General features: G+C 43.4%; 4 protein-coding genes across 15 annotated transcripts; 3 read left to right on the forward strand and 1 right to left on the reverse strand.

The window, feature by feature from the left end:
* Positions 1-4,098: 4,098 nt before the first annotated feature.
* LOC112222179 (transcription initiation factor TFIID subunit 4) lies at positions 4,099-15,091 on the reverse strand. Its single transcript, XM_024384852.2, has 16 exons — positions 14,708-15,091; positions 13,759-14,553; positions 11,818-11,966; positions 11,603-11,728; positions 11,382-11,510; positions 11,170-11,292; positions 10,965-11,054; positions 10,598-10,840; positions 10,078-10,213; positions 8,253-8,367; positions 7,963-8,132; positions 7,752-7,882; positions 7,358-7,483; positions 7,186-7,242; positions 6,862-6,981; positions 4,099-6,100 (listed from the first exon to the last, which is right to left on the reverse strand). The coding sequence occupies exons 1-16, from the start codon at positions 14,937-14,939 to the stop codon at positions 5,936-5,938; spliced, it is 2,907 nt and encodes a 968-aa protein (XP_024240620.1). The 5' UTR covers positions 14,940-15,091; the 3' UTR covers positions 4,099-5,935.
* A 339-nt stretch (positions 15,092-15,430) lies between these two features.
* lsm14b (LSM family member 14B) lies at positions 15,431-19,805 on the forward strand. 4 transcript variants are annotated; one of them, XM_024384855.2, is made up of 9 exons: positions 15,431-16,128; positions 16,442-16,605; positions 17,299-17,431; positions 17,570-17,773; positions 18,080-18,157; positions 18,304-18,465; positions 18,736-18,874; positions 19,008-19,174; positions 19,269-19,805. In XM_024384855.2, the coding sequence occupies exons 1-8, from the start codon at positions 16,008-16,010 to the stop codon at positions 19,153-19,155; spliced, it is 1,149 nt and encodes a 382-aa protein (XP_024240623.1). In that variant the 5' UTR covers positions 15,431-16,007; the 3' UTR covers positions 19,156-19,174; positions 19,269-19,805. The 4 variants fall into 4 exon arrangements, with proteins under 4 accessions (XP_024240623.1, XP_024240624.1, XP_024240622.1 ...); XM_024384856.2 differs by having other exon boundaries at positions 19,008-19,166; XM_024384854.2 differs by having other exon boundaries at positions 19,008-19,162.
* Positions 19,806-19,910: 105 nt separating this feature from the next.
* Positions 19,911-28,255, forward strand: LOC121840455. Of its 3 annotated transcripts, XM_042303983.1 has the most exons (4): positions 19,911-20,304; positions 20,942-21,044; positions 24,571-24,694; positions 27,261-28,253. In XM_042303983.1, the coding sequence occupies exons 2-4, from the start codon at positions 20,995-20,997 to the stop codon at positions 27,474-27,476; spliced, it is 390 nt and encodes a 129-aa protein (XP_042159917.1). In that variant the 5' UTR covers positions 19,911-20,304; positions 20,942-20,994; the 3' UTR covers positions 27,477-28,253. The 3 variants fall into 3 exon arrangements, with proteins under 3 accessions (XP_042159917.1, XP_042159916.1, XP_042159915.1); XM_042303982.1 differs by lacking the exons at positions 19,911-20,304; positions 20,942-21,044 and adding an exon at positions 22,473-24,196 and having other exon boundaries at positions 24,571-24,698; positions 27,261-28,255; XM_042303981.1 differs by lacking the exons at positions 19,911-20,304; positions 20,942-21,044 and adding an exon at positions 22,476-24,196 and having other exon boundaries at positions 27,261-28,255.
* A 774-nt stretch (positions 28,256-29,029) lies between these two features.
* LOC112222181 (calcium-responsive transactivator) lies at positions 29,030-53,250 on the forward strand. Of its 7 annotated transcripts, none has more exons than XM_024384858.2 (11): positions 29,030-29,445; positions 34,590-34,666; positions 45,588-45,672; positions 45,862-46,009; positions 46,681-46,917; positions 47,955-48,116; positions 50,602-50,703; positions 51,291-51,383; positions 51,618-51,737; positions 51,915-52,107; positions 52,267-53,250. In XM_024384858.2, the coding sequence occupies exons 1-11, from the start codon at positions 29,377-29,379 to the stop codon at positions 52,358-52,360; spliced, it is 1,380 nt and encodes a 459-aa protein (XP_024240626.1). In that variant the 5' UTR covers positions 29,030-29,376; the 3' UTR covers positions 52,361-53,250. The 7 variants fall into 7 exon arrangements, with proteins under 7 accessions (XP_024240626.1, XP_024240629.1, XP_024240630.1 ...); XM_024384861.2 differs by having other exon boundaries at positions 51,915-52,042; XM_024384859.2 differs by lacking the exon at positions 29,030-29,445 and adding an exon at positions 32,308-32,619.
* Positions 53,251-54,914: the final 1,664 nt, after the last annotated feature.

The raw sequence follows: 54,914 nt of genomic DNA on the forward strand, positions 1-54,914 counted from the left end.
GGCACTCTGTTTACATCATTGATATCAGCAAACTGCTCACCCACACAACGCCATCTGCCAGGTACAGTTGAAAACAGGATTCATCCATGAAGAGCACATTTCTCCAGCGTGCCAGTGGCCATTGAAGGTGAGTATTTGTCCATTGAAGTCGGTTACAACGCCAAACTGCAGTCAGGTCAAGACCCTGGTGAGGACAACGAGCATACAGAAGTTCTTTTCTGAAACGGTTTCTGGATAACTTTTTTGGTTGTGCAAACCCACAATTTCATCAGCTGTCCAGGTGGCTGGTCTCAGACAATCCTACAGGTGAAGAAGCCAGATGTGAAGTTCCTGGGCTGGCGTGGTTACATGTGGTCTGCAGTTATGAGGCCGGTTGGACGTACTGCCAAATTCTATAAACATTGGAGGTGGCTTATGGTCGAGAAATTAACATGTAATTCTCTGGCAACAACTCTGTTGGACATTCCTGCATTCAGCATACCAATTGCATGCTCCCCCAAAACTTCAGACATTTGTGGCATTCTGTTGTGTGACAAAACTGAACATTTTAGAGTGGCCTTTTGTTGTCTCCAGCACAAGACACACCTGTGTAATGATCATGCTGTTTAAGCATGCAAGCTTCTTGATATGCCACACCTGTCAGGTGAATGGATTATCTTGGCAAAGTAGAAATGCTCACTAACAAATTTGCACACACATTTGTGCACAAAATTGGAGATACGTTTTTGTGCATCTGGAACATTTCTGTGATCTTTTATTTCAGTTCATGAAACATGGAACCAGCCCTTTACATGTTGAGTCTATATTTTTGTTCAGTATAATACATGCTGAGGGATCTGTTTGCAGAAAAAGTATTATGTAAACAAATGAATTTGACAGCAAATTTCCAGCAATTCCACACATTTTGCCATGTCTTATGGTAGGTTATTAATATTATATCTGAGTGAGATTGACTAACAAAATCATTGGGGCCCCCTGGAGGTCAGGGCCTCTGGGCACTTGCCCTGCATGCCCGGTTGGTAATTCTGGCATGATTACTACAAGTCTAAAAATCTGGCTAGACTAACTAATTTCCCAATCAAAAATATTTTAACGGTCATGAGCTAATTGAGTGACTGTCAGTGAGTGATATAACACGAGCAAAACTGCTGTAACCAAGTTTCGAAATTGCACCTTGTGTATTCTAACTCTCAACAGTAAATTGAGACTCCGACTGAGATCCAAAAAATACTCTGTTTACTAAAGAGTTTCGCTGTCTAATCCTCTCCCACTGATAAAAAACCACTCAGTGGATGAAAGTCATCAGTAGGGATCTATCCAAACAAACTACTGTCTCTCTCTCTCAGCCCCACTGCTCAGAGGGATTTGGCTCCTTGGTGATTCCACCTGCTAACATATTTCTGCCAATTAAATTAGATATGTGCAAGGCAATATGTAAGATTACTCAGAAATGATGAACATCTACAGTTGAAGTCGGAAGTTTACATACACTTAGGTTGGAGTCATTAAAACTAGTTTTTCAACCAATCCACAAATGTCTTGTTAACAAACTATAGTTTTGGCAAGTCGGTTAGGACATCTACTTTGTGCATGACACAAGTCATTTTTCCAACAATTGTTTACAGATCATTTAATTTATAATTCACTGTATCACAATTCCAGTGGGTCAGAAGTTTACATACACTAAGTTGACTGCGTCTTTAAACAGCTTGGAAAATCCCAGAAAATGATGTCATGGCTTTAGAAGCTTCTGATAGGCTAATTCAAATCAAATCAAATCAAATGTATTTATATAGCCCTTCGTACATCAGCTGATATCTCAAAGTGCTGTACAGAAACCCAGCCTAAAACCCCAAACAGCAAGCAATGCAGGTGTAGAAGCACACTCCTGACATCATTTGAGTCAATTGGAGGTGTACCTGTGGATGTATTTCAAGGCCTACCTTCAAACTCAGTGCATCTTTACTTGACATCATGGGAAAATCAAAAGAAATCAGCCAAGACCCCAGAAAAAAATTGTAGACCTCCACAAGTCTGGTTCTTCCTTGGGAGCAATTTCCAAATTCCTGAAGGTACCACGTTCATCTGTACAAACAATAGTACGCAAGTGTAAACACCATGGGACCACGCAGCCGTCATACCGCTCAGGAAGGAGACGTGTTCTGTCTCCTAGAGATGAACGTCCTTTGGTGCGAAAAGTGCAAATCAATCCCAGAACAACAGCAAAGGACCTTGTGAAGATGCTGGAGGAAACAGGTAAAAAAGTATCTATTTCCACAGTAAAACAAGTCCTATATCGACATAACCTGAAAGGCCGCTCAGCAAGGAAGAAGCCACTGCTCCAAAACCACCATAAAAAAGCCAGACTACGGTTTGCAACTGCACATGGGGACAAAGATCGTACTTTTTGGAGAAATGTCCTCTGGTCTGATGAAACAAAAATAGAACTGTTTGGCCATAATGACAATCGTTATGTTTCGAGGAAAAAGGGGGAGGCTTGCAAGCCGAAGAAAACCATCCCAACTGTGAAGCACGGGGGTGGCAGCATCATGTTGTGGGGGTGCTTTGCTGCAGGAGGGACTGGTGCACTTCACAAAATAGACGGCATCATGAGGATGGAAAATTGTGGATATATTGAAGCAACATCTCAAGACATCAGTCAGGAAGTCAAAGCTTGGTCGCAAATGGGTCTTCCAAGAGAACAATGACCCCAAGCATACATCCAAAGTTGATGAAAAATGGCTTAAGGACAACAAAGTCAAAGTATTGGAGTGGCCATCACAAAGCCTTGACCTCAATCCCATAGAAAATGTGTGGGCAGAACTGAAAAAGCGTGTATGATCAAGGAGGTCTGCAAACCTGACTCAGTTACACCAGCTCTGTCAGGAGGAATGGGACAAAATTCACCCAACTTATTGTGGGAAGCTTGTGGAAGGCTCCCCGAAACGTTTGACCCAAGTTAAACAATTTAAAGGCAATGCTACTAAATACTAATCAAGTGTATGTAAACTTCTGACCCACTGGGAATGAGATGAAAGAAATAAAAGCTGATATAAATCATTCTCTCTAATATTATTCTGACATTTCACATTCTTAAAATAAAGTGGTGATCCTAACTGACCTAAAACAGGGATTTTTGTACTCTGATTAAATGTCAGGAATTGTTTAAAACTGAGTTGAAATGTATTTGACTAAGGTGTATGTAAATTTCCAACTTCAACTAAGTATTTGGGTAGACTTGCGATGCTTCCCAAGTATGGGATATAGACTGGGTGAAGACACAGGGATCCACAGGAATCTACTGTGTCTGCAGAGTGAACAGAAACAAACTCCATAAGCCTAATATCCACACTATCTGAAACAGGGACATGACTCTGTACGCTTTACTGTGAGCCCTCAATGAGCTGCCCAACTGTGTGTGTCTGAGTGTCTGTAGTAACCCAGTGGTGTGTACGTAAAGATCAACAGCCTGCATTCTCAAAGTCACTGGAGCCAGAGCACAGCCAGAGACATGACTCCTGGTGCTGTTTGGCTAGCTAGTGTTGCTCATAAAATCTCTTATCAGTCTGGCATTCTCAACTCATATCTGTTGCTGAGCTAAGGGGAGGGTTGGGAAACTGACGGTATGCACCAAAGGCTGCTGTACTGATAGAGCCATATGCAGGGGTGGAATTGGGAGAAATCACCCCAGGAACTTACCACTGTCATATCCCTGGGCATTCAACTTTGAAACATTGTAGCATCTTAAAATACTCCCCCTGAGATGTTCACTTTGTGAACTCCATTCACACGTGTGTGACTTTGGCGGCATTGACTTGGATCACGTCCACATAGATACAGGTGAGATCGGTCTCACTCCCAAAGACACAAAGCAAATTAATTTGGTTTTCTGCCTGATGCTGCCTCGCTCTGTTTGAGGGACATAGAGATTGTGACGAAATAGTGCCCTCCTGTGGAAGAATTATGCACTTTAACTCATGAACTATATTAATTAAAATGTAAACATTCATCATAGCTACATCATTTGAGCCCATCTGTCTTTGGGCTAATAAAGTTGATAACCACTGTATAAGACAAACTATAAAACACAGGCATTGGCAAGATCCACCGATAGGTTGTTGTACTATTTTTCATTTTTTTAATGAAGGAGAGCATTCTCTCTCAATCATCTATAAAACAATTGCAATTAAAAAACATTCTTTCACTTAGAATATTTACATATTAACAAGTGTCTGTGCAAAATGTACAAGATATTAATAAGAAGTAATCTGCTTCAGGTTTTTCACTAAAAACAGTTCTCTGATGGGACAGATGCGTAACAGCTGCTAGGGGCTACGGTATTGAAAAATATGTACAGTCTGAAAGGTTTCATCAATACCATCCAAAAGCTTAACAACCAACCAATTAGTATGTGCGCTAAGAAATATAAAGAATATACATAAAGTGGGTGTATGCTTCTGACCGACTGCTTGATTAAAAAACGGATCGTTCGGGGGTGCATTCTATATACCATATTCTGCATTCCATCCCACATCACCATGGCAGCTAGCAATGGCCTCCCTTCAATCATAAACGCTATCTATTGCCAACTTTGCATCAGTCTCACTTTTCATTGTTGCATCAATTAATTAATGTAAATTGTTTTACATTACTCCTCTGAAAAAAAAAAATATATATATATTGTATATCAATTTCTTCACACGGTCTACTGATAAAAACCTACAATTTACCGACTGCTTCCATAGGATGTGTGCGTGTTTTCATGTATGCATATACATGTACACAATGTTATCAACAGACATGCTGACAAAATAAATAATCATTATAAGTGATTAAAAACAAAGTCCAACACACAAGCACCTGGGAAGATATGCTAAAGCAGAAATCAAACAAGTCTAAAATCTCTGCGGAAAATTGACTGATTGAGAAGAAGTTCTGGCATCAGAGGTGGAGAGTTAGAGATGTATGATTAATATGGCTTATTATGGCTGCAAGGCAGCTCGATGGAAGAGTAATACCAGTCAAATTAAAATGATCCTCAGTCAGTAAAAGAGCACTAGAATGAATGACTAGAAAATAGGAAAAATAAAACGTCTCCTCAACAAAATGCACAGTCTCTGTATCGTCAGGTATTTGACATTACTCCTGCAGGTTTATACATTTGTTGGTTAAACGTGTTAAAAAGTCCCCTAGCTGGGGATCTTTCTAAAGAACGTCTAATCATATATTGCATGAGGTTAAAGGATGGAAAAGCTAATGCATGTCCCTACTGCAAAACATGAGGATATTTCCAGACCAAAAGGAGACCTCACAAATAAGAGCATTTCCCCTCTAGGGGAGTGTATGGGAGGGGACCTGGTTGCCAGTAGCAGGTCTCTAACATGGAGAATGATTGAGGCCTCTAGTGGACAAAAGGCCGTATTAGCATAGGCAGCGCCATTGGGGGCATCCACCATTTTAATGTGGTCAACTAGGTGGGACTTCCAACTTTATTGGCAGATCTCTCCTGGTGACCTTGTTGAAGTCATGTCCAACTGGGTCATCAGGAGGGATCAGGCAATCATGAAGAAGGCCAGAAGAGCTAGTCTGATAGGTCAGTCCCAACAACTCATTGTTTCACAGCTGCAACAGCATGGTCTCTCTTGAGGAGGGAGTGTAGGGTTCAGCTGATGATTCATTTTCCAGGTGTCATTGGTCTCTCCTCTAGTCTAGGAGGTAATGATTCTAGGAGAGCACAGAAGAAGAGACGGTACCATCAAGGGTAGCTGGTCTATCTTGCCCTTTGAGGGAGGTGCTATTGGTTGTTCTAGTCTCTAGGGGAGGTGCTATAGGGAGTGGCTGGTCTCTGTCTGTTAGGGAGGTGAGTAACTTGGTTAGTCTCATTCATTTCTTGTCCCTTAGAAAAGCTTTATTGGGCATGTCCGGTCTCCCTGTGTTATTTGAGGAGGCCTTTATAGAGCAGGTGTGAGCGGCTGGTCTCCCTTTCATTTTCCAGACAGAAGAGCAGGTCCCTGAGGTTAACCCGGGTGATGCGCTGGCGCTGAGGCCTGGAGCCTCCGCTACTGTACCCACCTGACGGAGAGGGACCAGAGCACAAGTCCTGAAGAGAAAGAGGAGGAAAAAGGGGAGAGAGAGGTGGGAGAAGATAGAGGAAATAAAGTCCATTTGATCTTCAAAAATATGTGTATGATAAGGTGCTATCATCTAAAAGCATTATTTTCTTTGTTAATATCCATTAGGATACTGTCTCAGCCTCCAGTATTTATGCTGCAATAGTTTGTGTCGGGGGGGGCTAGAGACAGTCTGTTATATCTGGAGTATTTCTCCTGCCTTATCCGGTGTCCAGTGTGAATTTAAGTATATATTCTCTCGCTCTGCCCCTCTCTCTCCCTGAGCCCGAGGATCATGCCTCATGATTACCTGGCCTGATGACTCCTTGCTGTCCCCAGTCCACCTGGTCGTGCTGCTACTCCAGTTTCAACTGTTCTGCCTGTGGCTATGGAACCCTGACCTGTTCACCAGACGTGCTACCTTATCCCAGACCTGCCGTTTTAAACTCTCTAGAGTCAGCATTTACTCCCGAGGTGCTGACTTGTTGCACCCTATACAACCACTGTGATTATTATTATTTGACCCTGCTGGTCATCTATGAACATTTGAACATTTTGGCCATGTTCTGTTATAATCTCCACCCGGTACAGCCAGAAGAGGACTGGCCACCCCTCATAGCCTGGTTTGGGTTTCTGTACAGCACTTTATGACATCAGCTGATGTAAGAAGGGCTTTATAAATGAATGTAATTGATCAGGAGTCAATGATCTAGCCCAGAGTACAAGTCTATGTTTGGTTATGGTACTCTACCTCAGCCCCGGTTCCGCTGACAGGGGAGTTCATTTTCCTTTTCTTCCTGGGGCCGATGGCTGCCAGGGCCGTCATGTTGGCCTCCTTCTGCCTGATCTGATTCAGTTCCTGCTGCTGCATCTAGACCACACACACACGAGAGAGAGGGAACAGGCATTACAACACAAGACTACTTTGCCTGAAGACAGACACATGACCACACATACCGGCACCCACTATAAATGAACATATTGACACACAAAGAGTATGAGAAACACTACAATTCATTCACATACAACATGTTACACACACCATGTTTACAGCTACACCAGCCTGTACTCTTACCTCTTTAGCCTTCTGTTTAAGCCGAAGCTGCTCTGGGTCCTCTTGTCGTGATCGAGACTGGGGGAAGAAAGAGGCACAGTATTCAGTATCAACACTACTAGCACTTACAGTATATGACCACTAGATGGCATAAACAGCTATACATTACTGCCTCTGGTGGAGAGTTAGTTACCTTAGCTGCCTTCATCAGGATCTCTCTCTCCTGCTCCTCCTTCCTCTGTTTCTCCATCTGATCCAGCTGCTCAAAGAACTTCAGCTGTGCTCGCACGTCACTCACCTGTTCACACTTATCATCCTCCTGAAGGAGAGCGAGAGAGAGATGGAGGGAGAGGGGAAAGATAAATAATGAATTACAAGGGTAAAATGGTTCAATCAGATATTATCACTGGCATCATCAAATTATTTCAGCACTTTTTGCAAAACTGTTGCAATGAGCACCAGTGAAGATCAAATACCAAATAAACTGGTTTTGACTAAATATATATACACAACTTGAATAGCTCATGAAATAACTTTACTAGTGAACCTCTTCCACACAAACACCCACAGAAGCTGTGTTCATTCACCTTGAAGGTGATGCTTTTCTGCTGCGCCACCACCGTCAATTTCTCCAGCAGGTTCTGCAGCCGATGCTGTGTTGCATGGGACACGTAGCTGATCACCTCCGGCCCCAGGTCAGTCACCCCTAACCTCCCACCTGTTACAACACAAGACAGGAGATGTCATAGATTTTAGGTACAGAATGTGTGTGTGTGTGTATGTGTGTGTGTGTCTCACCTATCTCATGTACTCTCTGGGTTAGTGAGGAGGTGTAGAGGAAGGCCTCGTCTTTACAAGAGCGAGTCACCATGCCGACCAGCTCAGAGTTGGTTGCCAGAATGCGGGCACTCTCCTCTGATAGGTTGACTCCAGCCATAGAGGCCACGTCATTTATATCATCATCATCCCTGAATGGAGGGAGAGAAACTGTTTATAAGGCCTCATTTTCACTTGAAGAATTCCAAAATCATCTGATTTGTACATGCATGTCTACGAGTGTGTGTGTGTGTGTGTGTGTATGTGTTTACTTGAAGGTTCCTCCGCCTGCCTCCTTCTGCCTGTTCTTCAGTACTACAGAGAGCATAGACTGGGGCCCCATTGTTACCTTGGCTCCTGGTGCTAGAGCCTGCTTCACTACAGGAACTGAGAGAGAGGGAAGAGACGGAGAGAGAGCGAGAGAAAGTGAGGGGGCAGTTACATAACAGAGACACTATATTTTTTATTTAACCTCCTAACCCTTTCACATTGTATATCATAACTCAGTAATAAATTATTCACTTTTTCTTGGTAGAGTTGTTGTGAGCAGAAAAGAGAAGCGGACGTCAAGAGGAAGAGAGATGGCGGAAGAACACATTTCACAGATGGAGAGCTTTCCAAGGGTCCCTCAAAATCCCATCCATCAATACACTTGATCAATATAGCATGCAGTTATATACATATGTCACAAGGGGAAGTGTTTCAATGTAGTCCTCGGTCAGTGAAGCCAGCAAGGCAAGCCAGGAGGACACTGGACACACATACACACCCACAGCAGCAGCACTTATCATATTACTGCCGTCTCCACTAGCTAATAGCAGCTGGCCACAGACAGAACCAGTACACTTCTTTCTGTCTGTCGCCTTCGATCATGGACACTGCTAACTGGCATTGTTCACACTGTGTCTTTGTCCCAGAGCCTCACAGCCCAGTGGGAAAAATACCTCACACAGGAAAGATCCAATCCTGCACAGGTGTCGCATCACATTCTACAGTGATGGTATCAAAGCATTAAATAATACAATTAATCAGGTAATACAAAGTACTATTAGGCCCATAGTATATTTTATCTTTTGTATAAATTATATTTCTATTAGAATGTTCATCTATGACAAGTACACAAACGCATGCATCAAACACACAGGCAAAATGCAGATAGAGTCGATGTCTGCGCCCCAGCGGAAATCTAATTAGCATTGCCTCACAAGACACATCTGAAGGTCCCTCGTACCAGTTGAAAAAATGAATGGAAGTATACAGAGCATTCTGAAATATTCAGACCCCTGGACTTTTTCCACATTTTGTTACGTTAGAGCCTTATTCTAAAATGGATTCAATTAATTGTTTTCCTCATCAATTTGTACACAATATCCCCCGTAATGACAAAGCAAAAACCAAGCCATGAGGTCGAAGGAATTGTCCATAGAGCTCCGAGACAGGATTATGTCGAGGCACAGATATGGGGAAGAGTACCAAAACATTTCTGCTGAACTGAAGGTCACCAAGAACACAGTGGCCTCCATCATTCTTAAATGGAAGAAGTTTGGAACCACCAAGACTCTTCCTAGAGTTGGACGCCTGGCCAAACTGAGCAATCAGGGGAGAAGGGCCTTGGTCAGGGAGGTGACCAAGAACCCGATGGTCACTCTGACAGAGCTCCAGAGTTCCTCTGTGGAGATGGAAGAACCAGAAGGACAACCATCTCCTCAATAAAAGTGAGTGGCCTAGCCGGAGACTAGACTTGAACCTGATCGAACATCTCTGGAGAGACCTAAAAATAGCTGTGCAGCGACGTTCCCCATCCAACCTAACAGAGCTTGAAAGGAATGGCAGAGAAGAATGGGAGAAACTCCTCCAATAAGCTTGTAGTGTCATACCCAAGAAGACTCGAGGCTGTAATCGCTGGCAAAGGTGCGTCAAAGTACTGAGTAAACAGTCTGAATACTTCTGAAAAAGACTAACATAACAGAATGTGGAGAAAGTCGAGGGATCTGAATACTTTTCACATTTCTGAATACTCCCCCCACCCCCCGGCTTCGACAGGGCTAAGATTGTAATGGGATAAGAAAGGACACAGAAAATACAAAACACACACACCTGTCGGAAGCTGTCTGACCACCTGCGGCTGCCCCATGATGATGTGACTGTGGGGCTGGCCTCGGAGCGTAACCATGGGTGACTGGGCCAGAGTCACCTGAGGCCTCCCCATTGCCCCCTGCTGCTGAGGCACCATCTACACACACAGAGACAGAGAGAGGCAGAGAGAGACAGAGAGAGACAGAGAGAGGCCATAGAGAGTGAGACCAGAGAGAGTGAGACCAGAGAGAGAGAGTGAGACCAGAGAGAGAAAACAGAGAGGGAAAGCGAGAGAGGCCAGAGAGAAAGAAAGAGTGCAGACCTGAACCTTACTGTGCAGGCTCGGGTATTTCCTTTTCACATAGTCCTTTCCAGCATGTTTCCAGCAACTATGGTGGACGTGTAACCAGGCGATACACTTGGGGTCATCCCTCAACATAACATACAGTCATATAGACTTCCCATTACATTAAAACAACAAGGCACTCTACCCATACAACAGAGGAAACACTGAGTGGAGTATCGTTAGGATATAGTATACCAGGCCAGGCTTGCTATGAGGTGTCTGGGCCAGGCTGATAACAGGAGACTGGTGCATGGTCCCCTTGGCCCCAGGGCTACTACTGTTGAGACGGGAGTTCTGTGCCGTGGACATGCCCCCCAGCACCGCAGCAGTCAAGGCCTTGGAGGGGGCGGCAGGCTGGGCGCCAGTGTGAGGCAGCTGGCTCTGCTGGATGAAGGCTGCCGAGTCTGGGGTCATTTGACGCAGTGCAGGAAGACTCCTCTGGAGATGGGGAGGAAGAGCACAAATCATTCTCTCATCTACAGTATATTGCATCGCTGGCCACTTGTATTTATTTGGGTGTATAGCTAGCTACATTAGAGAAGGGAAAAGCCATCCGTCTCACCTTGAGGAAAGGCACGAGATATGGCTGAGGAGAGGAGTTGAGCTCCCGGTATAACCGACTGGTGAAGTCCTCCGCTTCGATCTTACTCTCCTGTGGTGGTAGAAAAACAGACAACATAGAAAGATAAAGTGAGAAAAATAGAGAGTGAGTGCAAGAGACAGACACATATGGCCAGACAGATGGCCAAACAGACAGAAAGGTGTACCAGCAGGCTCTTGACTAACTCCTTGACGTTGGCTGTGGTCTCAGACGACTGCTTCCCGCTGGATGCCAGTTTGATCAGCGTGGACAGGAAGTTCTTACACTTCTTCACATTCTCCAGGATCTCCTAAACACACATATACACAAGTTAGGACTACTGCATGACTATTTAGGAGTAGATAAATGTCCGAAGGAGGGAGATGAGTGTTGTCGCACCATGGTAGAAACGACCGTGGGGGCGCCTGGTGTCCCAGGGGTCCCTGCTCTCTGGGTGACTGCTGCCGAGCAAGGCTGCACTGGAGCCTGACCTGAGGTGGCGGCCGCTCCACCCAGCATAATGGTGTTCTATAGGAGGTGGGAAAGAGGAAGCAGGGTATGAAATGAGACTAAGGGGGAGATTGAAGAGAATTGAAGAGGGGGATGAGTTGTGTACCTACCTGTTGTAGTACAGGAGGCCTCTGGAGGGTGGTGGTGGCCTGGACGGTGGTCTGGGTCGTGGAGCCCTGCTTAGTGATGGTGGTGGTGGGGGTCACCTGACGGGACATCATGGGTGTCCCTGGAGCCTGCAGGACAGAGGAGAGGACAAGGGTTCAGGGGTTCACACTGATCTCTCCATCACTGTAGGTAAGAGATGATTAGTGTGTGTGTGCACCTGTACAGAAGTGATCTGGACAGGGGGAGTGCTGGTGGGGGTGGCTGCCCGTGGGGTCATGGCACTCTGGGACTGGGATTGCATCTGGGCCAGGGTCTGCTGGTGGATCATCAGAAGCTGCCCACTTTCACTGCGTACCAGCACCATGCCTACACAGGGCATGGAGGGGTCAGGGGTAAGAAGTCAAACAGGGGATATAGATCGACAGACAGACACTTACTTGCTAAATACAAATAACGTTACATATCTTAATAATAACTATGGAAACACTTTGTTTGGTTAGAAAATACAGCGTTGGCCACTCTTGGCAGAAAAGTACCTTTTTTATTGTCACAAAAACAACAAAAAACATTCAGCTCTCAGTGGAGAGTTTAACTAGAGCTAGCATTGTTAGCCAGAACCTGTGAGACGTGCAACTCCCACAGAAAATGTGCCACATGCATGCAAGTACATTACATGATGTGCTATGGTGTCAGCGTGCCTATTGATCAAATCAGTCCATTGTATGTGTGCCAGGGTAGCCTGTGTGTGATTTTACAGACGACACAAGTAGACAGAATCAATAGAACGTTCCCACAGGTCAATGTGCTCATGGAGCATAAACAACTGACAGCAAAACACACCCGCACAAGGAGTTTTGTCTAATAAACAAACCAAAGGTGCAGCAGCGATGGCAACTGTAGCTGATATGACATCTCAAATGTTAACTACAAGTTTGCAACAAAGTTTCTGTTTTACCCTGCCCGCAAAATACATTGTAGCCTCTCTCGACTGTGGCTAACTGACATAGGGTGAAGTCAGCTTTAGTGGGACACTTTTTGGTAGATTGCCATGTAGACAGTCAACATCAGTGTAGCCCTACTCAAGCAATGTTTATTTAAATTAATGAATGTCTTATCTACATTTTAATGATAACACAAGTTATTTATTATTCAGTGGATGCTACATCCCCTAAAACAAAACCAGAGCCCTACTTTTGATGAAGAGTCTTTCAATGCTAGTGGGACACTTTAGTAGATGAAGTGGGACACTATTTTCTCATTAAGAACACAGTGGCCCACTGCACCTGGCACTTGTGAAATCAACAATTATACTTTGTAGAGGCTTATAGAAAACACACCATCTGTATTAAAAAAAATTTAAGTTAAAGACAACCTTCGACTAGACCCTCTCAATGCCCTTGGAAAATGTATTTGGGAACACTCCAAGCGCTTGGTGAAAAATCTAACAGAGACATCACAGCTTTACCCCCCCCAAAAAAAATGCTGTCCCTTTCAAAAATTGTGCCTCTTTTCTATGTCACTGTCATTTCTTTCCTTTCCTACTCTTGCTATTTCCCGCTAATTCTATCCATCATCATCCTATGCTGTTTATGTGCTAAATAGCGTCTAGAATCGATTTACAGATGTTAGGAACAACTAAAAGAATATATTTCAATGTATTTTAGAATAACCAATGAGTGAATTTACATTTAAATTTGATTAAAAAGTTTATTTTGTGCATTTTAATAGCTGAAAAAGTCCCTGTCCCACTATCCAAACAGTGGATATAAATCAGATTTTCATAAATATTATAACTATTTACGTGAATGGTTATAATATTTCAAAACACTACCAGTAAATATGAACTTTAACATGAAAAGCTAGATTGTTGAATTATAGTTGACAGAATGACAGGTTATATGTTTCCTATGTACAGCATGTTTCATCTGGTCTCTCCATCTGAGAAACCTGATCACACACAAACACCACAACGACGTCACACTCACCAAAACCATGTTTTCATGCACAGAATACACTCAGCAGAAAACAAATAACATGTGTTGGGACTGGGCTGCAAAATTATAGTACAGATACAGTACCCTCAAAGAAATGACCCACTAATGCTGACTTCTCCCTAACTGGCTACTACTACGTCAAAACACCTGAGAATGAAAGTTACCTGGAGGGAGCTGAATGTTTTGGATGTTTGAAGCATTTTGTTGGGGTTGCGGAAGTCTCGGGGAGAACACCTGTGGCGCGATCGCCTTTATCCCACCAGAACAGGCTGCAATAGTCGATGGGATGGAGGTCCTCACATTTTGTAAAACCAGGCTTTTACCTACAACACTGGGCCCGGTCACTTCTGAAGTCGTTTGTGTGGTCGTTTTTGGAGACTCCAATGTGTTGATTTGCGCTTCTGAACTTGCAGGGTGGGCAACGTTGACAGATCGTATCAGAACCGTATTATTACTCCCGCTCTGCGCGGTGACTGTTCCGAGGGGTTGCATAGGCGGCCTCACGAGCGTGACAGTGGGCACACTGTTTAGAACAGACAGCTGAGACGATATCACAGTTGAAGTGACAGCATTGTGCATAAGAGGTGTTTGAATGACTGTGCTGGAAGTTGAGGGTAAGACTACGTTTCCTTTGACTACGGAGCTCGGTCCGTTGTTGACAACCGCGACGGCGGGCACTGTGCTGCTTGCCGAGCTCACCAAAGCGGCAACACTTCCTGAATTATGAGAGTTTATCACAACGCTCCTTCCATTTAAAGTTTGTACACCAGCCGCCCCAGTTTTTCTGATCCCAACACCGTGATCGGGAACCTCCGTTATCACACCACTGACTGCCCCAGTCTTGCTCGGACTGTGCCCGGCTGTCATGCTCGATCCCACCGCCGTTGTCCCGACCGCAGCATACATGGTTGAACCCTGGGACCTCCTACTATTAATGACCCCCCCTGGCACGCCAGTCCCTACAAAATAGGAAACAGATGAGGGATGGGAATATCTATCAATTGAACATGGATAGCTGTATAAGCAAGTTGTCAAATTGTGTGGCTAAAAGAGACAAAAACAGAAAAACAACGTGACCAGAATAGGCTAACGTTAACCAGTAATCTATTTTACCTGGTTTAGCAAGCTCTTGTGAAAGTCCCATTTCGCTGTCCTGGACATTGGAATTGCGACCTACAGCTGAGTTGTCAATGTGATTTGCTGCAGCCTGGACCCTAACTGAAGACTTTCCACGACCCGATCCCGTGAGCTCAGACTCCAAAGACCCGACTAGATCACTAACTACTTTCTCGTCCACCTCTGTGTTGAAGAAAACATCATCCAGTAAATCGGAGCCCGCCGCCATCTTTACTCGCTCGTGAGACGCATGCACCGATTGGATACTCCGTCACTCACATCGGATTCCAGGGTGCTCTGATTGGTTATTGTTAGATTTACAGTTTGGGATGAATTGTTATAAATTACATTTAAGGAATCGCAGCAGGATGCGATATAGCACGGGCGAAAAAAAATGGGACGACAGTACAGACAGGGTTGCATTTGGTAGTTGTGCGGCTAGCGTTGCCAAATGGAAACGAACCACACATCGATTATGTTACCGAGTTTTGTTACTATTTTGAATCATTATAGAGGAAATGCAGTGGCTTTCTTTGAGCTTTTATTCTCGACTCAAAATGGCTGCGTTGTTTTTCAGGCGGTCTGTCCTACAGCTGCTGTCACCGCCCGCACGAGGGCGCTGGTCGAGCGCTTGCTGCCGACTGTCAGAACTGGACAACCAGCTTCGTGCCCACTGACAAACACTGACACATATGCAGGACAATAGCATCTGTCATTGACTTTGTTTTATTGCGGACATGTAACGGTAGCCTATTCATACGTTAGAGATTGATGTACATGTGATATTTTAACTTTCACTTGGTATGCTGGTGCTATTGCCTCAATTATGCGCTCGAGAGAGAATGTGTAGGCTAAATGTAATTTTAATAAAGTTGAATAAAAACATTATAGGCCTATACAATTATCATATATTTCTTGGTTTCGGTCATATTGTAAATTAGTTTATGGGCTACAATAAATATTATAGAACGAAATTGCATGAACTTGGCATATTTGCAACGACACTTAGCCAATATGCATATATGCCATCAATAACTTTTACATATAGAGTATAGTTGATTAAGTTCCAATTAACTTTTATAACTCTTCAGCAAATGCAATCCAACCATGACCCCTTGAGGCACAGGTGCACTTGTAAATGAGAAGGCGTGGCCCATGGCTCACCTTGGAGTGATGGTCCATAAATTCCCTCTAATGAGCCGCATATTACCTTGCTGTCATGTGAATCACATTTAAAATACAACGCAGAGATTAGGCTACTTGACGATTACTTGTTTCCATTAGTTCACCAGCCACTATGAGCGTCGGGACTCCTTATATCGGCAGTAAAATCGGCTTGATTTCCAAAGCTCTAAATCGGTATGAGGGCATTTTATACACCATCGATACCGTGAATTCGACAGTGGTGTTGACAAAAGGTAAATTATGCGAGCGGCCAAAGAGAGTATATCCACTCTCAGACAGCGGTTGTAGTCAAAGAAGACCTGTTTGCTCCTAAAATAAGTGATTCTGATCACATGTGGCATTACAAATAGATGATGGAGCCCATACTTCAAACACAGACAATGCGAGCAGTGGGATGTTAAAGTAAAGTTTCAAAATGGTCACTTAGGCCTACTGTTGTATTTTACCGGGTAGTTTGTGTGTACAGATGTCAATGGATTCCATAGTAAAAACATCTGCTTTGGCCTGTCAATGACCTTCCATGATTGTTTTCTTGTTCATATGCAGTGAAGTCATTTGGATCAGAGGGCCGACCCACAGACAGGCCAACCCCCCCCAAAGACGACGTCTATGAGTACATCATATTCAGAGGAAGTGATATCAAAGACATCTCATTGTGTGAGCCTCCAAAATCCCACCATGGCCTGCCCCAGGACACTGCCATTGTGCAGGTAGGCAGGCTATGCCTCCCTCTCACTCTAAGCGACATTCTGCCTTCTCAACCATTAGCTTCGCCCAAGACTGCCTAGTGTGAACTACAGTACTGACGCTGTGTTTTAGCGTTAAGAAACGCCAATCATCGCTTGCGATACTGCTTTTGAAACATATGGCCATTTCATCAAGGGAAAACGTCATTCAAATACTAAAGATACACTTACTGTAGCCGTTTCGCACAGATCGATACAGCTATGGGTGCCTCCATCCAACAAAACTACACTTCCACCACATTTCCAGAGTTGGCTTACAAAAGGTGTTTGGAACACGCTAATTAGCAAAGGTAGTCGCTGTTTTCGGTAAACAAACGCTGTAATATGGAGATATGGCAATTTGGGAACACTAGCCCTTGGGTGTTTATCAATTTAAACGTTTTTAGTTTTAAGTATTTCTCGGTGTTGTGTAATGAAAGCTAAAGTCCTTCTGCTTCCACTACTGTACCGCAAGCGACACGTTAATGTTCAGATTGAGCATCGGGGATCTTAGTTAACAAAACTCCCCCTACAGAAAACGTCTTCGTCCAATGACTTATGTGTAATGTAATTGCGTCATGATCAAGGGCTATGCCATGAGCCCGGCCATAATATCAGTGTTTCGAGTAAATTATTTATACATTTGCTGTATTCTTTCCTTGTTTTGGTGGGGTTCAGTCATCACTCAGCACCTCAGCGTCCTCCTATAATCCAACTCCAGGACCAATCAGTCCCTACAGGATCCCATCGTATAACCAGCTAGCAGCAAACTATCTGCTCAACCAGCAGTATGCTGCAGCCCTTGGTTTGGGTGAGTCAGTGAATAAGACTGGGAACTGATGGAGATGATTCATGTTGCAACACTATTCAGTTTAATGATAAAATCCATTATCGGGTGCTTGTTTCCAATGATGATATATAACCTCCCTCTTGGTCCTGTTCTACTCAGGTGGAACTCATGGCCCTCAAGTGAGAAGGGGTCCTATGGTGGAGCAGGCTGTCCAGACTGTGCCTCTAGATGAGACTGGGCAGAAGAAAGGCCAGACTCTGTCTCAGGAGCAGCGCAGGGAGACCAGTAGGCCCATGCAGCGAGCTGCACGAGGGAGCCCACAGCCCCAGAGACGTTCTGGACCAGGCAGTAAGCAGACTGGGAGTGAGCTGGTGTTACTTCAGGCTGATATGGGGCGGGGGCTCCTCTGTATTTACTTTATGCTTGTAAAATAAGGATAAAGAAATGCATTGTAGAATATGAAAAATAGAAAGGACCTGAATGTGTGTTCAGCTTTTGCATTGTAGAAGATGCACTACTTCCCATAGTATACATTGGCATAATGCCTGATTTTGAATGTAACTGATGTCATTTCACTTGTTTGCTCTGGTTAAATTGTAGATGTAATAAAAACATGCTTTCATACTGTAAAACGGACTATGTGATTTGCAACTAGTTTTCTACCATCAGGTGGCGCCGATGTACAGCTTCGGCATACAACTTCCCAAGCCAATGACGAGAACAGGCCACCACCAAGGAGGAGACAAGGTGACCCCCCCTTTTATTTTATTTTTTAGCTCTTGGGCCAGGGACAAATCTAATTTGCTCTGGATGGTTTTATAGTAAACCATTTTGTTATAGAATTTTTCATACCTTAGAATGAATGACTTATTCTTTCCATTTTTGTCCTGCAGGAGCTCGTAGGCCCAGGAATCGTAATCGGGGCCAGCTCCTTGTGAAGAGCTCCATGCCCAGCACCCTCAAGTTTGAGTCAGACTTCGACTTTGATTCTGCAAATGCCCAGTTCGACAAGGAAGCGCTAGAGCGGGAGATGCAGGACAAGTTGAACATCAAAGGTTGGTTGCATTAAAATAACCACATGTCCGTGACCAATGGGCCTTCATGCTTTGAACTGTAGTTGCAGGAATGTGGCAATTTGACCATGACTGTGATCATGCATTAGGCAACCATTAGCTCATGATTTGGCCATCACTGATTGAGGAAATTAATGCAAAAAGGGGACTTATAACTCTGGTGGAAATGTATCCTGCAAAAATATTATTTGGTATCATTTGCAAGCATTTCAGAACCATGATTTTGTTCATCCATGCTTGCATCCTCACTAGAAACACAGGATGAAGGGAAGGCGAAACCAGAAGTAGACACTGGTGAGAAGACAGTGGAGAGGGATCCATTTGGGCCCAAGTGCTACTATGACAAGGCCAAATCCTTCTTTGACAACATCTCGTCAGACCATAAATCCAGGTGACCATGTTTATTTTATAGATGTGCTCTGAAAGTGACTATCTATTGTGCTGTCAATTTCATGTGTCACAAAATGCTTATGAAGATCTGACTAATCTCTGTGCTTGTCTAATCATGTTACACAATGACCCAGACGCACTACCAGGGCAGAGGAGAGGAAGCTGAACGTTGAGACCTTTGGGGTTCCTGGTCGCTTCCTGAGGTTCCGTGGGGGCTACCGCGGCCGGCGAGGGCTAGGGTCCGCACAGCGCCGGCCCTCCCAGCGAACTGGGAGGCTGTGAGGGTCAAGTGAGTAAGGATGTATGTTTATTCAAAAGCCTGGGTATATATTGCTTGCGATTTGAGTCTAACCAGGCAAGGCTAGTAATATATATATTTTTTTTTAACCCTGCAGGCCTCGTTTGACGCTTGGGTTACCTTGTGCATGAATTGCCACAGTGTTTGGTTGTGTATGTACTTTAGTTTTTGTAGTTAACCAAAATGTAACATTTTGCATTCCATTATTTTTCTCTGCCATCATGAAGTGTTTTGTAATGAGAATTTATTTTGACTCTTGGGACCCCACACCTGAATAAGTATATGAGAAGTGAAATGCTTTGCTTTTTCTTTATTTTCTTTGAGCCTAAGGTACATTTTGGCTTTTGACATTGTTTTGAATTTGCTTGTGCTTTTCATCCTTTTCTGTATTCGGATAAATGGATGACATGCAAACTTCCTAAACTGTTCAAGGGATCAATTTGAAGGTGAAACTGGTGAGGGTAAAATACTTCATGATATTGTAAATATTACTTAATATAATTATACTTAACTTAATTAAAACAGACCATGTCTGCTAAAAATATTGAATTCCCATGTATTGGTTTGTTTTCTATCATTTTGAGAAAATAAGTGTTCAATTGTTACAACTCAAATAAACATGGGAAATTGCTTATTCACTTGTTCTCTGTTCAATGATACTAGGTGGATGTTGTAGTTTTTAAATGCAGATATTTTACATTGCAAGAATAAGGTAAAATCTTAAGATTGCATGTGATCCATTAGGGCACCAGTGTTTCTCAATCCATTCCATTGGGAGTCCCAGGGTGGGATTATTTTGTTTTAGTCTTAACACCCAGTACCTTGAGCACTGGAGTCTACCAGCACTACCATAGCCTACCTGATTCAACCAAACAACAGTCTGCTGATTAGTCAAATCGGGTGTTTTATGCCGGACTAGAACAAAAATATGCAATCCTTGGGGGTCCCTCCAGAAATGGCTAGAGAAACAATGAGATGATGTAAATTTGTCATGACTGGTCAAAGTGTTCATGGTTTCTTTTGTTTCTCTGTTTCAATAGCCGTGACATATTCCTCGATTTCCTCTTGGACCAGAATCTATTTACAGTGGAAAATAAATAATTAGGGGAACATTAAGTTGCACTATTACACAGGTGAGATCCTCTGGATTTGCTGAGATGTCACGATTTCAAACAGACCTTCATTGATTCATCCCGCTTCATAATGGCTAGCTCAATGTTCTTTCCCCCTGACTGGACAACCTGCGAACACAGGGTGCAAACTTTGATGGAGGAAAATCTGTGCTTTGTGTTCCAATCACTACATTGTCGCCCGTCAAATGTTCTAAAGTGGTGTAAGCCTCACCTCAAGTAGCGCTCTGATGGCAAGCTTAATGGTGTCTGTATCGGACTCCATATCCTCTTTATAGTTCTTCTCTAGAAACTCCCGAACAGTCTTGGCAGATCTTCCAATAGCATTTGCCTATGTACACAACCACATTTTATTTTTCATATTTTGAAGCATCTCATCAATGATTCAGATGTATGGGTCAGAAAAACACCCCTACCTTCCAGGCATGGTATGTTCCTGAGGGGTCTGTTTGGTACAGATGGGGTGTTCCATCAAAATCAAACCCCACAATGAGGGAGGAGATGCCAAAGGGCCTTCGCCCATTGCTTTGGGTGTAGCGCTGAAAGTCGGAAAATATATATAGAAATGACGTATCCGGGCGGGTGGGTGGTACCTGTTTTATGCTGGAGATGTAGCGTGTGATGTACTCTACTGTTGCAGGGTCTTCTACTGTGAGCCTGTGACTCTGACACTCCACCCTGGCCCTGTTAACAATGATCCTGGCATCGGCGGTCAATCCTGCAGGCCATTGGATAAGGAGGAAGTATGTTACACCAATGAAACACCTCAACCAACTTGGTGTAAAATCAATTTCAGCAACATTACATGTATCATTCAAAGTAGGCCTACAGTGCCATTTTATCCCCTTGACTTTTTCCACATTATGTTAGTGGGATTAAAATGGGTTTAATTCAAATTTGTGAACTATACACAAAATACTAATGTCAGAGGAAGAAAAACACACAAATTAAACCAACATGATTAGATAAGTATTCAACCCCCTGAGTCAATACATGTTAGAATCACCTTTGGCAGCGATTACAGCTGTGAGTCTTTCTGTGTAAGTCTAAGCGCTTTCCACACAGCCAAATGTTGCACAATCCATATTTTTTTAAATCATTTTCTAAATACTTCAAGCTCTTTCATTGGTTGTTGATCGTTGCTAAACAACCATTTTCAGGCCTTGCCATTGTTTTTAAAAACTTCCCATTCCTTAATGATTACAAGCATCAAATCAAATCACATTTTATTTGTCACGTGCTGAAATGCTTACTTACAAGCCTTTAACTCTTTCTTGAACTGCATTGTTTGTTAAAATATTTACAAAATAAACTAAAGTGAAAAAAAACTAACAAGTAAATTACATAACAAGGCTATATACAGGGGGTACAGGTCCCGAGTAAATGTGCTGAGGTACAGGTTAGTAAAGTGACTCATAACGTGATGTAATCACCACAGTTTGAAAATATGGAGATTGGCACTCCGTAATGCATTGGAGTTGCCCAAACATAACACTTTGTATTCAGGATGAAAAGTTAACTGCTTTCCCACATTTATTTTGCAGCATTACTTTACTGCCTTGTTGCAAACAGGATGCATGTTGTGGAATATTTTTTATTCTGTACAAGTGGCCTTTTCACTGTCAATTAAGTTAGTATTGTGAAGTAACTACAATGTGAAATCCCTGAGCGGTTTCCTTCCTCTCTGGCAACTGAGTTAAGAAGGATGCCTGTATATTTGTAGTAACTGGGTGTATTGATACACCATCCAAAGTGTAATAACTTCATGCTCAAAGGGATATTCAATGTCTGTTTTTGTTTTTACCCATCTACCAATAGGTGCCCTTTGCGAGGCATTGGAAAACCTCCCTGGTCTTTGTGGTTGAATCTGTGTTTGAAATTCACTGCTTGACTGAGAGGCCTTACAGATAATTCTATGTGTGGGGCACAGAGATGAGGTAGACATACAAAAATCATGTTAAACACATTGCACAGAGTCCATGCAATTCATGTGACTTATGTACATTTTTACTCCTGACCTTATTTAGGCTTGCCATTACAAAGGGGTTGAATACTTATTGAGAATACGTTTCAGCTTTTAATTTTTAATTCATTTGTAAAAATTCCAAACATTATTACACTTTGACATTATGGGGTATTGTGTGTAGGCCAGTGCCAAATCTAAATTGAATCCATTTTAAATTCCGGTTGTAACACACAGTGGAAAAAGTCAAGGGGTGTGAATACTTTTTGAATGTACTCAAATGTTGATGACATTTATATACCAGACATGGTAATTACATATTTGCAATCACCACTTGACACCGTCTGTGGTTTGGTGTGCACTATCCTATGTTTAAAATATACCTGCAAAGGCCATGAAGACATTGTCATCCAAGGAGCAGATTTTGCACACTGTCCTGTCTTCTTGGAGCTTGGCAACAGTTTTCTTCTCCACTCCTAGAACAACAACATTTTTTCCTCGCACTCCAACCTGTAAAAGAATTAGGCACAATTGATACCATTATGCCAGTTGGAGCTCAATTTGGTTCCCACCATGCACTTCTCTTTGATAGGCTACATGGTGGCATGCTTGACCCAAAAGTCATTTAAATATTTAAAGGGGTAGTGCAGTCAAAAACCTGATTTCCTATTTTTGCATATAGATATTTATTTCCATACATATGTATGTGTGTGTATATATATATATATATATATATATATCTCTTTATCCATACTGAATTTTTCAGATTAAGTTTGTGAGTGAATTAAACATGGTCAATTGCTTTCATGAGCTTTTTTCTCTCACTACCCTGAGTTTAAAACAAGGGTTTAGCTATCTTGGAATTAAGAACATTTCCAATAACTTTATTTTTTATTACATTTCGTCTTATTTTTTTGTTTAAGTATAAACATATGAAATGGAGCAAGAAAATGTCCAAAAACCTTTTGGAGGAATTGCACACTTAACTTTCTTAAGTATATAGTTAAGAAAAAAAGGGCAGTTAACAAGAAATTGCTTCTTAAGGTTTTATGAATTTGGGCCCTGCACCTGCGAAATTCGGCGCGAAAGGACCCGATTTCGTGTTTTTACGAATTAGTTAGCTATCCAACGTTGCCATGACATCGACTACAAGTGTGATGGGAGAAGGAGAAGCAGTTATTGGAGAAGCAGTTTTAGCAAAGATATAACTAAGCCAAGATAGTTGTGTCATCTGTGTCGTTCACAGGGGCCATGTTCACTACCAGGACCAGCCCAAGCTGTGCCGTAAGTGTGGTGAACATGGCCACCTTGCAGACGCCTGTCAGAAGGTTGTCTGCATGAAGTGCCGGGAGGTGGGCCACCGCTACGAGGAGTGCACGAACGGAAGGTCGTGCAACCTCTGTGGCGAGCGGTCCCACCTCATCCGCGACTGCCCCTCCTCCTGGGCCAACAGGGCCAAGGCTGGAAGGAGGGAGTGGGCGGCCGCGGACCGGGCTTTCGAGCGCCAGAGGGCTGGAACGGCAGTTGCCGAGGTGGTAGTGGAGGAGCCGGTGGTGGTGGAGGAGGAGGCAGTAGTGGAGCCGGTAGTGGTGGTGGAGGAGACAGTTGTGGAGCCGGTGGTGGTGGTAGTGGCTGTAGTGGAGGGCGCGGAAGGTGTAGTGGTGGAAGAAGTGGGAGGAGAGGACAAAACCCTCCCCACCCCAATCCCCCTGCCCCAGACTAATGTGACCCCTGAAGGACAAAGGGCAGAGAAAGACGGCTCCGGAGAGATGTTCAGCGAAAGCTCCCCAAGTGGGTCAGATATTATAGGGTCGGTGTCGGAAAGCACCATGGAGACTGTGTCAGAAGGTACGGGAGAGGAGGGGGAGATTCTGAAGGAACACCTCCCCCTACGTAAAAGAAACGCTGAAGAGCTCTCTGACCCCGAACAGGGTGAGGAGAAAAAGGGAAAGGTGGAGTGGGAGAGCTCTCAGGGGGAGGAAGAACCCAGAACCTTCCCCTCCAACTCCCCCAATCAAGTTTCCTTTTTAAGTCCTATTTTAACCTCCTCTCCCTTCCAAACTCCCTTACCCCGGAGGGAGAGAGAGAAAGTCCCGGAGAACTAACCCCCCTTTTAACTGTTCAATGCTTCTTCTTTTAGCACTGTTTTTACTCACCCCTTTTATGGCTTTTAAAATCACCACTATAAATGTGAGGAGTGTAAGAACAGCAACAAGATCACAGTCGGTTTTATCCTTTTTAGAAAGGTTTAACTCTGATGTGTTTTTACTACAGGAGTGTGGTCTACCCTTCTTATCCTCTTACAGGAAATGGGGGGATACGTGGCAGCACGGGCCCTCCATTTGGAGTGGCTCCAATTTTAACAAGAACGACGGTGTTGCCATTTTAATCAAGACCCCACAGGTGGTGGTGAAGGGGAGCACGGTGGTGGTAGGTGGGCGTGCTCTTTTAGCCAATTGTACCTTTATGGGGAGGGATTTTAACGTGCTAAATGTGTATGGTTTTAATGACAAACATGACCGGTGCACACTTTTAGAAGACCTGCAGTCCCACATGCTAGGGAGGGATCCTCTAGTGGTGGGTGGGGATTTTAACTGTGTTTTAAGTAGAGCAGACAGGAGAGGGGCAGGAGGGGATTTTAAGGTAGACAGGTCAAGTGTTTTATTGCAAGGGCTGTGCAGGGATTTTAAACTGACTGACTGTTTTAAAACCCTGCATCCAAGAGAGGAGGGCTTCACCTGGACCAGTGGTGATGGCACCAGAGCCTCTCGCATTGATTATCTGTTTACCCGGGACTGTCCCCCAACTGATGCTAGAATAACCCCTGCTTTCTTCTCAGATCACGTAATGCTGACGTGCACCCTTTCACTATCTTCGGGGGTGACTGTGGGAAGAGGGCCCTGGAAATTGAACTGCTCCCTTTTAGAAGATGATAGAGTAGTTAGTCAGTACAGAGAGGAGTTCAGCCAGTGGCAGACGCTACAGGACTTCTTTGACACACGAGCACAGTGGTGGGAAATGGTGAAGGGAAGGACGAGGACCTTCTTTAGAGAGATAGGAAAGGAAAAAAGCAAAGAAAAAGAGAGACGCATGGTGGGACTGCAAAAGCGACTGGAAAGGTATTTTAACCTATGCCAACAGGGCCTTGATTTTAACCAAGAAATTAAAGAAGTAAAAAAGGAAATGGCATTTTTAGCAGAACAGAGAAGCAAGGGGTTATTTTAAGAAGCAAGGAAAGGGAATTAGAAGAGGGGGAGAAGTGCACCAGGTACTTTTTTAAGAAAATAGTTAGTAAGGGTAGGATTATGACAGGATTGAGAAACAAGGACGGGGTTTTAAAAACAGACACAGAGGGAATAAAGGAAGTGGTCGAGGACTTTTATGGGGAACTGTTTGGGGTAAAAGATGTGTGCGAGGGAACAATGGGGGACCTTTTAACATACATCGACAAGACCTTACCCAATACAGACGACCTGAAAAAGACCTGACGAGGACAGAAATAGACCAAGGACTGAAACGTTTTAAGAGGGTAAATCACCGGGGAGGACGGCCTCCCCTTGGAGTTTTATCTGACCTTTTGGGATGTTTTAGCCGACGAACTTCTGACTGTTTTTACTGACTTCGAACAGCTTGACAGACTACCCGACAGTTTTAGAGTGGGGATCGTGACTCTTTTATACAAGAAAAACGACAGGACGGACCTGAAAAACTGGAGACCGATTACCCTTTTAAACTTTGATTGTAAACTTTTTACCAAGGTTTTAACACTCAGAATGTCTTCTGTTTTAGGGGAGGTGATCCACCCGGACCAAACCTGTGCCGTGCCCGGAAGGAAGATCACGGACAGCCTGATACTGATCCGAGATGCCATCTGTTACGCGAGAGACAGAAACATGCGGCTTGTAGTCCTAAATTTAGATTTTGAAAAAGCCTTTGATCGGGTCTCGCACCAGTACCTCTTTAAGGTGCTGCAAAAAATGGGTTTCCCGGACAGGTTTTTAGCTTGGGTGGGACTGCTGTACGGGGACATCACCAGCAAAATCCTTGTAAATGGGCATCTGTCAAAAGCAGTGGGAGTACACTGCGGCGTCCGTCAGGGCTGTCCGTTATCTCCTCTTCTGTTCGTGGCCTGTATTGAACCACTGGCACAGGTCTTGAGAAGGGACCAAGGGATCAGTGGGGTGGGTATCCCGGGGAGTGGGGGGATGACCGCCAAGTGCGTCTTTACATGGACGACGTCAACATTTTATGTACCGACCTTTTATCCGTCGACAGGACTCTGGACAGGACTGACTGGTACGGACGAGCCTCTGGGGCGAGACTGAACAGAGACAAGACAGAGGCCCAATTCTTCGGACCGTGGGCAGACCCAGACTTGACCAGATTACCTCTGACAGTTAAATTGACGGACATAAGGGTACTGGGGGTAAAGTTTGACCGGGGGGGAGGAGGGAGCGGTAACTGGAGTGGAATCCTGGTGACTGTAAGACAGAGACTGGGTTTTTGGGGACTACGACAGCTGACTTTTGAGGGCAAGGTTTTAATCATTAAAGCAGTGATTTTACCTGTGCTTTTATTAATCAGTTCTGTTTTTATCCCCCCTCGAAGGAGTATTTTAGACCTGGAGCGAATGCTTTTTTACTTCCTGTGGGGGGGCAGGTGGGAGAGGCTGAGGAGGGAGGTGGTCAAGAGGCCCAGGTCCAAGGGGGGGAAAGGCTTGCCTGACCTCTACTTGTTCCTGGGCAGCCGCTACACAGCGTTACATCTGACTCTTGCCACCTCCCCGGTCAACAACAAGACTCAGGCCCTCGCACGGTTCTGGCTGGGATCTTACCTCAGGACTCTGAGGCTGATCCCAGTCGACCTGCGAGCCCCAGTCTCTTTCCTGCTACCCCCGCCCTACGTCCAGCTCCAGAAGTTTTTAAGACATTTTAAACTGGAAAAAGAAACAGTCACGGTCTTAACAAAACACCGCTCTCTTCTCTCTCTTGTGCAGGATCGGGAACCAGTATGTCCAGTGCGCGGGCTCGCTATAGGTGAGCCCACAACGGTTTGGCGCAACGTGGCCCACCCTGCTCTCCTGAATCGGCATCGGGACCTGTCCTGGATGGTCGCCCACGAGATCCTCCCGGTCAGGGCCGTTATGCACTCACGGGGCATGGCGAGGACATCCGCGTGCCCCGACCAGGCTGCGGCCAAGAAGAGTCGGTGAGGCACATGCTCTGGGAGTGCAGAGCCGCCAGGGACCTGTGGAAGGAAGCAGGCCCCTGATCACCTCGTGTCTGCCAGCAGGGGAGGACCTAACACCTCAGCTCGTGCTGTATGGGGTGGGCCGAAGGCCCATTTCATCGAAGACCTTCACCAAGCTCTGGCCCACCCTCACGTGCCTGAAGGAAGCACTGTGGTCCTCCCGTAACCTGCTGGTAGCGAAAAACGTAGAGACCACCCCCAGGCAGTGGCCATGGTAGCCACGGAAGCCCTGGGGTGGTACGAAAGGAAGGGGGCCTCGACCCCAGGCGAAGGGTCCCCCACAACACCCTAGGTCCCGGCGGCCACGGCCTGACAGCGCTGCGGCGCCTAGGGCGATGCGCCTAGGGGAGGGATCTCCTCTGGGCCCCGAAGGACGGGACGATGATCTATTCAGAAGAGCAGGATGAGGTGAGCTTGATAATGACTCACCCCGCTCCTGTACAAGGGACTGAAGACAGCTTTTTAACAAAGTGGCTTTTTAACATGTTTTTCATGTCTTAAAAATGTTTTACCTTTGTTAGATCATTAGTACACATTTTAAATGGCTTTACAGATTTGATGTTTTTACAAGGAAAGTACTTTTATTAATGGTTGTTTTCATTGGTTTTAACATGTACTTTTTAACAAATTTAAATGCAACTTTCAAATGCTGTGTTTTATGCTTTGTTGCTGTTTTTATGTGTATAAATGATGTAAAAAATGTATGAGCTTTTTAAAGGAATTGTGCCAATAAAACTTTTCCAAAAGAAAAGAAAAAATCTGTGTCGTTCACAGTGGGCGCAAATGAAGCATTGTGAGCGGAACACGCAAGGAGGTCGGAAAAGCTAAGTACTAGCTTGGTGAAATCCTATTGGCGCGTTGTAGCATGTATTTGCATATTACCGTTAGGGCTCGACACGTCTGTGAAGTGCGCGTGTGTACAAACTAAATTCATTCCTTCTTAATTAACAACGCGATATTTTACAACTTAGTGCACTGTGTTCGTAACAGATTCTAGTTTTGGGAACAGAAAAAGGTATTGAGATCAGATGTCTCATGGATGAGAAAATTAGCGTAATGTCGGCTCAGTTTCATCTAGTTCCACTCTCTCTCACTACCCGCGACTGGACTTCCATTCAATTCAATTCAAGGGGCTTTATTGGCATGGGGAACATGTGTTAACATTGCCAAAGCAAGTGAGGTAGATAATATACACAAGTGAAATAAACAATAAAAATGAACAGTAAACTCACTACCATATTTGGTGGTGAGAACGTTCTAAACGGATGCTTCCTTCAGCTTTATAGCCATGTGACGTGTCTGGGTTACCTCTTCTCTCTGTGGTCTTCTTACTGTACTGTCTTTGCCTCTACTATTGGGTTGTCTGGCTATATCTTAAACATGTATGAAAACAAACATTTGCTTTATGGTCTTAATTTAAGGTTAGGGTTATGTTTAAAATCACACTTTAAGAAGACAAATTGTAGAAATGGGCGGGGTTTAGGACTTTGTGGCTGTGGTAACTAGGGACGACCCTACTACTGTGAGAAAAAATCTACTGCAGCCTGCAGCCTATGTCTGGTTTATACCAAAAAATTACTGAGTGAGCGTCTCGATCAAGGCGAATCTTTTCATAGACATTATGGAACTCTCCATTTTTGCAACATCACCAAATGTAGAGTAAACTATCAATTTGCGTCCAGGAGAATATTGTTGTTTATTCGTAATTTCTTTTCATTTTGGTATAATCCAGGGGTTCACACACCCCTATGATTTTCATAAAATGGGAAACCTAACTATGTTATAGAGGGCTGCGCGCTAGATATAAGCTACATATTACAATAAAAATAGGCTTTTCATTTTTTCCATTTCCTAATATCACAATGTCGGTTGCATTTTCATCGGCGCGCCCAAGGAGCAAAGGGGAGGTGACCCAACAAACTATACAAAAGGTAATGCTATTTCTTTTTGCGCCATTACGTCGTCAAATATGACATATTTTGTCGACTTGAGAGCTTGCATAGTCAGTCAGTGTCAATGGTGGGAAAGTAGTGAACATCAGCACAGAGAAGGCAACTGGTACAGTAGAGCGAGGCAAAAAGCGAGGGGATGATATGACACTATTAAAACAGATTGACATTACTCAAAGGCTACTTTTTGTTGTTGTTTCCGTTGCCCCCTAAAACTTCAGTGTGCCTTTCTATGTAAGCTTACATAACGGCTACTATGTTATGCGTTAAAACATCAATGTTGTCTAATAACAGAGCATAAACATCCTAGAAAAATATGCAAGTTTGTTCCGAGTCTGACTGAAATATTGCTTATTCTGGTGCATGCCCTTCATAGGATTTTTTTGTGAACTGTTGCGAGTGATTTTTTTCTTGGATCAATATTGTTTCTTTTGAAAACCATACTCCAAATTGTTATCAAAAATAGCAAGCCGTGACAGAGACATGAGAGTAGACTAGTGATAATTCTTTGGACAGCCAATGAGTGGTAAGAGGCACGTGCACTCGATGAACGGATAGTCCGACATTGGCGACAGAGAGTGATTCATGGAAGGTGTGTGGATTACGGGACAGTTTTGAGCCTACGTGCAACATCCTTGGACCTTTGTTAAGCCTAGAGGGAATGAGGCAGGCATTGCATTAATTTAGGGTGGCTTTCAAATGTTTTAGGGCATCTGGAAGTATTTTAATCAAACACGGTTAGAGCGCTTAATTTGGATATGCGTACCGTAGTTAATAGAGCACAGCACAGGGTCTCCTTTCTAGTTCACTCTGTTTTTTTGTCACTGATGACGGAATGTTATGATTGGCTGAAGATAATGAAAGACTTGAGTTGCAGGGAAAAAAAGAAACAATGGCTCCGTTCCACTGAAACAGTCTGTTCTGCGACGTTAGTGATGCTCCAAGAAAAACATCCGACCCAGATAATTGTGTTGAGCAAGAAAGGGGGGAGTATTTAGGACAATTTATTATAGTGTAGTAACATTATAGTAAACTACTCTAACGTTTTTTTTTTGGTAACACTTTACTTGACACCCAGTGTCATGACACAATCATAATATGTCATAATAGCTGACATAACTTGTCATAACCTGTCATAATATGGTCATGACCCATATATTTACACCTGTTGTGACATACACTATATATACAAAAGTATGTGGACACCCAGTGGATTCAGATATTTCAGCCACACCTGTTGCTGACAGGTGTATAAAATCGAGCACACAGCCATGCAATCTCCATAGTCAAACAATGGCAGTAGAATGGCCTTACTGGAGAGCTCAGGGACTTTCAACCTGGCACCGTGATATGATGCCACCTTTCCAACATGTCAGTCCGCCAATTTCTGCCCTGCTAGAGCTGCTCCAGCCAAATGTACGTGCAGTTATTGTGAAGTGGAAACATCTAGGAGCATCAACGGCTCAGCCGCGAAGTGGTAGGCCACACAAGCTCACAGAATGGGTCTGCCGAGTGCAGAAGTGCATAGAATGTAGAAATTGTCTGTCCTCGGCTGCAACACTCAATACTGAGTTCCAAACTGCCTCTGGAAGCAATATCAGCAAAATAACTGTTAGTCGGGAGCTTCATGAAATGGGTTTCCATGGCCGAGCAGCTGCACACAAGCCTAAGATCACCATGCGCAATGCAAAACGTCTGCCGGAGTGGTGTAAAGCTCGCCACCATTGGACTCTGGAGCATCTGGAGTGATTAATCACCCTTTACCATCTGGCAGTCCGGTGAACAAATCTGGGTTTGGTGGATGCCAGGAGAACACTACCTCCCCCAATGCAACTGTAAAGTTTGGTGCATGAGGGATAATGGTCTGGGGCTGTTTTTCATGGTTCGTGTTAGGCCCCTTGGTTCCAGTGAAGGGAAATCTTAATTCTACAGCATACAATGACATTCTAGCCGATTCTGTGCTTCCAACTTTGTGGCAACAGTTTGGGGAAGGACCTTTCCTGTTTCAGCATGACAATGCCCCCATGCCCAAAGCGAGGTCCATACATAAATGGTTTGTCGAAATCAATGTGGAAGAACTTGACTGGCCTGCACAGAGCCCTGACCTCAACCCCATCAACCACCTTTGGGATGAATTGGAACGCAGACTGCGAGCCAGGCCTAATTGCCCAACATCGGTGTCCGACCTCACTAATGCTCTTGTGGCTGAATGGAAACAAGTCCCCACAGTAATGTTCCAGCATCTAGTAGAAAGCCTTCCCAGAAGAGTGGAGGCTGTTATAGCTGAAAGTGCGGGCCAACTCCATATTAATCCCCATGATTTTGGAATGAAATGTTCGACAAGTATGTGTCCACATACCTTTGGTCATGTAGTGTATATTGCGTTATCTTATGGCTGGTTCTGACACTGACATAAGAGTGTAGGTGTCATTTATTCAAATAATTTTATTCCCTGCCAATAAGTTTTCTTTGGTTTGAAAGTTTGTTTCTCAAGTCCTTTGATGTTATAATGAATTCTTTACAGTCATGGTTTTTTTTCATCATATTTTAATTAACTTGTAGAAAATACACTTTATGACACTGTCAAGAAGAATTATAACCATCCTGTGTCACTTTACTTGGACTAATAATATACTCTTTTTGACCATAATCATATAAGCCAGATAGGCCTATCACGTACAAGCCCTTATATCAGTCATCAGTCAAGAAGAGGGTGCCTTGTCCTTCTCCTGATATCTGCTGTCACGACTTCCGCCGAAGTCGGTTCCTCTCCTTGTTCTGGCGGCGTTTGGCTTTCTAGCCATCGCCGCTCCATTTTTCACGTATCCATTTGTTTTGTCTTGTTCCCTGCAAACCTGGTATTCATTCCCCAATCAATTCATATGTATTTATTCCTCTGTTCCCCATCATGTCTTTGTGTAGGATTGTTTGTGTTACGTGTATTTTGATATTGTGGATATTGTTACGCGCATTACTTTTTGTTCTATGTTCTGTGTTTTCGGCATATTATATGTTACTTTGTGCTGTCATTTTGCCCGGAATAAAAAGTGTGCCTGTTCACTACACTCTGCTCTCCTGCACCTGACTTCACCTCCAATACACACTCCTAACATCTGCTCCTGCATTCATTCCAGTCATCAGCAACAGAGCATTGGGGTAGGTGCATGTCTGAACAATGTGTGAGCAATAACAATGATAATTAACTCAATGTTAAACAGCATAAACAGACTGTTGAAAAGTAGGCTATGGTGTAATGGAATGTTTTGCCTTGTGTGATAGGTTTTGTGGGTTTTTACACAATTAGGTTTTGTGGGTTTTTACACTATTATGTAGGTGTCATAACCAGCCATAAAATATAGGTCTAATATATATATATATATATATATATATATATATATATATATATATATATATATATATATACAGTCGTGGCCAAAAGTTTTGAGAATGACACAAATATTAATTTCCACAAAGTTTGCTGCTTCAGTGTCTTTAGATATTTTTGTCAGATGTTACTATGGAATACTAAACTATTATTACAAGCATTTCGTAAGTGTCAAAGGCTTTTATTGACAATTACATGAAGTTGATGCGAAGCGTCAATATTTGCAGTGTTGACCCTTCTTTTTCAAGACCTCTGCAATCCGCCCTGGCATGCTGTCAATTAACTTCTGGGCCACATCCTGACTGATGGCAGCCCATTCTTGCATAATCAATGCTTGGAGTTTGTCCAAATTTGTGGGTTTCTGTTTGTCCACCCGCCTCTTGAGGATTGACCACAAGGTCTCAATGGGATTAAGGTCTGGGGAGGTTCCTGGCCATGGACCCAAAATATCGATGTTTTGTTCCCTGAGCTACTTAGTTATCACTTTTGCCTTATAGCAAGGTGCTCCATCATGCTGGAAAAGGCATTGTTCATCACCAAACTGTTCCTGGATGGTTGGGAGAAGTTGCTCTCAGAGGATGTGTTGGTACCATTCTTTACTCATGGCTGTGTTCTTTGGCAAAATTGTTAGTGAGCCATCTCCCTTGGCTGAGAAGCAACCCCACACATGAATGGTCTCATGATGCTTTACTGTTGGCATGACACAGGACTGATGGTAGCGCTCACCTTGTCTTCTCCGGACAAGCTTTTTTCCGGATGCCCCAAACAATTGGTAAGGGGATTCATCAGAGAAAATGACTTTATCCCAGTCCTCAGCAGTCAAATCCCTGCACCTTTTGCAGTATATCAGTCTGTCCCTGATGTTTTTCCTGGAGAGAAGTGGCTTCTTTGCTGCCCTTCTTGACACTAGGCCATCCTACAAGTCTTTGCCTCACTGTGCATGCAGGTGCACTCACACCTGCCTGCTGCCATTCCTGAGCAAGCTCTGTACTGGTGGTGCCCCTATCCCACAGCTGAATCAACTTTAGGAGATGGTCCTGGTGCTTGCTGGACTTTCTTGGGCGCCCTGAAGCCTTCTTCACATCAATTTAACCGCTCTCCTTGAAGTTCTTTATGATCCGATAAATGGTTGATTTAGGTGCAATCTTACTGGCAGCAATATCCTTGCATGTGCAGCCCTTTTTGTGCAAAGCAATGATGATGGCACTTGTCTCCTTGAAGGAAACCATGGTTGACAGAGGAAGAACAATGATTCCAAGCACCACCCTCCCTTAGAAGCTTCCAGTCTGTTATTCAAACTCAATCAGCATGACAGAGTGATCTCCACCCTTGTCCTCGTCAACACTCACACCTGTGTTAACGAGAGAATCACTGACATGATGTCAGCTGGATGTCAGGTGGAATTTTTTGGGGGCGGATTAATTAATTAATTAATTGCAATTCATCTGATCACTCTGGAGTATATCATTCTGGAGTATATGCAAATTGCCATCATACAAACTGAGGCAGCATACTGAGTGAAAATTAATATTTGTGTCATTCTCAAAACTTTTGGCCACTACTGTTTGTGTATATATATACATATATATATATATAATGTGTGTGTCATGACAGTGTTATGACCATATTATAACAGGTTATGCCAGCTGTTATAACATATTATGGCACGTTATCACCGTGTCATAATGTGTTATGACTCTGTGTGTCAAGTGATGTGTTACCTTTTTTGGACCTCCCAAAGATGCTGGATGAAAATCACCATCTGATACAATGTATAATGGATTACCAGAACAAAGGAAAAACAGCAGAATGCACACAGTAGGTGTCACATCTGTCTTCATAGGCCTACTGTTGTGCACATATGCATGTTATAGGTTACTGTATAGCAGATGTTTGCCTGGAAACTCGATGTTGAATTGCATTGAATTCCACTTTGGGCAGAAATGAGTGTTTGCATCAGGAAAGTTTCCTTTCCTGATGTTGAATTAAATTATATTTTATCATACTTTACCGGTTGTCCGTGCGGTTGGTACTTTTGGCGGTAGGAATGTGAGACAATATATCCACAGGAAAGTATAATTACATAAACTTTTCAAAGTTCTGATGAATGAATGAATTACTTTTCGCGTCAAATCGCCAGTTGGCAACCCATCCCTTATGGGATTAATTGACACATAAACAAACAATACAATAATTAACTGTGATAATTCAGTGATAATTGTTCTTCCGGGGTTTTCTGCCGTGCGCATCACATAAAAAGTGAACAAAATTAAAGATAAAAATCAATACATAATAATAAACAAGGTTATCCACACAGTAATTATATCCCTAGAGCAGTAAATAATATACATACATACAATTACATATATGCATACACATACCTGTCACGCCTGTTCCCACTCCCCCTCACTGGCGCCTTGCGCCAGGCTCCCCACATTACACACTCCTGCCACCATCATTACGCACACCTTTCCCCCGTCACGCGCAACAGCGATTATTGGACTCACCTTGACTCAATCACCTCTGTCAATACCTCCCGTATATATGTCTGGTTCCCTGCTTCAACATTAATTGCCGTTTGTCGTTTTGTACCCGTGTGCTGACGCTGTTCTTGTCTTGGTCATTGTCTGTTTCCTGATTAAATATGGACTCCCGGTACCTGCTTCTCATCTCTGGCGTCAGTCTTTACAGAATGCTGAAGCCCCCAAACAAAGCTTCGGGGAGTGCTGGCTTTCCGGTAGGTGGTGACGTTTGGTCCGGGGGCCGCCACCGATGGACCCGGGGGTGCCTAAGCCAGCTCGTCGGCCTGTCATGCCCTAGCTGGCTAGAGGGGTTTCTTGCCCCGGTTGGCTCGGGAGGCACCCATCCTACGTCAGGCCTCAGCCGGATCGTCAGGGATTTACGTCCAGCCGGCTCGTCAGGCTGCTATGCCTCAGACGGATCACTGGGTTCCCACGCCTCAGCGGGATCGACAGGTTTTCACGCCCCAGCCCAGATCGTTGGGCTCCTATGCCTCAGCTGGCTCGCCAGGCTCCCATGCCTCTCCCGGTTCATCGGGAGTTTACGCCCAGCCGGCTTGTCCAGCGCCCGTGCCTCGGGCAGGCCTGTCAGGCTCGCCCAGGTGGGACGCCGGGTGGTGCCCCTAGAGGGGGGGGTACTGTCACGCCTAATCCAGCTCCCCCTCCCTGGTGCTCGAAGGCGCCAAGCTTCCCAGTTTTACTCACTCCTGACACCATCATAACGCACACCTGCCTTCCTCCCGTCACACGCATCAGCAATTATTGGACTCACCTGGACTCAATCACCTCTGTCATTACCTCCCCTATATCTGTCTGGTTCCCCACTCTGTTCCCTGCTTCAGCATTAATTGTCATTTGTCATTTTTGTTCCCATGTGCTGACTCTTCTTGTCTTAGTCTTTGTCTGTTTCCTGAATGTTGACTCTGTCAAGAATTTCCCTGTATTTAGCGCCATACACCATTCCTTCAGTTCTGACCAGTTCCTGCCAATGAAAAACATCCCCACAGCATGATGCTGCCACCACCATCTTTTACTGTGGGGTGGTGCCCTCGGGGTGATGAGAGGTGTTGGGTTTGTGCCAGACAAAAAGCTCAATTTTAGTCTCATCTGACCATAGTACCTTCTTCCATATGTTTGGGGAGTCTCCCACATGCCTTTTGGTGAACACCAAACGTGTTTGCTTATTTTTTTCTTTAAGCAATGGCTTTTTTTCTGGCCACTCTTTCGTAAAGCCCAGCTCTGTGGAGTGTACGGCTTAAAATGGTTCTGTTTGTTGCCTCTCTGATTAATGCCCTCCTTGCCTGGTCTGTGAGTTTTGGTGGGCGTCCCTCTATTGGCAGGTTTGTTGTGGTGCCATATTTTTTCCATTTTTTAAATAAAGAATTTAATGGTGCTCCGTGGGATGTTCAAAGTTTCAGATATTTTTTTATAACCCAATCCCAATCTGTACTTCTCCACAACTTTGTCCCTGACCTGTTTGGAGAGCTCCATGGTCTTCATGGTGCCGCTTGCTTGGTGGTGCCCCTTGCTTAGACTCTGGGGCCTTTCAGAACAGGTGTATATACACTGCTCAAAAAAATAAAGGGAACACTAAAATAACACATCCTAGATCTGAATGAATCAAATATTCTTATTAAATACTTTTTTCTTTACATAGTTGAATGTGCTGACAACAAAATCACACAAAAATTATCAATGGAAATCAAATTTATCAACCCATGGAGGTCTGGATTTGGAGTCACACTCAAAAATTAAAGTGGAAAACCACACTACAGGCTGATCCAACTTTGATGTAATGTCCTTAAAACAAGTCAAAATGAGACTCAGTAGTGTGTGGCCTCCACGTGCCTGTATGACTTCCCTACAATGCCTGGGCATGCTCCTGATGAGATGGCGGATGGTCTCCTGAGGGATCTCCTCCCAGACCTGGACTAAAGCATCCGCCAACTCCTGGACAGTCTGTGGTGCAACGTGGCGTTGGTGGATGGAGCGAGACATGATGTCCCAGATGTGCTCAATTGGATTCAGGTCTGGGGAACGTGCGGGCCAGTCCATAGCCTCAATGCCTTCCTCTTGCAGGAACTGCTGACACACTCCAGCCACATGAGGTCTAGCATTGTCTTGCATTAGGAGGAACCCAGGGCCAACCACACCAGCATATGGTCTCACAAGGGGTCTGTGGATCTCATCTTGGTACCTAATGGCAGTCAGGCTACCTCTGGCAAGCACATGGAGGGCTGTGCGGCCCCCCAAAGAAATGCCACCCCAAACCATGACTGACCCACCGCCAAACCGGTCATGCTGGAGGATGTTGCAGGCAGCAGAACGTTCTCCACGGCGTTTCCAGACTGTCACATCTGTCACATGTGCTCAGTGTGAATCTGCTTTCATCTGTGAAGAGCACAGGGCGCCAGTGGCGAATTTGCCAATCTTGGTGTTCTCTGGCAAATGCCAAACGTCCTGCACGGTGTTGGGCTGTAAGCACAACCCCCACCTGTGGACGTCGGGCCCTTATACCACCCTCATGGAGTCTGTTTCTGACCGTTTGAGCAGACACATGCACATTTGTGGCCTGCTGGAGGTCATTTTGCAGGGCTCTGGTAGTGCTCCTCCTGCTCCTCCTTGCACAAAGGCGGAGGTAGTGGTCCTGCTGCTGGGTTGTTGCCCTCCTACGGCCTCCTCCACGTCTCCTGATGTACTGGCCTGTCTCCTGGTAGCGCCTCCATGCTCTGGACACTACGCTGACAGACACAGCAAACCTTCTTGCCACATCTCGCATTGATGTGCCATCCTGGATGAGCTGCAATACCTGAGCCACTTGTGTGGGTTGTGGACTCCGTCTCATGCTACCACTAGAGTGAAAGCACCGCCAGCATTCAAAAGTGACCAAAACATCAGCCAGGAATCATAGGAACTGAGAAGTGGTCTGTGGTCCCCACCTGCAGAACCACTCCCTTATTGGGAGTGTCTTGCTAAATGTCTATAATTTCCACCTGTTGTGTGTATTCCATTTGCAAATGTATTCCATTTGCACAACAGCATGTGAAATGTATTGTCAATCAGTGTTGCTTCCTAAGTGGACAGTTTGATTTCACAGAAGTGTGATTGACTTGGAGTTACATTGTTGTTTAAGTGTTCCCTTTATTTTTTTGAGCAGTGTATATTGAGATGATGTGACAGATCATGTGACACTTAGATTGCACACAGGTGGACATTATTTAACTAATTAAATTACTTCTGAAGGTAATTGGTTGCACCAGATCTTATTTAGGGGCTTCATAGCAAAGGGGGTGAATACATATGCATGCACCCCTTTTCCGTTAGTTATTTTTCATTTCACTTCACCAGTTTGGACTATTTTGTGTATGTCCATCACATGAAATCCAAGTAAAAATGCATTTAAATTACAGGTTATAAAAATAAGAAAAACACGAAAGAGGATGAATACTTTTGCAAGGCACTACATATATATATATATATATATATATATATATATATATATATACTATATATATATATATATATATATATATATATATATATATATATATATATATATATATATATATATATATATACATGCATTTGGAAAGTATTCAAACCCCTTGATTTTTTTCACATGTTGTTACGTTAGTCTTATTGTAAAATTGATAAAATTGTTTTTTTCCCTTCATAAATCTACACACAATACCCTGTGATGACAATGCAAAAACAGCTTTTTAGAATTTTTTGCAAATTTTTTAACAATACAAAACTTATATCACATTTACATAAGTATTCAGACCCTTTACTCATTACTTTGTTGAAGCACCTATGGAAGAGATTACAGCCACTCTACCATAAAGGCCTGATTGGTGGACTGCTGCAGAGATGTTTGTCCTTCTGGTTCTTGGTCACCTCCCTGACCAAGGCCCTTCTCCCCCTATTACTCAGTTTTCAGGCGGCCAGCTCCAAGAACAGTCTTGATGGTTCCAAACTTCTTCCATTTAAGAATGATGGAGGCAACTGTGTTCTTGGGGACCTTCAATGCTGCAGAATTATTTTGGTACCCTTCCCCAGATCTGTGCCTCGACACAATCCTGTCTCGGAGCTCTATGGACAATTGCTCTGACATGCACTGCAAACTGTGGGACCTTATATAGACAGATGTGTGCCTTTCCAAATCATGTCCAATCAATTGAATTTACCACAGGTGGTACCACAGTCTTAACGTCAACAGTGAAGAGGCGACTCCGGGATGCTGGCCTTCTAGGCAGAGTTCCTTTGTCCAGTGTCTGTGTTCTTTCACCCATCTTAATCTTATATTTTTATTGGCCAGTCTGAGATATGGCTTTTTCTTTGCAATTCTGCCTAGAAGGCCAGCATCCCGGAGTCGCCTCTTCACTGTTAAAGTTGAGACTTGTGTATTGCGGGTACTATTTAATGAAGCTGCCAGTTGAGAACTTGTGAGGTGTCTGTTTCTCAAACTAGACACTAATGTACTTGTCCTCTTGCTCAGTTGTGCACCAGGGATTCCCACTCCTCTTTCTATTCTGGTTAGCGCCAGTTTGTGCTGTTCTGTGAAGGGAGTAGTACACAGCGTTGTACAAGATCTTCAGTTTCTTGGCAATTTCTCGCATGGAATAGCCTTCCTTTCTCAGAACAAGAATAGACTGATGAGTTTCAGAAGAAAGTTATTTGTTTCTGGCCATTTTGAGTCTGTAATCGAACCCACAAATGCTGATGCTCCAGACATTCAACTAGGTTAAAGAAGACCAGTTGTATTGCTTCCTTAATCAGAACAACAGATTTCAGCTGTGCTAACATAATTGCAAAAGGGTTTTCTAATGATCAATTAGCTTTTTAAAATGATAAACTTGGATAAGCTAACACAACGTGCCATTGGAACACAGGAGTGATGGTTGCTGATAATGGGCCTCTGTACGCCTATGTAGATATTCCATTAAAAATCTGCCGTTTCCAGCTACAATAGTCATTTACAACATTACCAATGTCAACACTGATTCATTTGATGCTATTTTAATGGACAAAAAATTAGCTTTTCTTTCAAAAACAAGGACATTTCTAAGTGACCCCAACCTTTTGAACAGTATGTAAATAAGGTATTTCTGTTTTCTATTTTTAATAAATGTTCAAACATTCTGAAAACCTGTTTTCATTTTGTCATTATGGGGTATTGTGTGTAGTTTGAAGATTATATATTTTTTTGTGAATTAACTTAAGAATAAGGCTGTAATGTAACAAAATGTTGAAAAAGTCAAGGGGTCTGAATACTTTTCGAATGCACTGTACATATACACATACAGTTGAAGTTGGAAGTTTACATACACCTTAGCCAAATACATTTAATCTCAGTTTTTCACAATTCCTGACATTTAATCCTAATAAAAAATCCCTGTTTTAGGTCAGTTAGGATCACCACTTTATTTTATGAATGTGAAATGTCAGAATAATAGTAGAGAGAATGATTTATTTCAGTTTTTTTTCCATCACATTCCTAGTGGGTCAGAAGTTTAGATACATTCAATTAATATTTGGTAGCATTGCCTCTAAATTGTTTAACTTAGGTCACATGTTTAGGGTAGACTTCCACAAGCTTCCCACAATAAGTTGGGTGAATTTTGTCCCATTCTTCCTGACAGAGCTGGTGAAACTGAGTCAGGTTTGTAGGCCTTTTTGCTCGCACACGCTCTTTCAGTTCTGCCCACAAATTCTCTACAGGATGAGGTCAGGGCTTGTGATGGCCACTCCAATACCTTGACTTTGTTGTCCTTAAGCCATTTTCCACCACTTTTGAAATATGCTTGGGGTCATTGTCCATTTGGAAGACCCATTTACGACCAAGCTTTAGCTTCCTGACTGATGTCTTGAGATGTTGCTTCAATATATCCACATAATTTTCCCTCCTCATGATGCCGTCTATTTTGTGAAGTGCACCAGTCCCTCCTGCAGCGAAGCACCCCCACAACATGATGCTGCCACCCCCGTGCTTCACGGTTGGGATGGTGTTCTTCGGCTTGCAAGCCTCCCCCTTTTCCCTCCAAACATAACGATGGTCATTATGGCCAAACAGTTCTATTTTTGTTTCATCAGACCACCAGAGGACATTTCTCCAAAAAGTATGATATTTGTCCTAATTTGCAGTTCTTTGTCCCCCAAACCGTAGTCTGGCTTTTGTATGGTGGTTTTGGAGCAGTGGCTTCTTCCTTGCTGACCGGCCTTTCAGGTTATGTCGATATAGGACTCGTTTTACTGTGGATATAGATACTTTTGTACCTGTTTCCTCCAGTATCTTCACAAGGTCCTTTGCTGTTGTTCTGGGATTGATTTGCACCAAAGTACGTTAATCTCTAAGAGACAGAACACGTCTCCTTCCTGAGCGGTATGATGGCTGCGTGGTCCTATGTTGTTTATACTTGCGTACTGTTGTTTGTACAGATGAATGTGGTACCTTCAGGCATTTGGAAATTGCTCCCAAGGATGAACCAGACTTGTGGAGGTGTATGATTTTTTTTCTGAGGTCTTGGCTGATTTCTTTTGATTTTCAGACAATGAAAGCTCTTACAATATTCTATGTTTACATTTCTCTAAAACAGGTTAAAGGCTACATGTGTACCACCAAGTCAGAACAGTAGGCGTAATAAAATTATTTGGGTGAGGCACATGATCTACTAACATCTTACTACACAACATACACTTAGTATTACATTCTTAGCTACAGTATACATATCTCCCTGGCATATTACATCATTTATGCAGTAGCATACAATACATTTTTGGACTCACCTTGTTCTGGTGTTCTCACTTGAACAGGAAGGTGGCGCGGCTGTCCTTCGTCGGCAAATTGTATCATCAAAGTCTGGCATTCTCTGGATTCATGGTGCTTTCAAAACAACTGGGAACTCTGAAAAAAATATGGTCGAGTCATGACAATGTCATTGATCTTTAGGTCGCAGCTCTCAAAAGAGGCCGGATTTACAATTCCGAGTTGGATGACCGTTCAAAACGTATTTTCACAGTCGAAGCTTGTTTATTCCCGGCTTCCCAGTTGTCTTGAACTCATGGAAGTCACATTTTTGCAGTTCTGGGTTAACATTTGTTTTGAGCACGATACAAATCATGCTTCATTGACAGAATGCCCAATGTTGAATGTTTATCATTTTGAATTTGTCATTTCAAATCAAATCAAATTTTATTTGTCACATACACATGGTTAGCAGATGTTAATGCGAGTGTAGCGAAATGCTTGTGCTTCTAGTTCCGACAATGCAGTAATAACGAACAAGTAATCTAACTAACAATTCCAAAAAAACTACTGTCTTATACACAGTGTAAGGGGATAAAGAATATGTACATAAGGATATATGAATGAGTGATGGTACAGAGCAGCATAGGCAAGATACAGTAGATGATATCGAGTACAGTATATACATATGAGATGAGTATGTAAACCAAGTGGCATAGTTAAAGTGGCTAGTGATACATGTATTACATAAGGATGCAGTCGATGATATAGAGTACAGTATCTACGTATGCATATGAGATGAATAATGTAGGGTAAGTAACATTATATAAGGTAGCATTGTTTAAAGTGGCTAGTGATATATTTACATCATTTCCCATCAATTCCCATTATTAAAGTGGCTGGAGTAGAGTCAGTGTCATTGACAGTGTGTTGGCAGTAGCCACTCAATGTTAGTGGTGGCTGTTTAACAGTCTGATGGCCTTGAGATAGAAGCTGTTTTTCAGTCTCTCGGTCCCAGCTGTGGGACCAACTTGTTCTGTAATGTTTATGTCCAATGGCCAATGACCACTGATATGTTTTATCTATGATTTCTCTTCATTTTTTCTCTTCAAGGATTAAACATTATTTGCCAGTAGATTTTCGACTTGATTCATGATGATGACTGCTAGCTAAGATTTTGAAAGTATGATGTCAAAGCTACTGTAGATAACGTAATTTGACATAATTTTATCTGTGGCCAATGACCTTGAACCTTCTTGGATAGGCACTTCTAATGTACCTTTATGGCAGCACCCAAGGTGCTAGAATTTTTTAAGTCTACCCTTAGACTTGGCAGTGACTTAGTGTCCCCATGAGTGACAGAACACTGAGCCAATCATGGCGTAACGCTCCGTATTTTCTGCTGGCTTGCCCCACCACAGAAAGCACTATGTGACACGTATTAATTCCAAAATAACATGCCATACAGGCAAGCCGCCCCAAAAATGATTATGAATGAATGACGGGTCACCACTTACATACATACATACATACATATACAGTATATATATATATATTTTTTTTATATAGTACTAGTTAAAGGTTTGGACACACCTACTCATTCAAGGGTTTTTCTTTATTTTTATTATTTTCTAAATTGCAGAATAATAGTGAAAACATAAAAACTATTGAATAACACATGGAATCAGGTAGCAACCAAAAGTGTTAAATATTTTGATGACAGCTTTGCCCACTTTTGACAATCTCTCAACCAGCTTCATGAGGAATGCTTTTCCAACAGTCTGGAAGGAGTTTCTACATATGCTGAGCACTTGTTGGCTGCTTTTCCTTCACTCTGTAGTCCAGCTCATCCCAAACCATGTCAATTGGATTGAGGTCGGGTGATTGTGGAGGCCAGGTTATCTGATGCAGCACCATCAATCTTCTTATTTGTCAAATAGCCCTTACACAGCCTGAAGGTGTGTTTATGGTCACTAAGCGCAAACCAGATGGGATGGCGTATTGCTGCAGAATGCTGTGGTAGCTATGCTGTTTAAGTGTGCCTTGAATTCTAAATAAATCACAGACAGTGTCACCAGCAAAGCACCCCCACAACATCACACCTCCTCCTCCATGCTTCACGGTGGGAACCACACATGCGGACATCACCTACTCTGCGTCTCACAAAGACACGGTGGTTGGAACCAAAAATCTCAAATTTGGACTCATCAGACCAAAGGACCGATTTCCACCGATCTAATGGCCATTGCTCGTGTTTCTTGGCCTAAGCAGGTCTCTTCTTCGACCATGAAGGTCTGATTTACTCAGTCTCCTCTGAACAGTTGATGTTGAGATGTCTCTTTTACTTTTATTATGTGAAGTATTTATTTGGGCTGCAATCTAATGAACTTATCCTCTGCAGCAGAGGTAACTCTGGGTCTTCCTTTCCTGTGGCGGTCCTCAGTTTCATAATAGCACTTGGTTTTTGCAACTGCACTTGAAAGTTCTTGACATTTTCCGAATAGACTTACCTTCATGTCTTAAAGTAATGGACTGTTGTTTAGTCTTTGCTTATTTGAGCTGTTCTTGCCATAATATGGATTGGTCTTTTACCAAAAAGGGCTATCTTCTGTATACCACCCCTACCTTGTCACAACACAACTGATTGTCTCAAATGCATTAACTTTTAACAAGGCACACCAGTTAATTGAAATGCATTACAGATGACTACCACATAAAGCTGGTTGAGAGAATGCCAATAGTGTGCTAAGTTGTCATCAAGGTAAAGGGTGCCTACTTTAAATATATTTTGATTTATTTGAAACTTTTTTGGTTAGTACATGATTCCATATGTGTTATTTAATAGTTTTGATGTCTTCACTATTATTCTACAATGTAGAAAATAGTAAAAATAAAGAAAAACCCTTGAATGAGTAGGTTTGTCCAAACTTTTTACTGGTACTGTACATATGTATACATATACTTACTGTACACGGTATACATACACATACATACATATCTACAGAAAAATTAAACAAGGCATTTGAACTGTCTATCATTTGAATAATGCGCAGAACCTTGTAAACACATGCAAGAGTTCAAGAAAGTATGCATGTTTCTGTGGATGTATGTTTATCTTGTACACATGCTTCAGGTGAAAGAAATCTGAACGCCCTACCAGCGCTTTGAAAGTTGATGTAGTTATACTTTCCTGTGGATATATTGTCTCACATTCCTACAACCAAAAGGACCAACCGCGCGGACAAACGGTAAAGTACTTTAAAATGGTATTTTATTCAACATTCTGGCTTGTAGAGATCGTGAGAGGAAACTTTCCTGATTGAAACGCTCATTTCTACCCGACATAGAACCTTATTCAACATCAGGTTTCCAGTCAAAGCAGATGTATACTTGGATGAAGATGTTTTAAGCATGAAGATAGTATATCACAGGTTAATGATAGTCATTATGTTAAAGTATTTCTGTGCTTTGATAGGTATCAGCAGATTCTTCACAGAAACCTGGTCTATCTGGCTACGATAGCAGATTCTAATCAGAACATGCAGTCACTGTTACCTGCGGTAAGTCTGCATGGAGTTACGCAATTTAGTATTTTTTTTCTCTCTCTCTCGTTATCTCTCAATTCCTCTCACCACACACCTCTCTTTTAATGTCTTTCTTCCTCCCTCACCCTTAGAGCTGTTATTTTTCTGTAACACAATTCTTGAGAGATGTAAATTCACATCTCTCCTCTCTTCCTTTTTTGCCAGCCTCCTACCCCTAACATGGGGAGTATGGGTCCTGGAGGGATGGGGCAGAACGGGGGCAGTGGGCCCATACACTCCCAGAGTAACCTCAACGACGCCATGACACCTGGCCTGCCCCCCCCCTCCATGATGCAGAGTCAGATGAGCAATGGTGAGACCCCCATCTCCACACACGAACACACACACACAACTCCATCCACACACACTCACACACCTTTGTCTGTACGTGAGTACAATCTCACTGCTGGTTTCTCTGCTCAACTGACTGTCTGCTGCATGGTCTGTCTGTCTGCCCCTCCAATTCACCCCCCTATAGTTTGGCAGCATCTCGGATCTCAAGTCTTCTCATCTCTGCAGACATCATTTTATGGGTGCATATTGATAGTTTAAAGTGGCTTCTTATTCTAATATCTTCATAATCTTCTTCAGCTGCACTGATCCCTTAAGACAGGATAAATGGATGCAATTTGGCAGATGCTAACTGTACATTTGCTTTCACCTGGCCAGTTCTCTCATGGTATTGCACATTAAGGAATGGAAAAATGGAGAGGAAGCCAATTTAGACTATTGAGATGCACCTTTATGTATCCATACAGGTATTTTTCCTCTTGTCAATCTGTCCCTCCTTGTTTCCACTAATTCTTCTCTCGTTAAGTGTCTCTGCATAATCTCAGCACCCCAAACCTCTTAATTTAGTCCTACACGAGTCTCCTGTGGTGTAGCGATGAACTGAATGTGTTGCGCTTCTGTGGTGCCTGTGGCCATGGTGGCATTGCGTGTGCCTGAGGGTCTGGCTGCTTTGACTGCTCAGTGTGTTGTCAGGCCCCAGCCACGCTCCCATGCAGCAGCAGCAGCATGCGGGTCAGACACAGTCGGCTGGGCTCTCCTCCACGTCCCTCAGCCTGCCGGCCAGCACCCACAGCTCAGCCTTGGGCTACAGCCACCCCGTGCCCCCCTCTTCCCAGGGCAGCATGATCCAGGGGCCTGGCCCAAGCCCAGGCTACGGTTCTTCCTCTCCTTCCTCCTCCCGCAGCAACCTCAACATGCAGTCCAACCCAGGTGAGCCAGCCAGGTGCAGAGGAACCAGAGACCAAGGACCAGTGGCATAGCAATACGCCATCAAAGCCAATGATATTCAATAATTGAAAACACAATTCCTTTGGAAATACATGATTTCTAATTTGGCTGTTCTATTTTGCTGGCCTCTAGTGAGTCTTGTTGCTAAGTACGTTACTAGTGAATGACGAGTCCACTCCTAGATCAGGGAGTGTGTTTGGCCAGCCCCCACTACAGTATATGTCAAAGCTCTGGAGGGGAAGGGGGGATGATCAAGGAGAAAGGGAAGCTGAGAGGATGAACATTGGAGGATGAATCTTAGAATGAAAGATGTGAATCTGAGAGTGGAGTGTATTCTGGAGTTTGCGTGAGGTTGTAGTTTTGGCCTAGCTCTCAGCAGGGCAAAGAGAGGGAGGGAGCGATAGGGAGTTGTGCTCTCTCTGAGGATTCTAGAAAATGACGATTGTAATGATTTAGACAGGACACCAGTGAATTATTGACTGATCCAGGGAACCCTGAAGGTATTCCACCTCCACAACTCTTCCACATCGTTCTCTATAACCTCCCTTCTCTTCCCTAGCTTTTAGAAAACCTTCTCTAGTCTTTATACGCTTGAACTTCACAATCCATAACCTCTGAATATCGCATTGTCCCGTATGAACGACAAGAAGATCCAAACATATTCAGTTCATCAGACTGTTAGGCATCCCCTTCCTCCCTCTGGAGTCTAGTATCGTCCCCAATCCCAGTCACCACCCTGCTTCAGGCTCTCCTCTCCTCTCCTGGCCTCTAACCCCTGACATGCATCCCTGCAGCCCGCCCTCGTCTCCCTGGTTGTCAATGTGTATTTATCTCTGTTTTATGCACTGACCCCTCTCTGGCTTCTTTTGCATTTACTGCAGAGATTTACTCCCCCAATTTCTGTTCTGGTTATGAATGATGACGACAATAATGAAGACGATGATGATGTTGACATTGGGTGTGTGTGTTGATGTATAAGATCTCACCCTATAACGGCCCTTCCCCCCACCATCCTCTAGTCTCCATGATGCAGCAGCCTCATTACCCGTCGTCCCAGACTGGGGCCGGGCAGCAGCACTACCAGGGCCAACAGACTGCTATGGGCATGTTGGGGCAGAGCGGACAAGGCAACAGTATGGTGAGCCAGAGGCCCATGGGGACTTACCGACACACACAGCAAGGTAGGTGACCATGTCTTTCTCTGTGTTCCTACAGGCTGCTGCATTTTGGTTAAGAGCTGCAGGGGCATGCTAAGTCTGCAGGGATGCATGTGGCTCACTGTGGCCTATCGGTGGAGAAGATGGCTGTATGGTTTTGGGTGTAGGTGATTACTTGTGAAAGATGTAGCCAAAGTGATTGCAAAGGACATGGATGTGGGGTGAAACTTTGAGATGTTAATAGTTAGCAGGCGTTTAGGAAGTGTGCGCCTAAAAAACAGACTATGATATGTAGGGTGGATGTAATCTGTCAATGATGCATGTACGTTACCATGGTATCGCAGGTGTGTAGCCTAGAGGATCTGACCTATGGTAATGGTCTGCCAATGACTTTAGGAAGAAGCAGACTGAAGATTTATGGCTGTTGTCACTTGGAGTCCCAGTCTCTGTAAATCACGTTACCCACGCTGTGTCAGCATGTGCCTAAAAATAGTCCCCCAACATCCCCTTGTTTGGTGTGGGATGTGGGCTAGACACGTTCCTCACAGAGACTCGTCAGTAGCTTGTCTGTACTGGATTTCTGAGACACTGTCTCCAGGGCAACAGAGGTCACTAGCCCTGGGTTGTATGTTGTGACTTACCCTGGTCTTATCCCAGCTTGTCCAGGTACAGTCACTGGGTCCTGTCTACATGGACTGTATTGTTCTGATTCCGAGTTGGGTTAAGTGACCAGCTCACAAGCCATCCTCTGATTGGTCGAATGGTTGTTGCTAAGGCGCTTCTCTCGACTGTGTCTGGTGATATTGGGTATTGTATTGTCGGATATCACGCTTGGAGATTGTCTTTCTAACACTGTCAGACTTTTTTATGTGGCAAATTGTTGCCGGTGTATAGTTCATCTCTGACAATGGAGATTTATCATTGGAGATTTAAGAAGACTTTCTTTTGCCATGGAAGATGCTTTCTTCTCTAGCTGTTGACTGCTGTGATAATGGTCCTTTTGCATTATGTCATAGGATCAATATGTTGTAGAATATTTATATTTTGCGAGACTGTGAGTTTCTATCTTGCAGATATAACGATATTTCCAGCAATACATTTGGCAACAAAAATAAAAAAATGTTTTTGAGTTGGTAGTTTGTGATGTAAAAGGAAGGAATGGCATTTGTAGTTTTTGCAGACCACCAACAACACCACCAACACCACCACCAACAACACCACCAAGACCAACACCACCAATAACACCACCAAAACCACCACCAACACCACTGCTTTCTCATGTGATTGACCTGCTCAGATTTCTGAAAACTTCCATCTCTGTCATTGATCTTTTCAGAAAGTCATATTTAATTGAATTCTCATAGGAATCTATAATTTTTCAGATCATGGTTTGGATAGGGCTGAACATTCTGAAATGAGAATGATTGGACTCAAATGGCAGCCATTTTCTTCCCAACACAAACATTATCAATTCACATTTCAGATAGAGTAGGGAATAGCCATCCTTCGGAACAAAATAAGTGAAAACCAGAATACGTGGGTTTCAACAAAGAGACTTCAGTCTACTTACCGCCTCCTACACTATCATGTATTCAGTCTAATTTTACTTGAACTTCAGTCATTCAACCACAAAAAAGCTTCTCATGACATCATTAGCACCCATATGACGCCACTTCTCCTCTCTCTCACTCTCATACGCACATACACACACTCATGCACATACTAATGCACGCAGGCACGCATTGTCTCTCACTCTCGTGCCTCTCATTCTCTCTCACACTCACACACATTTTGCTATTCTATCCTCATGGGGAGCTATTTTCCCTAACCTTAACACCAGCCCTAAACCTAACTAGAGTAACCACTTACTCTAATTGTAACCCTAACCGCTATTCTTAAAATAGCCTTTGTCTTCATGAGGATGTGGGAAATGTCCCCACAAGGAAGAATTGTCCTTGTTTTACCTTACTTGTAGGGACTTTGGGGGATTTAAGGATTTAACCCTAACTCCTAAACCTAACCCCTAAGACTAAAATAGTCATTTTCCTTCTTGGGACTTGTGAAAGGTCCCCACATGTCTGAATTCTCCTTGTTTCATTATCCTTGTGAGGACTTCTGGTCCCCACAAAGATAGAAGAACCAACACACTTTTGTTTTACTATCTTTGTGGGGACCAAACAATTGAATAACAAATCCTATTTTACCTAACCCTTAAGCCCTAACCCTAACTCCTAAACCTAACTCCTAACCCTAATTCTAACCCCCAAGCCTAAAATAGTAATTTTCCTTCATGGAACCGGTGAAATGTCCACACTTGTCTGAATTTTCCTTGTTTATTATTCTTGTGAGGACTTCTGGTCCCCAGAAGGATAGTAAAACCAAACACGCAGACACTCCCCTCCAACTCTCCAACTCCCAAAGTGTCCTGGCCCAGCCTCCTTTAGTCACCAACAGAGCCCCATTGGTCGGACCAGCTGATTAACCAATCCTGGTGTCACCTGTCTTGCAGGATGTGCACTGCAGTACATGGGACAAGACGAGTTCTACGGAGAGCAGTATGGACACACTCAGAGCTCCAGTGAGCCCATAAACCAGCAGTATTACCCTGATGGTAATCATTCAGAGCCTTGACCCCCACACACACAACCACTCCAAACACATACACACCTTTCAGACATCTCAATCACACACACACACATATACATGCCTTCCCGTCTGTGTTATCCCACTGCCCTGTCTTCAGTGCTGAACTCAATAAATCAATCCTCTGGCTTCTTGTCTTTTCTTTATCTTCTTGTGGGAGTTTAATGGGAGTCTTTTGTACGGTCATAATATGGATGGATTATGATTGTTATGGCAAAGGGCAGAGGTTGGTCCCAGAACTGTTACCTCCTGGTGTGTCTCTGTTAATAGTGTTCCCCTTTGGTGTACCTAAACTTGCAGTTGGTCCCAGAGATTTCCCAAAGCCCCAACTGAATGTAGGGTGTTTGTGTGTGCTTTGTTTAAATGTGAGTTCGTATTTGAGTGTCCGAGGCACGGCAAATGTCTGTTTGTTCTCTTGTCATCTTATGGGTGCACACATATGTATGTATAAGCTTTATGAACTGTGAGAGGACCAAGCTCTCTAGCATATGTGTGAGGACCCACATTGTTTATAATAGAGTGGTTTTGGCACGTGCTCATTCCTGCCCACTCCAGGTCATGGCGAGTACTCCTACCAACAGTCGTCCTACGGTGAACACGGCTATGAGAGGCCCTTTGACGAGTCCTCACAGCACTACTACGAAGGAGGTATGTTCCCAAACCACATCAGACTCATGCCTAATAAGCATAAAGGTTGTGATAGTATTGTAGCTGCTAGCTATCTGCCACACTAGGCCTCATCTCAGACACCCAGAAGTAAAATATAGCAGATGCTTGATTACTATTTATGTTATGTGCATCTGTCCACGAGGAACTACAGTCCGCTTAATACAAGTCTGAAGTCAATCTTGAAGTAGTTACATCCCTACTTCTGACCCCCAGGCAACTCCCAGTACAGTCAGCAGCAAGCCCAGTACCAGCATGGCTCAGGTCAGCAGCAGCCCTTCAGCCAACAACAGTACCCCTCACAGCAGGGCTACAGCACACAGCAACAGGGCTATGGTAAGGAACACACACACAGGTGCGCACTTGCCTATGTTTAGCTATGGACATGTTGATGCAGATAGTTGGGATGGTTGGGAATTGAACATTAAATCAGTAAATTGGTATTTTGAGAAGATGATTGTTTTACTGTCAGAGTGATTGAATACTTGGTTGATTGACTGATTTGGTCTCCAGGTCCAGGTCAGGGTGCGTCGTCCCAGTACTCCCAGTACCAGCAGGGTCAGGGCCAGCAGTATAGCTCCTACCGTTCCTCCCAGGCTGCCCCTGGGGCACAGACACAGAGGCCCTACGCTTACGAACAGGTACAGCTACAGCTACCCCTGACCCCACGTTTTGAGGAGGACGGTGCTGTCCAACCAAACATTGGGTAAATTGGGCAACTCACACCGCAAATTACCACAATGGCGATGCCCATGGGTTGCTTTTAATCATGAGAAAGTATTAATGATCGAAAGTATTCCCCATCTCATGCTGACCTGAAATGACTAAAGATTTGTGTTTTCTTTTCTACCTCCCACTCCCTTAGGGTCAATATGGAAACTACCAGCAATAAGGCACCACCTCCTGGGCAAACTGGTGGACAGGTTAGGCAAGGGAACACTTCTGTGAATGCCCCTTAACAGTCATATGTAAACCAGTCTGAGTAAATTAGTTATATTAAGCTCTGAATCCTTTTAGTTTGCTGAGAGACAGATTAGAAGGCTAGAATATCAGCTCCATTGTCCGCTTGTTCAATATTTTCTAGCTGAGTAGAGGTTAACTGGTTCAGGAGATCCTATATGAAGCACCTCTCATCTCTGCTTTCTCTCCTCACCCTCTATAAGAGGCTTTGAATTAGGGGGGTATCTGGTAACAAATCGGGGCATCCTCAATAGTATTATTATATTAACATGGGCACTATATGTGTTTTAAACTCATGTGAAATGTTAAACCTGCCTCTAAATGTCTTCCTTCCTTGGTCTATGACCTCTATCAGCCTCTACCTGGCTCCTCATATCCTCCCTTTCTGTCTTTGTCTTTCACAGGGTGCACAATACAAGTGCTATCCTCTCTTTAAGAATGTAATTGGAAATGTGCCAATTAGGTTGTTCACATTTACATAAGATTGATCTAATATAATACATTCAGCATCTATTATTCAGTGTAGAGAATAACTTAGAGTTGACTCTTGATAAGTGTACTTTGATTAAGGTGAAAATGGGGCTTGTCGGTGGTGTTCAACCTGTCTTCAGGTTGTGTTTTTTTAAATCTGTGAAGTTGTGTAGGTCAGTGTGTGGTGTGACCGACTGTTTTGTGTTAACACTCTCTTTGTGTAAGAAGAACCAATGTTTAAGTAAGGTAATAGACGAAATAGCTGGTGAATTGACAAGTGTGCATCAACTACACTACATTGCCAAAAGTATGTGGACACCTGCTCATCGAACAGACTGCCAGATGGTGAAGCATGATTCATCACTCCAGAGAACGTGTTTCCACTGCTCCAGAGTCCAATGGCGGTGAGCTTTATACCACTCCAGCCGACGCTTTGCATTGCACATGTTGATCTTAGGCTTGTGTGCGGCTGCTCGACCATGGAAACCAATTTCATGAAGCTCCCGATGAACAGTTATTGTGCTGACGTTGCTTCCAGAGGCAGTTTGGAACTCAGTAGTGAGTGTTGCAACTTCAGCTTCTGTCAGTCCCGTTCTGTGAGCTTGTGTGGCCTACTACTTCGCGGCTGAGCTGTTGTTACTCCTAGACGTTTCCACTTCACAATAACAGCACTTACAGTTCACCGGGGCAGCTCTAGCAGGGCCGAAATTTCACAAACTGACTTGCTAGAAAGGGGGCGGTGTCATGTTGAAAGTCACTGAGCTCTTCAGTAAGGCCATTCTACTGCCAATGTTTGTGTATGGAGATTGCATGGCTGTGTGCTCGACTTTATACACCTGTCAGCAACGGGTGTGGCTAAAATAGCTGAATCCACTAATTTGATGGGGTCCACATACTTTTGTATATATAGTGTATCAACACCATCATAATCTCATCACATAATACAGTATGGAAAATCCATGTCCATGATCAACCCCTTTTGTTCATTCTTAAATTTGGTCTGATTGCCTTTCTATTTTTTAACTAAGTGTTTTTTAAATTAAGCTAAATAATTTAACTTTTATATGGTATATTGGAACTTTTTTCATCCTATATTTATTTATCAATATACAATTAATTTTATTTAATTATCAGATGTTTCAGTATTTATTATTCTGTTTCATTCTCTGTAATGCACTTTTATTTATCATAGTGTCATTCAAGTTGTTTCTAAGAAATGATTTCCAAACAGAAGAATGTGTTTGGCAATCGGTACAACACCTTTTCAATACGAGCAATACAGTCAGTCATTGGAGCAGAGTGATATTATCAGTAGGCTTGTAATTAGATTTTCTGTGTGCTACCACACATTTTTGAGTCTATAGCCTATTAGAGTACAAAAATGAAAGTCTTATTAGCCTTGTGTCTTGTTGAATACATAACCCAAAGTATTATTGTTGCCAATTGGGTTTGGATTTTGCTTCAACTGTCTTAGCCCACATGAATGGATTTTTCATTTTTAAAAATTACATTCTTACGAAATTGATGTAGTCATAGCCTATGTCTGTGAGTGCATATGACATACTGACATATTTGGGTTCCAGCAACTAAAAAGTTTGCCATTTGTCTTGCTCAATTGACTATATTTGACGTGATCATAGATCAAGTTCGGGGGTAAGGCCTTAGTGTTGTAGAAGACAATTGTCAAATCAGTTTGTCATACAAACACATTGCCTTATTATTTATTGACAAAGTACAATAAAGAGATTTTGTAAAAAGATTTTGTAGTGTTTTTTTTTTACCTCAAAAGATTTTATCATTTTTGAAAATCATGGTATGCTTTGTTGTATAGGCCACCATTAATATATCCTCTGTAATAATTGTAGTAATGTCAGACTAGAACTCTCCTATATGGTGCTGAAATTATATGAATCTCAAAAGGGGACAGCACAACCTGGAAGTTGCCATAACTTACCAAGACAGTGGGAATATCTGGCTGTCAAACAGCTCACCTGTATGTTAAATTAACTATACAGTGACAATCATAGGCTTCTTTAAATAGCATAATAATGTATTATTATCCTTAGCCGTGTCCTCAGAGCA

This window comes from Oncorhynchus tshawytscha, linkage group LG22, assembly GCF_018296145.1.
Source record: "Oncorhynchus tshawytscha isolate Ot180627B linkage group LG22, Otsh_v2.0, whole genome shotgun sequence".
Taxonomy (NCBI): domain Eukaryota; kingdom Metazoa; phylum Chordata; class Actinopteri; order Salmoniformes; family Salmonidae; genus Oncorhynchus; species Oncorhynchus tshawytscha.

Excerpts from the sequence above, each read along its gene's own strand:
- LOC121840455 (XM_042303982.1), top strand. The coding sequence starts at position 23,602 with ATGAAGTGCCGGGAGGTGGGCCACCGCTACGAGGAGTGCACGAACGGA. Across the intron at positions 24,197-24,570 it reads GCTCTCTGACCCCGAACAGG|GAAATGGGGGGATACGTGGC; the intron begins GTGAGGAGAAAA and ends ATCCTCTTACAG.
- lsm14b (XM_024384855.2), top strand. The coding sequence starts at position 16,008 with ATGAGCGTCGGGACTCCTTATATCGGCAGTAAAATCGGCTTGATTTCC. Across the intron at positions 17,774-18,079 it reads AGGCAGTAAGCAGACTGGGA|GTGGCGCCGATGTACAGCTT; the intron begins GTGAGCTGGTGT and ends TTCTACCATCAG. Across the intron at positions 18,466-18,735 it reads GGACAAGTTGAACATCAAAG|AAACACAGGATGAAGGGAAG; the intron begins GTTGGTTGCATT and ends CATCCTCACTAG.
- LOC112222179 (XM_024384852.2), bottom strand. The coding sequence starts at position 14,939 with ATGGCGGCGGGCTCCGATTTACTGGATGATGTTTTCTTCAACACAGAG. Across the intron at positions 7,883-7,962 it reads CCAGAGAGTACATGAGATAG|GTGGGAGGTTAGGGGTGACT; the intron begins GTGAGACACACA and ends GTGTTGTAACAG. Across the intron at positions 7,243-7,357 it reads TCCTGATGAAGGCAGCTAAG|TCTCGATCACGACAAGAGGA; the intron begins GTAACTAACTCT and ends TTCTTCCCCCAG.
- LOC112222181 (XM_024384859.2), top strand. The coding sequence starts at position 32,449 with ATGTTCTGTGTTTTCGGCATATTATATGTTACTTTGTGCTGTCATTTT. Across the intron at positions 45,673-45,861 it reads TGCAGTCACTGTTACCTGCG|CCTCCTACCCCTAACATGGG; the intron begins GTAAGTCTGCAT and ends CTTTTTTGCCAG. Across the intron at positions 51,384-51,617 it reads ACAGCACTACTACGAAGGAG|GCAACTCCCAGTACAGTCAG; the intron begins GTATGTTCCCAA and ends TCTGACCCCCAG.